This window comes from Callospermophilus lateralis, chromosome 1 (assembly GCF_048772815.1).
Source record: "Callospermophilus lateralis isolate mCalLat2 chromosome 1, mCalLat2.hap1, whole genome shotgun sequence".
Taxonomy (NCBI): domain Eukaryota; kingdom Metazoa; phylum Chordata; class Mammalia; order Rodentia; family Sciuridae; genus Callospermophilus; species Callospermophilus lateralis.
In genome coordinates, this window is record NC_135305.1 from 217,858,256 (window position 1) to 217,930,344 (window position 72,089).

General features: G+C 38.7%; 3 protein-coding genes, 1 non-coding gene and 1 pseudogene across 4 annotated transcripts; all 5 read left to right on the plus strand.

The window, feature by feature from the left end:
• Positions 1 to 13,760: 13,760 nt before the first annotated feature.
• LOC143401013 (olfactory receptor 7E24-like) lies at positions 13,761 to 22,870 on the plus strand. Its single transcript, XM_077110292.1, has 2 exons — positions 13,761 to 14,083; positions 21,928 to 22,870. Exons 1-2 carry the CDS (start codon positions 13,761 to 13,763, stop codon positions 22,868 to 22,870), a joined length of 1,266 nt encoding a protein of 421 aa, XP_076966407.1.
• Positions 22,871 to 31,431: 8,561 nt separating this feature from the next.
• On the plus strand, positions 31,432 to 36,982 carry LOC143410739 (olfactory receptor 7E24-like). The gene is made up of 2 exons (XM_076871492.1): positions 31,432 to 31,460; positions 36,040 to 36,982. Exons 1-2 carry the CDS (start codon positions 31,432 to 31,434, stop codon positions 36,980 to 36,982), a joined length of 972 nt encoding a protein of 323 aa, XP_076727607.1.
• Positions 36,983 to 40,899: 3,917 nt separating this feature from the next.
• LOC143410750 (olfactory receptor 7E24-like) lies at positions 40,900 to 50,727 on the plus strand (annotated as a pseudogene).
• Positions 50,728 to 50,960: 233 nt separating this feature from the next.
• Positions 50,961 to 56,694, plus strand: LOC143401025 (olfactory receptor 7E24-like). The gene is made up of 3 exons (XM_077110296.1): positions 50,961 to 50,975; positions 52,601 to 52,745; positions 55,700 to 56,694. The coding sequence occupies exons 1-3, from the start codon at positions 50,961 to 50,963 to the stop codon at positions 56,692 to 56,694; spliced, it is 1,155 nt and encodes a 384-aa protein (XP_076966411.1).
• Positions 56,695 to 71,848: 15,154 nt separating this feature from the next.
• Positions 71,849 to 71,952, plus strand: LOC143384608 (U6 spliceosomal RNA). Its single transcript, XR_013089402.1, has one exon. It is a non-coding gene; the product is annotated as a U6 spliceosomal RNA (small nuclear RNA).
• Positions 71,953 to 72,089: the final 137 nt, after the last annotated feature.

Consider the following 72,089-nt stretch of genomic DNA (forward strand, 5'->3'; position numbering starts at 1 on the left):
GTTTTTTATGTAAGCTTGAAGCATTTTGATGATGTAAGGAATGGGAAGTTAGTGTACAGTCATATGAAGACATCTGTTGACAAAAAGTTACTAACTTATCAATTTTGTCATTACCTGAAACTAAGGGTCTTGGAAGATTAGCATGAGCTCCTATGTGTCCTATGAAACATGGATATTTTTGTATTAGCATTGTCTTTTGTAAATTATGAAATAATTTAAATAACTCTGTGATGAAGTATACCCAATAACTGAAGTTTTAATATTTTTAGTAACTCCGACTGTATATAAGTTGTTAGAATAAATATTAATAGGCTCATTAGAAAAGTAATTTAAGGCATAAATTAGAGCTTGAAGCTCTGTTTTTTGGGCAGAAGTATAAGAAGTTTGTATTATCTTTGTGTGAACACGACTATAAAAATCAGCTTTACCTGAGCTTGATCCATCAGTGAACATTGATAAGGCTTTATCTATAGGATGTGCACGCACAATTTTTGGAAAAACAAGTGATGTTAATGATGTAAATTGTATAATCTTATCACGAGGATAATGACTATCTATCTGGCCAGGAAAATTAGCAAAGGCTATCTGTCATGAGTTAGAAGTTTGAAAAAGTCAATTATTTTGTTGAACAGAAAATGGAATAATTATGATATTAGGCTTAGATCTAATTAATTGTAAAATTTTAGTTTTACCTTTAATTACTAATTGAGCTATGGAATCATGAAAAGGAATTAATGTTTTTTGAGGGGAGTGGGATAAATAAATCTACTCAATAACTCTTAATCTTTGTCATATGGCTCCTGTTGGGGTATGTTTAGTTGGAAATATTAATAAATACACCATTTTTTTAAAGCTGTTTTAACTTTTAAAGTTAGCTGACATGGAGAGGTTGGAGAAGGATTTCCTTGTAATATCTGAAATAAAGGACTTAACTTAGAAGTAGTTAGTTTTAAGGAGAGCCTCAGCCAATTAATATCTCCTAAAAGTTTTGAAAATCATTAGGGGCTTGTACGGAAACTGTTTGTTTTGCTCTGGTAAAATTAGAGATGGTGGCCCCCATGGTTGGCGCAATGACGTCACATTGCACGACTACCACCTATTTTTTTATTTTCGGCCCGGGGGAGGGGCCGACCGGAAGTTTGTGTTTCGGCCAGGCGGAAATGATGACAAGAAGGCTGGCTCATCCACGCCATCTTGATCCACCACGTGGGATTGAGTTTTGTAATATCTATTATCACCAGTAGATGGAGCCCTGAACTTAAAATTGCGCATGTGACATTTTCATGCAAAATGATTGTTTTTTCCACAAACGTAACATTTTTTGCGGGACTTTCATCCTAAATCCTGTGGCCTCAAGGTTTCTTTTAGCGCTGCGGCTAGAGCTACAGTCTGCAAATGCATAGAGTCTACATCAGAACATAAGTGAATAAACTCAGAAACTGTGTCTTTTTTACGGTGCGGTCTGAGAATGTCTTGAGAGTACTTATTTGTGTTTTCAAATGCCAAGTGCCTAACAATGAACTCACTCGTTTTGGGTCTCCAATCGACCTGTTTGCAGCCTGGTACAATCAGGATACGAAATCCGAATAAGGTTCACTGCCACCCTGTCTGATTTTGGTAAGAACTAAATTGGATTGGTCCTTAGAGACTATCTGCCTCCAGGCACGTTTCGCACAATCAGTTATTTGATTGTATACTACAAAGTCATAATTTAACTGTCTTTCTAAATCAGTAAATTTACCTGTTTCTAGAAATATTTCTACTGGCATTTCTATATTTCATTTTCTATTTTGTTCTGTCTGTTCAGTACAAAAATAAGTCCAATAAGTTCTCCAGAGCAAGAAATCTCCCCTGCTCAGACAGGATCTGGCTACAGAAATCCAGTCGCTAGGAGGAAGGGGCTGGGAGCAAATATTATCTATCAGACTTTGTACGAAAGGCAAATTTGGACCGTATGTCTCACATGCACTTTTTAGTTTCTTAATGATCTTCAATGGGATTACAGCATGAACTCTAACTCTTTGATCTTGCTCATTAACTTGCTCAAAAACTGGAAAAAGTTGAAAACCGCTAGTATCCTCCCCCAATTCTTGAGCCTTCTTAATACCTCGCTGGAACAGGGTAAGAAAAGTCATTTGTAATCCAGCGCACCTGTTAAATTTGTCCTTTTCGCAGGTATTGGCCGAATTCGAATAGCCTGGGCAGGTGGTGTTAAACGCAGCCTGTTAAAATTTCTCTGTAAGTCCTGAATTTCAACGTCTGATTTTTTTTCCTCTGACTGTAAGTCATGGTCGGACTTTGCGCTGTCGCCATTTTGAAATTGGGCTTCTAAGTCATGAGGCTGAGAAGAACTCTGAGCCCCTCTAGGAATCTCTTCTGGATTTTCCTCTCCAGGACCTCCGAGGTATCTCCTCTCTGATGTTGCTCTCTATAATCTCCCTGTAGAGTAGCCTGATTTTGCAAGTTTAAGTTCACATTTTTAACCTTTGGCTTGGCCCTTAGTGCCTTTGTTTTTAAATGGCTTAAGGGAAAAGGAATTAACTTAGCCTCAGGCGGATTTTCCATTTGAATAGACTTAATGGCTCCTTGAATGCCTTTTAGCAGGTCCTCAGGGGGCCACGAACTTTGGCCCATATATTCAAAAAGACAAACTTCCAGAGCCGCCCAGGTTTTCTGAATATTATCTATGCCTCCAGGTAATTCATTAGAAAGACAGACCTTTTGTAACTTTTTTCTTAATTTCTCCCAAGTAAGTAAATCTGGAGACTCTTGTTCACAAAACCAGGGACAATATTCACCTACAATCTCTAAGAATTGTAATAACTGAGCTTTCTTTATCTGTTTTCCTTTCTGGTTAATTACACTGTCTAAAATAGATACATTTCCTTATCCTTAGAAGTTGAATTTCCCATTTTAATTAATTTAACGTCTCTTTCCTTCAATATCTCAAGGTACTTTTGTGACCCAAATTGTCCCTACTTCCTTTATCTTTATTTTTATCTTTATCTTTATAGCGTGCTCCCACTCAATTTAACTAACCTAAAATGCCCCATGTTGGGGCACCAATTCCACCATGTGGCCAGCGCAATGGTTTCATTAATGAGGTTCTTGGCATAAAAGTTAGCTAGCAGAGATCGAAATAAACACACAGACTCAGTTACCTTTTTCTATAACCCGGTCCAAGACAGCTCCCCTCTCTGGTTTCCACCTCTAACCGCCCAGCAGGGCAGCAAGGATTACTCAGGGCTAGCAGGAGAGAGAGAGAGGGAGCACACCAGGGAGTAGCCTTTTATTGGGGAACAAGAAATTCAGGGGAGAATTCCATCCAATGAAGGTTGAAGGGGGGCCGCACTCCAAGGTCAGGGTCAGTGATTGGGCCCCCGGGGTCAGTCATCAGTCACACCCCCACACGGACGGGTTTTCTCAACAGGAGAGGGCCAGGAAAGTTCCAACACAGCCAGAAGCCTCAGACCCAAACTGGGAATCATCCAGTCACGTGTGAAAATGGCTCCCGACAGGGAGAATGTTGGGAGCCAATTTTGTGGCTGGGAGAAATGGCAAGATTTTTATGTTGTGTAGAAATTTTCAGTTTGGCTATGGATGCTGGTGATGGATGCACCACAGTGTGAGTGTGATTAATGCTGCTGATCTGTGCCTTTGGCAATGGGGAAAAGTGCCATTTTTAGAGGGAATGAAGTTTCACCATCATAAAAATGGAATAAGGCAAAGGAAAAAATTAATGAAAGAAATGATAATACCCAAGAGCTTTCTCTGGTGTAGAGGAAGAGCCCAAGAGCTTTTGTGGACACTGATTTTTCTCTTCCTCAGCTGGCATTGATATGAGGAGACTTTCAGAGTTTGTAATAACCTGGACCAATTTGGCTAATTAGGAGCTCTGTGCATTGGGCTTCCAAGGCCATATAACTGTCAACAATCAGTCTGTGCCTGCAGCCCTTCAGTTTGATGGCTCCAAGTCCAGTGGGCTCCATCCCTGTGCCTCCTCCTTCCATGGTTGGTCTGCTTTGGGAAGCTCCTATCTGAGACTGCATGGATAGAAATCCTGGGGACAGAGCCTGAGGCTTCATTGAGTACCAGGCATCAGATGAGCTCTGGATCTTCACTCCTTGGCCATGACCCACCAGAGTCCCAGTGCAAATCATTAAGTGCTGAGGGAGGTGAATGATGGAGTATGAACTGTATGAAGCATTGTTTCCTCATCAAGGACAGACATGCATTTTGGGAGAGTAGATGGGAGAAAAAGAATGGGTCAAATTTCAGTTACCAGGATTGTGAAGTTTATGATCTTGGTTGTGGAGGGGTCCTAGAAATCTCATTCAGAGTCTTGCTTTCCTCCCACCCTGGTTCTACTTCCCATGGACAACTCTCAGACCATAACAGAAAGTAGGTCCCACTGAACTCTTTCCTAAGTTCTCCAAGACATTTATGAAGGTGATGATGAGGATGAGGATAGTGTCCATCACATCATGAGCCAATATTAATTGACCTTTACAGACTTTTAGCTTTATTAAATTTACTACTGAAATTCACCTTTTTGTTTAATAATAATTAAGCACTGTTGTGTGCCAGTCATGGGTGTGGGCATTTTATATATGCTGAGTCTTTTTAAATGATAAAATCTTCTTAACTAATTAACACCTCTGGCAAAATTGGAAAAAAAATTAATATCCAGGATTCAAATACATGCCTATCTGATCAAAAATTATTCTTTTAAATATTTTTTTGGCATATATTAATGACACAGAGTAGTGGGTTTCATTCTGGCATATTCATACATACATATAGCATAATTTGATCAATGTCAATCCTCCCTTTCTCCATTCAGTCCTCCCTCCTCCCTTCTCCTGACTTCTGCCTCTACTCTGTCTCTCTTAATATGGGTATATTTCTGAGCTCCAGACTCTGACTTTGCATTCTATATAGATTGTATCAATTTATGATGGAGTATGAACTGTATGAAGCATTGTTTCCAATCACTTCACCAATGTCAAATGTGCAACATTACTTTTATTTTTCAGGAAAGAAATAAGCACAATATTTTTATGTAATTTGTGGTAGGATTTTAGGTTGAAAATCTGAAGTCTTGTTTGAATTGAGGTTTGATTAGAGACAGAGCATTTGAGCATGTTAGGCAGGATCCTGCCAGGTGGCCTTGTTCCCTGTGAACTTAGTCATTCCCCTTCCCTGTCACTCCTGGATGAAACCCTCCTGCACTGTGCACTTCAGTTTGTAGGTTTTTGGTGGAGCACAGGACAGATCAGTGGGTGGCATCTGATGCTACAATTATAGGAAGAATGTCTGAAATCACAGGGTAAATTCAGAGAAAGGGAAGACAGACACTCATTCAGTATATATCCCCTCTCTCACCACCCCAGGATATCTCTGCAGCTGTACACATGTTCCTCATTGTTGACATCAACCTGATCTCAAAAGCAGTCTGAAGTTCAGGTCTTAATTTCATTACTACTCAGTAGTCTAGAAAGAATTTTAAAGTGCACCTGGGGTGGACCTGTACCTAAGACCTCTGTACCTCTGCTCTCTTTTGGATTGTTGGGAACAATGAGCAGAAGGGGTGCATGTCACCCAGAGATGGAGAATTCAGTTTTAAGCACTGAGGGCTAAATTTCCATTGCTGTGATAAAGAACAGGATATGGACTCTCTTAGCCTTGGCCTTGTCTTCTGAGTTGAGTTATAATTGAGGCAACTGCATCAAAAAAGGATTAAACAGATAAAGGATGCCCTGTATGTTGTTAATATTTGGTGAATATGATAAAAACTTCAGAGATTAAAAGCCATGGCTTACATGGCAGACAAGTTATCTACAATTGAGTGACACTCCTAGACCCAGGAATTTAAACAGGCTTGTTAAAAAAGATTATCAAGTATATAAAGTGGGAAAATATTGTCACCATGTTATAAATGAGAAAATTGCCAGATGTGCTTACATTATTTTGGGCATTTTTCTCCTTTGCCTTGTTTCCAAACTATATCCTAGTGAAAGGTGATGAAATAATGAACCTGACTTTCCTTCAGGTTGTTGAAGTAAATGAACTGCAATCCATGTTTCAGGAAGAATTGTCATGAATATGTCTATCTGATCAAAACCCAGGGAATTAAGTTTGATAATGAAATCTAGAGTTTGGAGCTTTGCCTGGGGTCAAAGTCCTCCCTGAAAAGGATTTACTTTGTGATCAGAGAAACAGTGAAAGAGCATTGCCAGCTCACTAAAGAACAGAGAATCTAGAAAGAAAAGTCCCACATATCTGTCCTTACCACAGATGTGGTGCTGCTTCGATAGAGGGTGCAAGTGAACCGGTGCTGAGGAAAATGTTCAAAAAGATTCTCAACATTTCATTTTGCTTTGACCAATGACCAGTGCAGTGTGTGCAGTAATTCTGTATTTGTTGTCAGGGATGTTATACATTTGTGTATTTTCTAAAAATGTTTATAAAAATTTGAAGTTCATCAAATCCAAGAATAGGAATTACAAATAAGTATTCATAAAATGCAAACTACATTTGAGTGGATATTTACTTGCAAAAAGGAGGGAAATCAGAAATCCAAGATTAATGAGAAGTCACTGGGAGGAAACTGGCCCATAACACAGTTTTGATTATGAGCTATCAACTTTAATTTGGTATCAGTATCTACAGTCTTAATTCTTGTAAATGCTTTCTAAATATTCTACGCATAAGAGCATCATGCCATGGTTTCAGATAAAAATAGATACATTTGAGTGCTTCTTAAACTACTTTTTAATGATTATTTCTTCTGAAAATGGAAAGGCTATTGCTTATTGTTTATTTCTTTCTTCAAAGAAACAGAGAATAAATGATATTATTCTTTATTCAGGCTGTCTTTTACTGTGATTGGGAGCTTGTGTGTAATGTTATGGGTCTTGTGTGTGTGTGTGTGTGTTGTGTGTGGTCCTAGAGATTGAAACCAGGGTGCCTACCCACTGTGTCAGATCAATACCCATTTTTATTTATTTATTATTTTAATTTTAAGACAAGGTCTCACAAAGTTGCTTAAAGCCTTGATAAATTGCTGAGGCTGTCCTTGAATTTATCTCAGCCTCCTGAGTCACTGGAATTACAGGTCTGCTCCACCACATCTGGCTTATATTATTGGTCTTATAACATTGTTGAGTGTCTATAAAGCAGGTGTACGTAGAAGGAGCAGGAAAACAGAGAAATCAATAGTATGAGAGTTCCAAGATAGTTGGGTTTATCAATGAGAAATACTGCTGAAGGGTATAATCCACAAGTGTGAATACTTAATATGTGAATATATGAGTTCAAAATACATACAGAACTGTGGGTGCCTGTTTATATGTTTCTTTTTTTTCCCATTTATTTCAAAAGCTGTGCAAGTAATATGGAAGGAAAAATTCTAACAATCATATCAGAATTTCATTTTCGTGGATTCTCAGAGGACCCAGACCTGCAGCCCCTCCTCTTTGGACTGTTCCTGTCCATGTACCTGGTCACAATGCTTGGGAACCTGCTTGTAATCCTGGCTGTCATCTCTGAACCCCACCTCCACACCCCCATGTACTTCTTCCTCTCCAATCTGTCCTTGACTGACATCTGCTTCGTCTCCACCACAGTCCCAAAGATGCTCACATATTTTCAGACTCACAGCAGAGTCATCTCCTATGTGGGTTGCCTGACACAGATGTCTCTTTTTTCATATTTGCATGTATGGATGATCTGCTTCTGACTGTAATGGCCTATGACCACTTCGTGGGCATCTGTCACCCCCTGCATTATCCAGTCATTATGAACTTTCATCTGTGTGGATTCTTAGTTTTGATGTCTTTGTTGTTTGCTCTTTTTGAATCTCAGCTTCATATTCTGATTGCATTAGAGTTTACCAGCTTCACAGAGGTGGACATTTCTAATTTCTTCTGTGACCCTACTCAAGTCCTTAGTCTTTCCTGTTATCACAACTTCTCTAGTAACATGATAAAGTATTTTATTGGTGCCATCTATGGGTTTCTCCCAGTCTTAGGGATCCTTTTATCTTACTATGAAATTGTTTCCTCCATTTTGAAGATCCTATCTTTGAGTGGGAAGTACAAAGCCTCCTCTGCCTGTGCATCTCACCTGTCAGTTGTTTGCTTATTTTATGGAACAGGCATTGGAGCATACCTTGGTTCATCTGTGTCATCCTCCCCCAAGAAAGATCTGGTGTCTTCAGTGATATACAGTGTGGTCACCCCCATGCTGAACCCCTTCATCTACAGCCTGAGGAATGAGGACATTAAAAATGCCCTAAGGAGGCTCCTCAGTAGAATAGTCTAATCTCAGGAATTTTGACCTCCATTTGATAAGTAGTTAGGAAAATGCAATAAAATGAAGCAAATAAATCTGTAAACACTGCATTATTAGTAATATCTTTGTAATTTATTGGATTTTGTATATCAAGATATTTAATAGCAGATTAATGGCTGTCATTCTCTGGGAGAGATAAATGGGGACTTTTAATTGGAATTTTCAACATTGTAGTTGTGTGAACACTGAATGTGAATATCTGTTTGGAAACTGGTACCGTTTGAATCTGTTCTGTCTCCCAAAGACTCGTGTGTTGAAGGCTTGGTCAAAGCATGGCTGTGTTCAGATGCTGGGTGAGAAATGGTTGGTCCATGAGAGCTCGGACCTCATCTGTGGATTAATTCACAGAAATTCAGAGCTCAGTGGACTTCAGAGAGGTGTGAGAAACTGTAGGAGGGGCCACATATCTGGAGGGAGGGGGTTCTTGCGGGAGGGCCTTTGGGGCATGCAACTTTTTCTTAGTCAATTTCTCTTCCTTCCTTCCTTCCTTCCTTCCTTCCTTCCTTCCTTCCTTCCTTCCTTCCTTTCTTCCTTCCTTCCTTTCTTCCTTCCTTCCCTCCAACCCTCCTTTCCTTCTCTCTCTCTCTCTCTCTCTCTCTCTCTCTCTCTCTCTCTCTCTTTCCCTCCCTCCCTCCCTCCCTTCCTCTGTCTCTTCTTCCTGGCTGATATGAGGTAAGCTGTTTTCCCCTGCCATGCCCTTCTTCTATGATGCTGTGCCTCACCTCCAGCTCCAAGCAATGGAGCCAGCTGACAATGGACTGAAATCTCTGAAGATATGAGACAAAATAAGATTTTCCTCCTTTATGTGATTTTTCTTTGGCAATTTGTCACAGTAACATAAACGTGATTAATACAGAGGTCATAAAATTCTTGTGTATCCACATATTACATGAAATCTCACTTATATGCTATGAATCAGTGCACAAGTGCAATGTTTATTGTAATAATGAACTAAAAAAAACTAGTAATGTTTGTCTCTCAGGTAATGTTGCACAGCAGTTTAAAGCTTTCAAAATAGATGTATGTACTTTTTTAGGGAAACTTTAAACTACATGTTGAAACAAATCAGCACATTGCAGGGCAATACGTATTTTGTTGTACATTCCCTAGGTGAGATTTAGGTACTCTTTAAGCATGTGCTTAAGAAAACTATTTATGTATCCATAAATAAATGCAGACATGGAGACAACAACAGGAAAATCCACCCTTAAAATTTCTGAGAGTAGTTGCCTTTAGGGCAAAGAGGTGCAGGAGAATAGTATCAGGCAGAGACGCCAAGAACTGAAATTTTATATGAAATCATTAAAACTCCTACAAGATTTAGTTGTCAAGAACAGTGATTATAATTTTTTGATCATGAAGTGGATTTCTGTAGTTTTTTCTTTTACATTTTTATTGGTGCATTTTAATTGTATGCAGTGTTGGCATCTATTGTTACATTTTTGTACATGCACACAATATAACAACAGAATTTGGTGATGTCACTCCCCAGCACTCCCCCAATCTTTTTCCCTCTTCCACCCCTTGGTTCATTTCCTCTGCTCTACTGACCTCCCTTTGCTTTTCATGCAATAATGCCCCAGTTTTCTTTTCTTTTTTCTATCTTACACAAATGAAAGAAAGTATGCGACCCTTGACCTTCTGAATTTGACTTATTTTGCTTAACATAATATTCCATCTATTTTCTGCAATTGATTATTTGCATCAAGAACCTGCTATCCAAAACTGCATCGATGTTCATCCTGAGTGGGGCCATGGTACTCCTGCTAGGGAGGTGTGTTGGGGCTGCTCTCCTGGGTAATGACCTACCAGATACACAGGGCAAACCAGTAAGTTCTGTGGGAGATGACGATTGGAAAAGGGAATGTCCTAAGCATTACCTCCTCCTCACAGTGATGAACATGATGTTTGAGTAGCCACATTGGAGACTGGTTGTGGTGACGGTAACCAAAATATCATGCAAAGCATTTCTTTTCCTGCCTCGATGATTCTATTTCCCATAGAGTTTCCTCCACAAAGGGAGTAAATACACTCCATTTATACTTCTCCTAAGCATTATATGGGTGTATGAAGGTGATGAGGATGAGGAGATCAACCATAAATAACATCATGAATTCCTAGTAAGGGATTCCTGAGTGTCAGGTGTTGAACAGTGTTCCATGCAGATTATCTCAATTCATCCGCAAGATTTTATTTTACAAAAATGGGGCACAGCTTTTTTGTGTAACTTGAAAGAACAATCAATGCTTGCCATGGGAGAAAATGCCCGTTTATTGAAGAACAGCTCTGCATATTTATAGAGCCGGGGGTGGTTTGACAGTTGGCATGGGGTGATTTTTGATTGGTGGGTAAGGATAAGGTGAGCCAGCAGGGCTAGTCTGATTGGTAGGTAAGGATCATATGAGCCAGCAGGGCTAATCTGATTGGTAGGTAAGGATCATGTGAGCCAGCAGGGCTCACCATTGGACAGCAGGACTGAGACGCCCTATCTCAGTCCTGGAAGAGAGACTCAGTCCTGGAAGAGAGAACGCACCCCACCACGATCTTCATGGTCACAGTGGACACTCTGAAGCCTTGGTAATTCTTTCATTGGTGCCAAAACCCGGGAGGGGGAATGCCTCACTGCTGGAGGGCCCCCTCTCTCAAAGCTTGCCTCATCGTCCACTCTTACAAGTGCTGCTACTACTCACACAACACGGGCTCTTCAGTGGGTGAGTTCCCTTATCGGGTATCCAACTTCAGATGGGCTATACGCAGGGGCTTTGACAGTGATTGTCCAGCAAATCTCTGATGCCCAATCTGGAGGAGAGAACGCACCCCATCACAACCTTCACGGTCACAGTGGACTCTCTGAAGCCTTGATCATTCTTTCATAACTCACACTAGATTTTTAGGTTGAATTACTGCAGCCACATTTGAATTGCACTGTGGAGTTGAGACACAGGGCACATGGGCAAATGGCTCAAAGAGGAAAAAAATCAGTGAAAAAGTAGGTAAGAATAGCTGGACACAGACCTCCCCCAAGGGTATCCCTGGAGCTGCCCACAGCCACTGCATTTTTACAATGAGCCCACTCAACATGAAAAGAAGACCCAGAGTCACACTTGGATTTTATTATGATTCAGGAAACTGACGAGTGGTCAGAGTGTACCTGAGATGTGTCTGCAGTTGAGACCTCTGGGGCTCTGCTTAGAATGTTTCTAATATTAGGAAACCATTAAAAATTTTTATGCATCAGGCCCAGAGATTCACAATTTAGCATCAGTGCTGCTAGATCTACCTATCATTTCTTGAACACAGAGCAAGTTGTTAGTGTCACTGAGAACCAGCAACTGAGATGGATTCTACTCATACAGTTGCATTGAATACAAATTAAACAGAAAATGTTTGTTCCCCATTACCATGACTTGGAAGTATAAAATAGGGGCAAATTCAAGCACCTTTGGAGTGTAGAAAAGGTGTGCTGGTCTCCATGGTTGTGCAGTGTTCTCTTATTTGAATAATAAGGGATATATAAATAAAATCGAGGAAAAATAAAATGTGGATATTATTTTTACTGTTAGTCATGACTAGGTTAATCTTCATGCCACTCAACTAATATATTCAGTGACCCGAATTATCATTTTCCATTTTTTTGGGATGAGACACTTTATTTTTGCCCTTAGAGATATATGTGCTGTGTATTTGGAAATAATGTATCCTTTTCTGTTTCTTTCTCTCTGTGGCCCATGTTCTGCTTGGCACAGGGAAGAAATTAGAACAAGTCTTTTGAGCATTGAACCAACCCATCCTTCTTTTCTAAATTGGCCCAAATCAATTTGGATTGACAGATTGTGGTCTCCCGTCTACTTTCATTCCTTTTAGCAGTGTCCATGGGAATAGACATAAGTTAAAGCAGGGTCCTTTTGAGTCCATGATTTGGACATAGGAACCCTTCAGTTTTATTTCATTTCATTCACAGTAGACAAATTTTCAGAGATCAGGGCAGAAATTTGCATGGTTTTGAAGAATGGCAACAAGGCAGAAGCTGAAAGGCACTTAATGCTGCAGCTTTCCACTGATGCACAGGTCAGAGTTTCACTTCATTCCAGCCTCCCGTGCCCTGACCATGGGAGAATAATGGGAGAGAAGTACAAGTTATGCAATGCAAAAAGTTTGTTAAAAAAATCCTGATGATAACCATAAAGGTAGGTAATTATTACCTCATTTTACAAATGATAAAATTTCCAAGAAGTTGTTACATTATTTCTTATTATGCTGTATTTTGTACTATATGCAGTTCAATCACAAAGAGTAATGATAAATAATGAACACACGTGCAATTATTATATAAATAATATAATTGAAATGAATGTGTTACTAATGACTGACCAGAAAATCCATGAAGAAGAAAAAGTATGCAAATTAAACCAGAGCTTCAGGACTTTCCTTGGTGCTTAGATCATAAAAAATGAACTTGATGGGTTGAGATCACAAAACCATGAAGCAGTTTTATCAGGCCAGATGGCATTCAGAATCAAGAAAAAAGAGAGTTAAGGGCTATTTCCTATAACAGACATTTAGCTTTTATTATATGGGTTGATACAATAAACCTGCACATAATAAAGTGATTCAAAGGAGATTTTTAAGTCTATGATTTAAAAAACATTGACAGGTACAGTATACACTAATGCCACATTTGTGGTCAATGCTGTGATTGATTATGTGCAGTGACTCAATCATACTTATCAAAATTTGAAGTTTACCAAAACAAGGATTTTTATTTTATGTTACATAATTTTTGAAGAAAAAACTTAAATCCATACAGGTGGCAAATGAAAAGATCAAAGAATGATTAGAACCCTTGCATAAAATGGGCACATACAGCTTTCTGGTTTTGATCCATCATCATTGATCTAGTTGTCTGGACATGCTGTTTTTACACCGTCTTAAATATCTTGTCTAACTGACTTTGACTAAAGTCCTGAGAGAAAAATGAGGCATATCAAACTGCCTCTTAATTTCCTTTATAGGAAAGTCATTATTTATTCCCTAATTTTTCTATAAAGAGTAAGCTGTATTTTATTGTGATCATGAACTCCTTCTCTCCTATTGTCTTGGACTTCTAACATTGCTCTGTTTAATGTCTCGAAAGTGTGTATGGAAAGATGGGTGAATGATGGAGAAATTAATAATGAAAGTGTATGTAGAGACCAGGTGATTCACTATTGAGATTTATTGTTGAAGGTATGTGGACCTCATGTGTGAGCATCTTCCTTGTGAATAGTTGGATTCAAATGTTTCCAGATGAGGGGTGCCTGTTTAATATATTTCTTTTTCTTTTTTTAACACCCTCTTTGCTTTCCAAAAGATGTCCAAGCAAAATACAAGCACAAAATTTAACCCGTGTCTCTGAATTCCTACTCATGAGCTTCTCAGAGGATGCAGACCTGCAACCCATCCTCTTTGGACTGTTCCTGTCCATGTACCTGGTCACAGTGCTTGGGAACCTGCTCATCATTCTGGTTGTCATCTCTGACCCCCACCTCCACACCCCCATGTACTTCTTCCTCTCCAATCTGTCCTTGGCTGACATTGGTTTCATCTCCACCACAGTCCCTAACATGATTGTAAATATTCAGACTCACAATGATGTCATCTCCTATGCAGGCTGTCTGACACAGATGTCCTTTTTTGCCATTTTTGTCTGTATGGATTATATGCTTCTGACTGTGATGGCCTATGACCGGTTTGTGGCCATCTGTCACCCCCTACATTATCCAGTCATTATGAATCCTCGCCTCTGTGGCTTCTTAGTTTTGGTGTCATTTTTGTTGAGTCTTTTGGACTTCCAGTTGCACAATTTGATGATCTTAAAAATTTCCAGCTTCAAGAATATGGAAATTTCTAGTTTCTTTTGTGATCCTTCTCAACTTCTGAATCTTTCCTGTTCAGACACCTACTCTAATATCATTGTCAAAGACATTCTTATTGTCATCTATGGCCTTTTCCCATTGCAGGGATCTTTTTCTCTTATTACAAAATTATTTCCTCCATTCTGAAGATCTCATCCTCAGGTTGGAAGTACAAAGCCTTCTCCACCTGTGGGTCTCACCTGGCAGTTGTTTGCTAATTTTTAGGAATAACCTTTGGAGTGTACTTTGGATCATCTGTATCACATTCTCCTAGAAAGGCTGCGGTGGCCTCTCTGATGTACACTGTGGTCACTCCCATGCTGAATCCTTCATCTTACAGCCTGAGGAACAGGGATATTAAGAGTGCCCTGAGGAGGCTGCACAGCAAATCTCAGCACCCATGGTGACTGGTTGCAATGCATGTTTGAAAATGTAGCAAAGCTAAATACATGGTCCTGTCAATATGCCCTTTATGCTAATGTGTCACTAAGTTTTATAGTAAAGTGGTTGGAACTCATGCTGAGAAGGGATGTTTGGTTCTTTTCACATTGGGGACATGATTTCACTTTGGTTAGGTAAAGAATGTTAGAGTACATGATAGTGATTGTTGAAAAACTATGTCTATATTTAATGCCACTAAGCTATGCAATTGACAATGGTAAAAATGTCATTTTTTTTGTAATTTAAATCTACTATAAGGAAAGTGGCCTTAAGAAAGTATTATTTAAAAAAACAATTAAAAATCAATAGTATAGATAAACTTCCTTTTTGCTAAAAGTTGGTGCAAAATCTTAATTAATGTTAATTTTCTAACATTTTTCTTCCACCATTAATATTAGCAAGTTTGTAGAGTCTGTAATATGCTCACCTATTGGTCAGTCAGGACTTCTATGCATTGAGCTTCCAAGGTCACACCATAGTCAACGAGCAGCCTGTGCCTCCAGCCTTTCAGCTTTATGGCTCCGTCAGCTGGGCTGCATCCTGTGTTTCTTCTCACCCTGGTTATGTCTTAGGAAGTCTCTAGCTGAGCATGCACAGATGTCAGCCCTAAAGATGAGGTGGGAGGCCCCTGGGTATCAGCCATGTGGAATCCACTCTCCTTAGTCACGACCACCTGAGCCAGTGTAAATAGGTAACAGCTGAGGGAGGTGAGGATGGAGGAAGGACCAACATGCAGTGTGGCTGCCCAGAGGGGAGAGCACTGCACAGTGTCAGTCATGGGGACTGAGAGTCGAGGCATGCGTGTGACATCCATGGTGGTGGTGAGCATGGCGGCAATGTCACTACAGTTTTCCTTTCCACCCACACTGGTCCTTCTTACCACACACTGTCATCCACATGGAGGGAAAGTGCTCTTCACACTGTCCTCAGCACTGAGAGATGTCTATGTAGGTGAGGAGGAGGAGGTGGACCTGGATGAGGACAGCACACAAACATATGATCCTTTATTGAAAGGGTGCTGGGTGGCAGGTGCTAGTGTGTGGTATGTGTAGGGTGTTTACATTTGTCTGCCTAATTTTTATCAAGGTATAATTGCCACATTATTATATTTGACATATTGGAAAAGATCAGAGATTTTAGTAACTTGTGCTGGGTGTTCAGGTCAAATAGCTGAAGCCATGTGTGAAGTGCACTGTGGCTTTGAGGCATATGGCATCTTGGCAGGACAGTGCTGACAGGTTGTCCCCTCCACAAGCAACCCTTTGTTTCACCTTGCTGTCTGTGTAGGATGCAATCCCTTTCCTGTGCACTTCCCTTTGGGATTTCTGGTGGATCCCAGGACAGAGCAGTCTGTGGCATTAGTTGCACTGATGTAGGACAGATCAGGTTGGACACCCAAGGTATTTTTAGGAAGCAGGTTTATTTAAATTGTAGTGGTCCCAAGAGCCTAATGACTAAAAATCTCTGGACTCTGGATCTGAAAATTACTTGAGATTTATACACAGTTGGGGACAGAGTTTCATAATAGTGGTTGGTTACATGGCAGGTACTCTTTGTCCCACAGTCTTAGTCTTGATAGAGGTTTCACAAGTTTTACCAAGGAAAACAAACTATTCCCTTTTATACAAATGTCTATTGAGACAGAGTGTATTATAGCCTTTGTCATCAAATCTTGCATTTAGAAAGAGGAAGCTTCAAATCAGAATATGCTCTCTGAAGAACTCCTGTGAAATCCTGTTGACTCTCTTTACAAAATCTTGCTGTCAAAAAGCTTAATTATGATGTTGGCCCTGAAGAAGCTTATATGTTACAATTATGGTGAGGGATCTCTTTGTGGCTGAATCAGCACCAATTCAGGAAGAATGGCTGAGATGAGCAGAAAGATCTAAGATCAAGTGGGCACAAATAATCCAGCAAAGATCTCTCTGTGTCCCCCACTCCAGGATACCCTTGCAGCTGCCACATCCTCCTGCATTCTGCTAATAAGCCATCTCCATCAGATGAAGAGCAAAGCAGGTCTAGACTGCATTACTACTCAGGAATTTGAAAAGGGTTAAGAATGTACCAGATATGTACCTCAAGCTAAGACCCCTGGATCCAGGTTAAAATATTCTGATTTTGGAAAAAAAGTCAAAAAATTTAACGCAACACAACCACAGATTTAAAATTTAATTTTTGCTGCTGTTGTCTAGATTCATTCTTTCTGCAACAATGGGCAGGTTGTTAGCATCTCTGATACTCAATAATGTCATCCAAGGTGATTTCTTGTTGATACAATGACAATGAATCCAGATTAAACAGAAAATCTGTGCTACCTATGTGGTTAATATGTGATGGTGGAATAAAATATGGGCAAAAACAAATTAGATAGAATTACCCCCAAACAATGGCAGAGATGTTCGTTAGGTTTTGAAAAGCAAAGTAGGAACAAAGGGAAGTGACAGTAGACTCTTAGAGCCTGACCTGAGACAAAGTTTTGAATTCCACATCATTTTAATGCTGTAGAGTCCTTTGACAATCATTTTAAGAAGTAGATACACTATTTCTTTAATTACTGAATGCTTAGTTAAAAATAACTTATGACCAAATGAATGTCACTGAGGTATATATTTATTATGATTCATATAGTAATTTTTTTGTTATATATATTTTTTATCCTAATAAGAATGGGCCTTAAAAGCTGATGTATGTTTTAAAAACACAGAAGTGAAAGAAGAAAATTAAGTATGCAATTGTCCTTCAAATTACAGCTAGGGTCCAAATCTTAAGTGGACCTTCATTTTCTCTTCTTCATCTTCTTGCATTAATATTGGGAAGTCCTTAGAGATGGGCATTGGGTGGACCAATTAGTCTAATTGTGAGCTCTGTGTATTGAGCTTCCAAGATCCTATATTAGTCCACAGTCAGCCTGTGCCTGCAGCCTTCAGTGGATGGTTCCTGACCAGTGAGCTGCATGGCTGTGTCTCCTGCTGTGGTTATGCATCAGGAAGCACCCAACTGACAGCATATTCATAGGAATGCTGGGCACAGAGTCTGAGCCTTTGTTGGGCACCAGGTATGGGTGGGTCTTGGCATGTGCACTTCTTAGTCGTGATCCAGGAGAGAATCATTGTAATCCTGTAAGTACAGAGTGAGCTTTTGGATGTGCTAATGAATACAGGGAGTAACATTTCCTCATCTTGAGGACAAATTTCACTGAGTAGCCAGAGGGAAGAACACCAACATGCAGTTTTAGTACGGGTTGGTGAAGTTTTGATTTTTGTTTAAGGTGAGGGTATTGTATATCATTTTAAAAATTTTATCTCTACCAGACTGGTTTGTGTTTTCCATAGAAATCTCACCCAAAACTGCACAAAATGGGTTGGTCCTTTAAAAGTGTTTTCTTACCTCTATGAAAGGACTATGGTGGTGAAACGATGATGAGGAGGATGACTGAAGCCAGAGCATAATAAACTGATATGCAGGGCTTCCCTGGCTCAGTGCTTGAGCAACGTGGTCTATGTCTTTGTTTCATTTCATGTATATCACCATGCTGTAGTTATGCACGCCCAATTTATTATACTTTACAATAATCAAAGAAGAACATTATAATTATGGAACTTGTTCTTGTTTGTTAGACCAGAAAAAGTGCAGTTTTGTTTGCACTGGGCTGTCTGACCATGGACACAGGGCATCACAGGAGAATCCTGGCAGGCTGTCCCATCGGCAAGCCCACCAGCCATTTCTCTTGCTTACTCTGTTCTTCCTCTTGTGATTCCTGGTGTTCACAGGCAGAGAAGTGAGGTCGCCTGTTGCATGCACTACAGAAGAACAGGCACAGTTCACAGGAGAGGTCACAGTAGGGGAGGCTGATGATCATTCAGCACAGATCACACTCTTGGGCCCACTCCAGAACCTCCTTGAGCTCACCACATGATCCTCCATGCTGGAAAACAGACCTGTCAATCTCAAGGCAAACATAATGTTAGGTTTTGATTTCATTCCCATTCATAAAACTGTAAAGATGTTAAAAATGCCAGAGATTTACCAGTGATTAATATCTTTGGACCTATACTAAAAAATGTCAAGTGGGAAAGAATAAAAATAAAAGCAATCCATCTGTTTCAGAATCTCTCAGTCCCAATCCCTAAGTCTCTGTCTAGATTCAGCCTTGTCATCTGAGTTGATTTCCAATTGATGCAACTGCAGAGTAAGGATAAATACTTTGTTCTTCTATTTGAATAATATGGGATGTATAAATAAAATCCAGGCAAAATAAAATCTGGATATTGTTGTTACTGTTAGTTCTTACTAGGTTAATCTTTATGCCACTCAATTAATATGTCCAGTGACCCAAAATGACCGTTTTCCTATCTCTGGATGGGCATTTTAATTTGACCTTACAGATATGTGTGCTGGGTATTTGGGTAGAACGTCTCCTTTTTTTTTCTCTTTCTGACTCCCTGAGGCCTATGCTCTGCTTGGCACAGGGAGGCATCCAGAATAAGTCTGTTCAGCATTGAACCCCCAGCACCATTTCTTTTCTAAATTGACCAAAATGAATTTGGATTAGCAAATTGTGGCCTCCTGTCTGTACTTTCTTTCCTTCCAGCAGTGTCCATGGGTATAGACCCAAGTTAAAACTGTCTCTCTGTGTTCATGTTTTGGACATAGGAACTCTTTATTTTCATTTAATATCATCCACAGCAGAAAAAGTTTCAGAAATCATGGCAGAGATTTTCATGGGCTTGAAGAAAGGCAAGGAGGCAGAAGCTGAAGGGCACTTAACACTGTAGCCTTCCACTGAGGCACAGGTCAGAGTTTCACCTCATTCCAGCCTCCAGTGCCCTTGACCATGACTTTCCTCCATAATGTGGATAGTTATCAAATCATGGATTTTTTTTATTAAATCACAATGACCAAATATTTGTTGAGTTTCAAATATCCCTTTGGAGATTGTGTTATTTTCTGTGTTTCCCTTAAGCAGTGAGCAGGGAGAGGAGGAGAGATTCGCACACTGTGCACACACTGGCAGGTGGGATGTGGGTCTGAAATGCTGCCTTCCTGACTCCAGCATGATCTCTTCTGCTGGATCCAAGGGAAAGAGTATTTCCTGAATTTGACAAATTTTCTTAAGGATTCATCAAGGAGAGATTATTACTACTTGGGGTGATGCTTCATTTTCCTGATACATATTAGGACTGAGAAGATATTGGTAATTCTGGCTGTCCTTGAAGGGCATAAATGTAGATTATTAATAGCAAATTTGAACATGCATTTTTCTATTGGAAATCAATCACCTAGCCCCAACCAACATATTTATTGGAGTTAGATATTCTTATTTGAGTGACATGGAGATTGGCAGAGGATTTTGAAACGATTATCAAATTAATAAACTATCCAATTAAAAGATTGTGTCCTTTCAACAGTTAACACTTTGCATCAGATAAAGACTTTGCAGAAAGTGAATGTACTTCACAGAATACATTCTCAGGTTAATGTAAACTTGCATATTTCATGGGCAATAGGTATTGTTTTGCAGAATACTTAAATTAAGTATTTTAAGTACTTTTAAGGCAACATTATAAAGGAAAACTGCATGGTAGATGATTCTGACTTGAAAACACCAAGAGAAAATTACATATCCCCACTTCAAGACAATATCTTGTCTGGGAGACAGGTTTGCAGGAGAATGGAAAAAGGCAGAGATACTAAGACTCCAATTTCCTATATAATAATTCAGATCTCTAGCCAATGTTAGTCCTGGAACAAGTATTATCAGATCCATATGTTTTAATATAGGTGATGATTTTATGGATGATAAGAATAAGCAATATTCATGGAGCATGTTCTACACACTAGGATATTGTTAGATAGTCGATTTCAGCTGTGGTATAAAAAAAGACCATTCAGAACTTCACATGTGGATATGCTGATACAATTAGTGTTGTAATGACATCATTATGTTAGATATCCTAAAATATGCACAGGTAGAACTACAAGTTATGCTACTTGAAAGATTTGTTAAAAATTTTTTCTGATGACAGCCATACAAAGTGGGTAATTACTAACCCCCTTTTTACAAATGAGGGGGTTTCCAAGAAGGTGTTACATTATTTTTTGTTGTACTCTATTTTATACTGTATCTAATTCAGTCACAGTGAGAAATGATAAATAATGAACCTAAGTGTACTTCATGTAGCCAAAATAGGAGAATTGAAATCAATGTGTCAGGAATGGCTGACCAGAAAATCTATGAAGAAGAAATAAGTAGATTGGAAATAAAACTTGGAATTTTGAGTTTTTACTTAGTGTTTAGATCATCAACAATGTACTTAAGGGTTTAAGATCAAAAAACTATGATCCAGTTTTATCAAGCCAGATGGAGTACAGAATCAAGAAAATGAAAAAAAAAATCAAGGGGTATTTTATATAACAGATATTTTGCTGATATTATATGGGTTGATACAATAAACCTGCATAAAATAAAACTATTCAAAGGAGATTCTTACAGTCTATGATTTTAAAAACATTTGACAGATACAGTGCCCACTAATGCTACATTGTGGTCAGCAATTTTATTCTTGTAATCATGTTTATCAAAATTTGAAGTTTACCAAGAATAGGATTTTTATTTATGTGATTTAATTTTTAATTAGAAAACTTTAATGAACAAAGGAGGTAAATGAGAATGATGAGACCCCTTTGCAGAAAATGGGTTCATACTGCTTTCTTGTTATGATCCATCAACCTTGATCTAGTTGTCAGGAAAAGCATTCCTTATGCAGTCTCAAATATCTTGTCAAAGGACTTTGTTGAAATGCCTTAGAACCAAAGGAGGTATATCAAACTGCTACTTAATTTCCTTTAGAGGAAGATCATTACTTATTCCCTATTTTTTTCTTAAAGATAAGCAATATTTCATTGTGATCATGAATTTATTCCCTCCTTTGCTTCTGGACTTCTAATATTGCTCAGTTCAATGTCTCTCAAGTGAGTATGGAAAGAGGGGTGGATGATGGAGATGTGGTTTTTCACTATTGAGAATTATTGTTGAAGATGTGTGAACCTAAAACTTGAGGTTGACGCTTCATTTTCCTGATACAAATTAGGATTGAGAAGATATGGGTAATTCTGGCTGTCCTTGAAGGGCATAAATGTAGATTATTAATTTCCTGTGAAAACTTGATTTCAATGTTTCCAGAATGAGGGGTGCCTGTTTTATGTATTTTTAAACACTTTCTTTGCTTTCCAAAAGGTGTACAAGAAACATACAAGCACAAAATTTAACCCGTGTCTCTGAATTCCTACTCATGAGCTTCTCAGAGGATCCAGACCTGCAGCCCATCCTCTTTGTACTATTCCTGTGCATGTACCTGGTCACCATCCTGGGAAACCTGCTCATCATCCTGGCTGTCTGCTCTGACTCCCACCTCCACACCCCCATGTACTTCTTCCTCTCCAACCTGTCCTTGGCTGACATTGGTTTCATTTCTACCACGGTTCCAAACATGATTGTAAACATTCAAACTCACAATGATATCATCTCCTATGAAGGATGCCTGACACAGATGTCTCTTTTTACCATTCTTGTCTGTATGGATTATATGCTTCTGACTGTGATGGCCTATGACCGGTTTGTAGCCATCTGTCATCCCTTGCGTTATTCAGTCATTATGAACCCTCGCCTCTGTGGCTTCTTAATTTTGGTGTCATTTTTACTGAGTCTTTTGGACTCCCAGCTGCACAATTTGATGATCTTAAAAGTTACCAGCTTCAAGGATGTGGAAATTTCCAATTTCTACTGTGACCCTTCTGAACTTCTGAATCTTTCCTGTTCTCACAACTTCTCTGATGACTTTGCCAAGTATGTTCTTATTGCCATCTATGGCCTTTTCCCCATCTCAGGGATCCTTTTCTCTTATTATAAAATTATTTCTTCCATTCTGAGGATCCCATCCTCAAGTGGGAAGCACAAAGCCTTCTCTACCTGTGGCTCTCACCTGGCAGTTTTTTGTTTATTTTTAGGAACAGGGACTGCAGTGTACTTTGCATCAGCTGTATCACATTCTCCCAGGAAGGGTGCAGTGGCCTCTGTGATGTACACTGTGGTCACCCCAATGCTGAACCCCTTCATCTACAGCCTGAGGAACAGGGACATTAAAAGTGCCCTGAGGAGGCTTCAGATGAGGACAGTCTAATCCTAGCCCCTGTGGGGTCTAGTTGCAATGCATGTTTGGAAATGCAACAAAGCCAAATACCTGGTCCTGTCCATGTGCCCCACATGCCAATTTTTCACCAAGTTTTATAGTAGAATGGTTGGAATTCATGCTGGGAAAAATTAAGAAATAGTTCTGTATGTGTCCGGACCTTGAATGTGAACAGCTGTTAGAAATTGGTCTGTTTGAATCTTGCATATTGAAGTCTTTGTCCTAAGAACAGCAGTGTTCAAATGTTGGGTGAAAAGTGGATGTTCCATGAGACCTCTAACCTTTTCTGTGGATTGATTTCCCCCTCCTCTTTTCCCTCTTTCCCTTTTTCCTTCTTTCCTTTCTTTCTTTCTTCTTCCTGCCAGACATGAGGTAAGCAGCTTTCCTATCTTGATGTTCTTCTGTGATGCTCTGGGTCTCCTCCAGCTCCAAGCAATGGAGCCAGATGATAATGGACTAAACCCTCTGAAGGTATGAGCCAATATAAGTTTTCCCTCCTTTAAGTGATTTTCCTCAGGTATTTTTTCACAGTAACAGAAAGGTGACTAACACAGAAACCAAACAACTCGGGTGCCTCCACATATTATAATATTAAGGCTCACTTATATGGTATGGAGAAGGACACGAATTTTGAAAGTTTCATTGTAATCAGAAACTAAAAAAAAAACTAATGATGTTTGTCTCTGGGGTAATGCCACATAGCAGTTTAAAGCCTTCAAAATAAATGTATGTACTCTTTAGAGAAACTTTAAACTACATGTTGAAACAAATCAGCACATTGCAGGGCAATAGGTATTTTGTTGCATACTACCTAGGTGAGATTATGTACTCTTTTAGGCATGTGCTTAAGAAAACTGTTTATGTATATAAAAATAAATGCAGATATGAAACCAGTGCCAGGAAAATCTACCCTCAAAATTTCTGACAGTAATTGCCACTGGGGAAGAAATATGCAAGAGGATAGTATCATACAGAGATGCCAAGACCTGAAATTTTATAGGAATTCATTAAAACTCCTACAAGATTTAGTTGTCAAGAACAGTGATTATAGGTTTTTTTGATGATGAAGTAGATTTCTGCAGTTTTTCCTTGACATTTTTATCGGTGCATTTTAGTTTTGTGCAGTGTTGGGATCTATTGTTACATATTTGTGCATGCACACAATATAACAACAGAATTCAGTCAGTATAGATCCCCAGCACTCCCCCTTCATCCTGTCTTCTGCTCCTCTCCCCATTCATTTCTTCTACTCTCCTGACCTCCCTTTGTCATGCAGTAACCCCTGCCTTTCTCTTCCCTTTTCCTCTCTAGCTTCCACAAATGAAAGAAAACATGTGATCCTTGACCTTCTGAGTTTGACTTACTCCACTTAATGTAATGTTCTCATGTTCCACCCATTTTTCTGCAAATGACAAAATTTCATTTTTTCTTATGGCTGAATAAAACCCCATTGTGTATATTCACCACCTTTCTTTATCCATTTATTCAATGATGGACACCTATTTTCCCTTCATGTTACATTTAAAAAATTCACTGAAGAATATTAATCCTACAGGATAGTGGTCTTACTGTGGTGTATGGATACATGCAGGTGACATACTTGTTCAGCGATACTCCCAAGCCCTTTCCTGTCTGTCACCTCTTCCCTCCCTGTGCACACTTCCCTCAACCGTAACCCTCTGCCCCCTACTTCACGACAAGTAATCTTTCATCTCACTCTGAAGTCATTTCCTGCATTGGAACAATCCCATCCACAGGTGAGAAGGATGAAGCATTTTTTGTGTGGAACTCTCCTGTGATTTATTTGTTAGTTTTTTGGCTCTAGCATGGAAGTGTCTTGTGTTGCAACTGTGTCACATTCTTCCAGTGACATGGACTTTCTAGTGGCCTAAGTGATGTATCCCACGGGCACCTCTATGCTGCATCCCTCCTGTGCAGCCTGAGGAACTCAACATTAATGTCCCCTCTGGAAGCTCTGTGGCAGAACTGTCTAATCTCAGGACCTGAGCATCCAGCTGGGATGTAATGTCAGAAAATGCAGCAAGATTAACATATTTCCTATAAATTCAGCTTCCTAGAGCATGTTGTTTTTGTATGTTGACGCATTTAATTCCTTATATTTCATAAGCAAATGGTGGTCACCAAGGTTGTGGCATTTTTAAAATGGATTCCCAAGTTTGGTTTGAGTGGATGAAAAATTTCTGGAGATGTTTGATGGTAATAGTTGCACAAAAATGTGAATGTAACTAACACCACCCAAGCACGGACTTGACATGGGTAACATGGTACTTTTTTGTTGTTTATATTTTCTTCTAATAAAATAAACATAAAATCAGATGAATCTCTGCAAAATTTATAAGTGGAAGAAGTGAAGCGTGTGTATGAGATTCCTTCTAAGCAGAGGGAGGGTCCACATGTTTTGTGGACATTCATTTCTCCCTCTGCTTCCCCTCCCCATCTCCTCTTCTTCCTCTTCCTCCTCTTCTCATGTGTTTACATTAGGAAGTTCTTTGAGACTGGGATAACATGAACCAATTTGGCTAATTAGGAGCTCTGCATTAAGCTACCAAGACAATATAATATTCAGTAATCAGGCTGTGTCAGCCACCCTTCTGTGAATGGTTCATGTCCAGTGATCTCTGTAGCTTAATCTCCCTGTGTCACTCTTCACCAGGAGGCAGCTATATAATAATGCAGTACTCTGATGAATCCTGAAGACACTGTCTGAGCTTTCACTGGGCATCAGGCATGGGAAGGTCTTTATTTCTGCACTTGTTCGTGAACAGAGACACATCAACCAGTAAGTGCAAAGGGATCCCATGCATTAGTGGAGGATTTGTGGAAGTATTCTTTCCTTATCATGAGAACAAACATGATAGTTTAAGTAACCTGACCCATGTGCATCCTAATATGCAAAGTTTCAACTATGAGAATTGAGACCATTTATGTTCTTGTTTATGGTGCAGATACTAGAAACCTTATTCAAAATTTGCTTTTTACCCCACACTGTATCTACCTTTCATAAAAGTCTCACCCATAATAGCAAAAAGTGGGTCGTGGGTCTTTCTAAACAGTTCTAAAAAGATTAGGAAGGTGATGTGAGGATGAGATCAAGGCCAAGAGTAACCCTCACATCATGGACTGATAGAGAGGGCTTCCTGCCCACCAGCACTGAGTGCTCTGAGTCACTCATTAATTTTTATGCATATCATCTTTATATATATATATATATATATATATATATATATATATATATATATATACACATTAGTATTATTTTACAGAAAATGAAAGGTCACATTATATTTATGTAAATAAAATTGTACTAGTTATTAGGAAAAAATGAAGCAATGTTTGAATTGGTCTCTCTGGTTATGGACACAGGGCTTCATACTAGGAGAATCCTGGTAGATTGTCCCCTAGGCAACCCCAACAGTCATTTCACCTCTTGTCACTCCAGGAGGAGACCTCTTGTTCATTGTCTTCTGCCTTTTGTGGGTTCCTGGTGGGTCACAGGACAGAATAGTGGGAGGAGCCACTTGTATCCATAATAGAAAGAGTATCCAGGAATCAAGGGCAAATTTGCCAAAAAGTGTAGCTGTGTCCCAGTTCTGCACAGATCTCTGTCTTGGCCCCCTTTCAGGACCCCTTGTAGCTGATCACTGTCTCCTCCATTCTTAAAATCACCCCAATCAGCTTTTAAAGGACTCACAGAGTCCAGTCTTGATTTGATTCCTTGATTTGGCACAGGAAACAAGAAAGAATTTAAAAATGTACTTGGTGAAGACAGCAGGTCCTCTGCTTGATACTTCCTGTTGGCTGGGAGACATTAAAAACGTCAATGGATTGACTAAAAATCAGACAATTTAAATGTGAATCCTGTCTATGTCACTTATTTCTACTTTGACATAGGACAAGTTTTTAGTGTCCGTGAGACTCAGTGGACACTGAAATATGAATGGATTTCTAGTCTAGACAAGTGCATTGAATATGGATTCAATAGATAATAGAAGCTTCCTATGGGATTAATTTATGAGGTAGGTATTAAAAAGGGGCAAAAATTTAGATAGTGTTATTATTATTTATAGTGATGAGGTTAATCTTCATAGTATTTACTGATAAAGGGGTTAAACATAAAAACCCTTAATTTTCTTTCAATATAATCTATGAGTCAACATTTAATATCCTGTAACCTGAAGTTACCATTTTTCTATTTCAATGGGAGTTTTCTTTCATTTTTCTTTTTCTTTTTCTTTTTTGTACTAGGGATTGAACACAGGGGCACCCAACAGCTGAGCCACATTGCCAGCCATTTTGTTTTTTATTTTTAATTTTGAGACATGGTCTTGCTGAGTTGCTTATGGCCTTGCTAAGTTGGTGAGACTGGTGTTGACTTATCATCCTGCTGTCTAAGCCTCTGAGCTGCTGGGATCGCCCAGCAGGACATTTTAATTTTGTTGTTGTAGATGTCTGTGCTATGTACTTGGGGAAGACTGTTTTTTTTTTTTCTTTCTTTACTAATTCTCAAGAGATAATCTTTGCTTGCCACAGAAGAGGCATCAAAAATCTATTAAAGTTTGAATCACTCTTTCCTTTAGGTCACTAAACTGGCCCTATATACATTTAAAAAATACACTTGGTATTTTCAGTCTGCACTGTCATCCCTCTTGTCCCCCTAGAACTAGAGACAAGTTAAAATAGCTCCTTTTTTGTGGGCATATTATGGACTCACAGCACATTAATTTTATTTGAACACCATCTACAAGATTCAGTTTTTGAAAGAAGAAAGCTGAGATTGTAATGAGGATGAAAAAGAGAAAAGAGGCCAAAACAAAAGGGGGAGAGGAATCCCATAAAAATAGAAGGGAGATGGTGGAGTAAGGGAAAGGGTGGGGGAGAGAGAGCAAATTATATTCTAACCATAATTATATATCTATGTAAAAATGAACCCCAATATGATGTATAACTATGATGTACTAATAAAAACAGAAAAAGATTTCATCCCAAGGTATCAGAATATAATGTGGTATATTAAACTTCTTCTTTATTCCTTGTTATCAGAATGATATTTTTCATAATGAGGAATCCTATAACTTATTCTTCATTGTTTTTCAGAATGTTTGCTCAATATTTCATTGTGATCATTTGGTTGTTTTCTCTAATTCTCTGGGTCTTTTTAAAAAAAGTATTTATTTTATAGTTGGACACAATACCTTCATTTCACTCATTTATTTTTTTTTTATGAGGTGCTGAGGATTGAACCCAGGGTTCCGTGCATGGGAGACAAGCGCTCTACTGCTGAGCCACAGCCCAAGCCCTAATTCTCTGGGTCTTTTAACATTGTTCAGTTGAATGTGTCTGAGGCAGTTTTGGGTATAAGGCAGATAATACAGAAAATAATGAAGAGTCAACGAAATTGTGTTTTCCATAACTGAGAAGTATTGTTGATGGTGAATGAGTTAAAATATGGATTCTTTTTTTGTCACCTCAAATTTTTTTTTAATACTGGGATTAAACCCAGGATCACTTTACCATTGATCCACACCCCCAGCCATTTTTCTTCTTTATTTTGAAAGAGGTTTTCACTAAACTGCCCAGGCTGGCCCTCAACTTGTGATCTCAGATTCCTGAGTCTCTGGGATTCCAGGGTTGTACTACCTTGCCTGGTCCAAACTTCAACTTTTTAAAAATTAATTAATTAATTAATTTTAATTAGGTAGATATGACAGCAGTATGCATTTTGATTCACTTTACACAACTGCAGCACAAGTTTTCATTTCTCTGATTGTGTATGATGTAGTGTCATCCCATATGTGCCGTCCTACATGTATCCAGGGTTATGATGTCCATCTCATTCCACCATCTTTTCTGCCCCCATAAAACATGGATTCTTTATTTGCAAATATGGAATTTAAATGTAAACAGAGTGCTCGGTGCCTGATTGTGTATTTCTCCTCTCCCAAAGTGTCTAAGGAATATGAAGTACAAAATCTAATATGTGTCTCTGAATTTCAACTGTCAAGTCTCAGGGGACCCAGACCAGCAACCCAACTTCTTTGGACTGTTCCTGTCCAGGTAGGTGGTCACAGTGCTTGGGAACCTACTCATCATCCTGGCTGTCAGCCTCGACTTCCACCTCTACACCCCTTTGTACTTCTTGCTCTTTAATGTGTGTTCAACTGACATCTGTTTTATATCCATGATGGTCCCAAAGATGGCTGTGGATATGCAAACCCATAGCACAGTCATCAGTCAGGTGGCTGCCTGATACAGATGTCTCTTTATCATTTCTGCATGTATCGATGTTCTGCTTCTGATGGCGTTGGCTCTTGATTTGTGGCCATTTGTCATCCCTGGCATTATCCAGGCATGAGGAATGCCTGACTCTGTGACTTCTTAGTTTTGTGTCAGTTTTGTTTAGCCTTATAGACTCCCAGTTACACAATTTATTAGTCTTACATTTTATCTACTTCAAGGTTGTGGAGCTTTTTAACTTCTTCTGGGAACTTTCTCCACTCCTTAATCTTACCTGATGCTTCATCTAATGACACAGTCAAGAATTTTGTTGGTGTTTGTTTTTTTTCCATCTCAGAAATCCTTTTTGCTTATTATAAAATTATTTCCTCCATTCTAAGAATCTCATCATCATGTGTGAAGTACATAGCCTTCTCCACCTGTGGATCTGAGTATTTTTATGGGACAAGCCATGGTGTGCTTTGGTTCAGGTGTGTCACAATCTTCCAGAAAGAGTTTTTACATATAGTCCTGTAAGTTTGTAGATTTAATTTCTCAACACATTTAATAATAGAATGGTAGTAGCCAGTGTTATGGTGGAGAGGAATGTGGAGTTTTAAAAATGGGTGCAGCTTCCACATATGAGAGAAAACATTTGATCCTTGACTTTCTGAGTCTGGCTTATTTCACTTAATTTGATGTTCTCTAGTTCCATCCATCTACCAGAAAATACAATGAATTTATTATTTATGGCTAAGAAGAACTCTACTGTGTACATCACCCATTTTTTTCTTATGCATTCATCTGTTGACAGTCACCTTGGCTTTTCCATAACTTGGAAAAACTGTAGTGAATTGCCCTATTATAGACACTCATGTGGCTGTATCACTACAGTATGCTGATTTTAATTCTTTAAGATAAATACCAGGAATGGGAGAGCTGCTCCATTCCTAGTCTTGTGAGGAATCTCTATATTGATTTTCAGAATACTTGTGCTGATTTTTAGCCCCACCAACAATGTATGAGAGTACCTTTTCCCCACATCTTTACCAGCATTTAGTATTATTTGTTTTTTTTTCCCATAATTGCCATTCTCAGTGAAGCAAGATGAAATATCAATGAAGTTTTTATTTGCATATTCCTGATTTCTTGGGTTGTTAAATATTTTTTCATATGTATGCTGGCCATTTGTATTTTTTCTTTTGAGAACTGTCTGTTTAGCTCTTTTGTCCATATATTAATTAAGTTATTTGTTTTTTGGTATTAAGTTTTTGAGTTCTCCATATATTGTGTATATTAATCATCTGTTGGAGGAGAAGTTGGCAAAGATTTTTTTCCCATTTTGAAGTCTCTCTGGTCATGGAGGCTAGACAAAAATAGCAAAAATATGGGGTGGGGGAGTCCCATAAAAATAAGAGGGAGATCAGTGGAGTAGAGGAAGTAAATCAAGGGGGAGGAAAGGAAGAACTGGAAAACAGGATGGTGGAATGGAATTGACCAAATTATGCTATGTGCATCCATAAATATACCACAGTGAATTTCACCTTTACATGTATCCATAAAGCACTGATTAAAAATGTATAACTAGATGGAAGGAAGACAAGTGGGAAGGAGGAAGGGGAACAGGAGGAGGGATGAGGGAAGGGAAGGGTGGGTACTGCCTGGGGATTGAAGTGGACAAATTACATTCCATGCTGGTATGATTACATCAAAATGAAACCTGATATAGTGTATAACTGTAATGCACTAATAAACATATAAAAATTGTAAAAATGTGTACAAAGTCTCAGTTTGGTAAGATGGAAATTTTCTGTAAATGAAATGCATGATAACAAGAAAGTAATTAATCCCAATGAGCTGTGCACTTAGAATTGGTGAGAGATGTAAATTTTTAAAAATTAAAATTTAATTACAATTAAAGGGATATAAAAATCAAATACATCTTGCTAAGAAAGGAAATAAATGAAGAATGAACATGAACTTTCTTTCCCATAGAGGAAGAACCAGAAAGAGTTGGTAGACATTCATTTTCTTCTCTACTTCTTTCTCCATTAATATAGGAAGTCCTTAGGGATTGGAATAACATGGACCAATTTGGCTAATTATGAGTTCCGTGCTTTGAGCCTCCAAGGTTACACAATTGTCAGCAATCCACTGTTCCTCTAGTTATTCAGCAAAGTCTGCCATCCAGTGGGCTCCATACTTGTGTCTCCTCTTCCCAAGGCTGTCTGCATCAGGAAGCTCTTGAGAATGCATTGAAATAAATACTGGGGACAGAACAAGGTGTTCACTTAGCATGAGGCAGGGGAGATCTGGTCATGGCCCAGCAGGCACACAGCATAAACCAGTAAGTGCTAACAAGATTCTGAGTGGATAAAGGCCCATTAGAAAGCCAGTTTTTCCCTCATCAGGAAAAACATGACAGTTTGGGTGGCCACATGGGAGGATACCAATGTGCTAAGTTTCAACCGTGAAGACTGACTTTGTACACATGGTTAGGTGAGAGTCCCTGGAATCTCACTTGAAATTTTGCTTTCCTCCCACACTTGTTTACTCCCATAACCTCTCATCCATTATAGCAGCAAATGCATCCCTTAAGATTATTTCCTAGCTACCCCAAAAGCTTTGTGAAGGTGATGCAGAAGATGGGGATGAGGAAGACAATAACCAGAACATCATGAACAATTATTGAGATGTTCCTCAGTGCCAGGCAATGAGGCATGAGTTCTATACTGGTTGTTTGAAGTCATCTCCCTAGTTTCCCACAGGGAATGAGTGCCACATTAATTTTTTTACAGGAGAGAAAGGAACATGGACGTTTTGTACAACCTGTGTTAGGTGTTTAGGTCAAAAACTCTGAAGTTATGTTTGAATTGAGCAGCCTGATTATAGGTGCAGGGCCTCTGGCTAGGAGGACCCTGGCAGGTCGTCACTTTCCCCAACCCCCTCACTCCAAGATGAGACCCAGTTCTTCTCTGCACTAAACTTTGTTGGAATCTGGTAGATCAGTTTTCATAGTGGGTGGTCTTTACAGCAATGATTTAGGAAAGTACCTGAGATATAGTAATAAAACACAGAAAGGGAGGTCCACACTCTTTTAGCAGAGAGCTCTTTTTCCACCCCAGGACATACCTGTGGCTCTTCACATCCTCCTGTATTCCTGTAACCAGCCCATTCAATCTACGAAAGAGACTCACATTCAGGTCTTGATTTTATTATTACTCAGGAAGTTGGAAAGAGGTAAAGATGTACTTGGCAGATTCACTTGAGAGTTCTGGACCTCTGCTTTAAATGCTCTGCTGGTTGGGAAACAACAAAAAGGACCAGTGAATCTCACCAGGTGATTGACTGTTTAATCTGAGTGCTTTCAGCTCTGCTCAGGGTTTCCTAAACTTAAAGCGGGTTGTTAGTGTCTCTGAGATTCAGCAATGTCATCCAAGTTGAATTATAGTTGGTGTAACTTTATAAAGTTAGAATTAAGGAGATGATGTGTGTTCTGTATGTGATTAACATGTGCAGAACAAATAAAATACCGTCAAATAGTAGGTAGCAATTTCTAATGATAATGCTAGTTTTCATCCATTTAAGTAAAATATAATTGTGACCCAAAATTGCCATATTCCTATTTCTGTGTTGTTGCATTTTGATTTTATCCTATGTAAAGTCTGTGCTGTGTAATTTGATAGGAATGGCCATCTTTCTTCTCTGAATCCCCAGAGACAAGATGGTTTTTGGCATAGAGGAAGCATCAAAATTAAAAGAATGTTAAACTTTGAACAGACCCTTCCTTGTTCACAAATCCTGGCTGTACTGAGTGTGGCTTCAACATACTTGTTTTTTTCTCATCTGTACTTTCACCATTTCAGGAATATCCCTTAGAGACAATATTGAACAGCTCTTGCTGGTGTCTGTGTCATGGGTACCTGAGAACTATACTTCTCTCCCACAGCATCAACAACAGTCAGGCATTTGAAGGCAAAGGCAGAGGTTTTCACATGTATCAAAAGAACAATAGAGGTACAAAGAGAAGGGACAGGAATGTCTTATTGCTTGGGTGGAGACACATTTTAGACTATTATCTATGACAATTATGTATATGAATTGACTCACTATTTTCTTAACCATTGAATTCTTTTTAAAAGATATAATATCAAAATATTTGTTAGGTTCTAAACATCACTTATATACACATTGGGTGGTGACAGGCATTATGCTCCCTATTTTCATTAAGTAGTACATGCTTTTGGGAGATGGAAAGTTTACACATGTTCTGCATGTGATTCAGGTCAATATATAGCATGAAAACCTGGATTTTCTAACTTCCATTTCAGGACGATGTTTCTCCTTTTGGAGTTGCATGGAAATAGAATTTCCAATACAATATAAATATGAATCGCCTTGATCAGTTATCTTGGAAGCATTATTACTAGAAGGACCTCAGTGATATTTTTGTTGATAAATCTTATGAAAAAGTGAATTTCACATATGGCAATGACTGTTTTTTTTAATTGGGATAGTGTATGCAGGTGATCAGTTATTATACTGAACATACATCGATTGTGGAAAATTCAAAATATACCCTCTCTCCACTATTATATAGTAATTTTCACTTTTGGGAATTGTGAAAGGCAGAAGAATTTTGAAAGGATTTGCATAATAATGAACTTATAAGGTAAATAATGTTCCTCCTTTGGGTAATAATGCACATCACATAAAGCCTTTCCATAAATGTGTATTTCATGAGTGACTTTAATCCACACATGGATGCAAACTAGCACATTTCAAAGGTAATGGGTGTTCTTGTTAGCTACTTAGATGAGCATTAGGTACTTTTCAGGTAAGTTTTAAGGAAAACTGTTTATGGACACATACATTGATACTGATGTGGAAACATCAACAGCAAATTACACCCACCCAATTCATGACTGTAGCTGTGTTTGGGGACAAGTCTGCAGGAGAATGGTCTCTTACAGAGATACAAATAACTCAGTTTTCATAGGTAATTATTCATACCTCTATCAAATGTGGGTTTTGATGCAAATATTATTCGATGTTTTTATTTTAATATGGATAGTGTGTATTAATGGAGAGTAGCAAAGTTAATATCCAAGCAAAATTTTCTAAATGCCAGAAAATATTCTAAAGTTGGAGTTCTTTTTTTTTTTTAAAGAGAGAGGGAGAGAGGGAGAGACAGAGAGAGAGAGAGAATTTTTAATATTTATTTTTTTAGTTATTGGGGGACACAACATCTTTGTTTGTATGTGGTGCTGAGGATCGAACCCGGGCCGCACGCATGCCAGGCGAGCACGCTACCGCTTGAGCCACATCCCCAGCCCCAAGTTGGAGTTCTTAACCCTGCTACTGACTCAAGAACTTCAAATGCACATTCTGATTAAAGTGATTTTTGTTTGAGACCAAGGTGTCTGGGTATATTAAAATCTCCACAGGAGAGGTAGGAGAGAATGGAAAGAGGAAGTTTTGGGGACTGAAGTAGAGGTGAGTATATCCATTGGCTGTGTCAAAATGATCCCAATTGTATGTATTACCATGGTGCACTAATAGTAAAAATCTCCACAGGTGAACATATTAACTAATGAACCCCCAAACCATTAACATTTAAAAGATTTTAAAAATACTCTCTTACAACAGAAACAGGAGGTAATTATCACTGCCATTTTATAGATGATGCAAATATCCTGGCTGCTTACATTATTTCTTTTATTTTTCTCTTTGGCATATTTTCTTAATTAAATCCTAATAATGAACCTAGTTTCCTTCAAGTATGTGAAGTAAGTAATTGCAATCCTTGTATCAGGGAATATTCATGTGAAAATCTATTAAGCGGAAATAATGTTGGGACATAAACCTATGCTTGGGCCTTTCTTTGGTACTAAGGTCTTAGTCTGTAAATTTGATAGGTTGTGTTCTGAAATCCCATGAAGTATTCAAGGCCCCAATCAAGTCCAGTGTAGAAGTATCACAAAAGAATAAAAAAGAACATTTTTATATATCTTATATTTCATGAATTATCCCAAATAAGCCTGTATAAAAATAAAATATTCAGAGAAAGTTCTTATCTTTTATGATCTAAAAATTATTGACAGTTTCAATGTACAATAAAGTCACATTTTATATCAGTGGTAATATTGATTATGTGAACTTAACCATGTTTATCAAAATGGGGTGCAGGAGGAGAGAATAGGAAATAATTAGAAATTAAACTGTCCGAATCATATTGTGCACAAATATGTCACAGTGAATCACACTATTAGGTACAATTGTTTCAAAACCATAAAAAATTTTAAGTCCACAAAAGCAAAGAATAATTATTTATTACTGCATAATTTTTAAAGTAAACATTTAAAGAGGAGGGGAATCAGAAAAATAAAATCTCTAGAAGAAAAACTGCACATAAAATGTTTTCTGACTGTAAATAATCAACCTTGATTTAATTGTAAGAGAATGCAGAACTTAATGTTTTTAATATTATAATTCAAAGATTTTGTCCCTAAGGACTTAGAATGAAGAAAGATATATTGGGCTACTTCTTAATTTCCTTTCATTAGAATGATTTTTTTTTCTAAATAGGAGGAGGCCTATTACCCATTATTTATTTTCTTTTCTGAAGAGTAGGCTGCATTTTCTTGTGATTATGGACTTATTTTCTCTAATGCTCCTGGTATTCTAAGATTGTTCATTTGAGTGTTTATATTTAGGTGTAAATGGAAGGACATGAATAACACAGAAACCAATAATGAAAGTGTCTAAAAATATTGGATTTTCCATAAATGTTTTGTTCAAAGATATTGACTTCAAGTTTGAATACTTGTGAATCCATGAATTCAAATGAATTCAAAATAATACAGAGTGCTGGGTTCCTGTTTATGAACTTCCTTTCCCCAACATTTCTCCCCACCCTTCCCAAGGTGTCCAACAAATACAGAACTACAAAATCTGACGGGTGTCTCAGAATTCCATCTCCTGGGACTCTCAGAGGATCCAGACCTACAGCCCATCCTCTTTGGACTGTTTCTGTCCATGTACCTGGTCACAGTGCTTGGGAACCTGCTCATCATTCTGGCTGTCACCTTAGACTCCCACCTCCACACCCCCATGTACTTCTTCCTCTCCAACCTGTCCTTGGTTGACATTTGTTTCTCCTCCACCATAGTACCAAAAATGACTGTGGACATCCTAACTCAGAGCAAGATCATCTCCTATGTGAGCTGCCTGACACAGATGTCTCTTTTTATCATTTTTGCATGTATGGATGATTTTCTGTTGACTGTGATGGCCTATGACCGTTTTGTGGCCATCTGTCACCCCCTGCATTACTCAGTCATTATGAGCCCTCGCCTCTGTGGCTTCTTAGTTTTGGTGTCATTTTTGGTTAGCCTTTTTGACTCCCAGCTACACAATTCAATTGTCTTACAATTTACATATTTCAAGGATTCAAAAATTTCTAGTTTCTTCTGTGACCCTTCCCAACTCCTTAATCTTAGCTGTTCTGGGACTTTTTCTAATAACATTATAAAGTATGTTATTGGTGCCTTTTATGGTTTGTTCCCCATCTCAGGAATTCTTTTTTCGTACTATAAAATTGTTTCTTCCATTCTGAGAATCCAGTCATCAGGTGGGAAGTACAAAGCCTTCTCCACCTGTGGGTCTCACCTGGCAGTTGTTTGTCTATTTTATGGAACAGCCTTTGGAGTGTACCTTGGATCAGCTGTGTCACATTCTCCCAGAAAGGGTGTGGTGGCCTCTGTGATGTACACTGTGGTCACTCCCATGCTGAACCCCTTCATCTACAGCCTGAGGAACAGGGACATTAAGAGTGCCCTGAAGAGATTGCACAGGAGAACAGTCTAATCTCAGCACCTGTGGTGTCCAGTTGCAATATTTGTTGGAAAATACAGCAAAGCTAAACATCTAGTCCTGTCAATTTATCCTTCATAGTAATACTGTTTTTTTGCAGCTTCATGGTTTTGCTATTTCATAATGAATGATGGTGGCCAGCGTTAGGGAAAATAGGTTCATGTTGAATAAATAAAAAAAAAATTCTGTAGGTGGGTGATGATGATATCTTCACAATAATATCAATATATCAAATGCCCCTGAACTGTGCCCTTGACTCTAGTGAAAGTTATTCATTTTAGTGAAATTTTGAATTTGCCATAATAGAAATGGAAATAAAAAGCAAATAAAACATAAAAAAGAAATTAAAGAAATGAATAGGACACATGCACTTCATTGTCAGTATCAGAAGAGCTAAATAAAATTTTTGACATTTATTTTCCTCCCCTTCTTCCATCATTAATATGAAGTTCTTAGGTTTTGTTTTTACCTGGACAAATATGACTAAATATGAGCTCTGAGACATGAGCCTTCAGGGTCACATTCAGCCTCTGCTTCTAACCCTTCTGCTTAATGGTTCCTAGTTTAGTGGGCTCCATACCTGTGTCTCTTTCTTCCATGATTGTTTGCACCAGTAACCTGCTATCAAAACTGCATGGACATTCATCTTGAATGGGGCCAGGTTAGTCCTGCGAGGGAGGTGTGTTGGGGCTGCTCTCCTGGGTAATGACCTACCAGATACACAGTGCAAGCAGTAACTTCTCTGGGAGGTAAAGACTGGAAGAGGGAATGTCCTATTCATTGCCTCCTTTTTTTCCTCAGGACGAACATGATATTTGGGTAGCCACAGGGGGACTGTTAGTGGTGATGGTAACCAAAATCTCATGCAAAGATTTTCTTTTTCTGCCACAATGACTCCATTTCTCATAGAGTTTTCTCCACAAAGGGAGTAAATACACCCTAGTTACCCTTGTCCTAAGCATTACAAAGGGTGTATGAAGGTGATGAGGATGAGGAGAGCAACAATAAATAACATCATGAATTGCTAATGGGAGATTTCTGAGTGCCAGGTGCTGACCAGGGTTCCACACAGATTATTTGACTTCATCTGCAAAGTTTTCCCTAAGGTCTACATTGCACTTTATTTTTATTTTACAAAAATGGGGCTCAGGTTTTTGTGTAACTCAACCTAGGTTTTTAGGTTGAATAACTATAGCCATGTTAGAATTGCACTATGGATTTGAGACGCGGGGCACATGGGCAGGTTGTCCCCTTCACAACCAACCTGTGCTTTCACTTTCCTCTCAGTCTAGGATGGGTCCCTTCTTCCCTGTGAACTGTAGTCCTGGAATATCCGGTAGATCACAGGACACCACAATGCCTGGCATCTGCTGCACCAATTAAGGAAGAATGGCTCCGAGAAGAGGAAAAAAATCAAAGAAAAACTAGGCAACAATAGCTGGACACACAGGGTATACCCACAGGGTATCCTTGGAGCTGCCCACATCCTCTGCATTCTTACAATGAGCCCACTCAATGTGAAAAGGAGACCCAGAGTCACGCCTTGATTTTATTATGATTCAAGAAACTGGAGAGTGGTCGGACTGTACCTGAGATGTGCCTGCAGTTGAGGCCTCTGGTGCTCTGCTTAGAATGTTGCTAATATTAGGAAACACAAGAGATTCACAATTTAATTTCACTGCTGTTTGCTCCACTTATTATTTCCTGAACATAGAAATGATTGTTAGTGTCACTGAGAATCAGGATTGTCATATGAGGTGAATTCTATTTTATGCAGTTGCATTGAATACAAATTAAACAGAAAAGGTTTGTTCCCTATTTCCATGCATTGAATGTGTAAAATAGGGACAAATACACATTGGATAGTCATTATTCATATGGCAAGATCATTGTCCATACCCTTAAATTAAAACATGTCCTGATCTTCCGTTACTTTTTTCCTATTTTTTTACTGTTGCATTTTAATGTCATCCTTCTGTAGGTATGTGCTGTGTATTCAGATAGGAATGACTAAATCTTTTAATCTCTGGTTCCCCAAAGCCTATACCATTTTTGGCAGAGAGGAGATTAAAAAAAAAAAAGTTGTGTTTACCCTTGACTAGACCTTTTCTCTGCTCACAGATCCTGGGCATAATCAGTACGGCTTCAGGACACTGGATTCTTTCCTTTCTGTACTTACATCATTCTTAGGAATGTGTCCTAGATGAGATGGAATAGCTCTCTTTTGTGTCTGTGTCATGGACACAAGAGCCCTATTCTTCCACTTAACAGCATTTTTTTTTTTTTTTTTTTTTGGTGCTGGGGATTGAACCCAGGGCCTTGTGCATGCGAGGTGAGCACTCTACCAACTGAGCTGTATCCCCAGCCCTTAACACTATCTTCAACATTCAAAAACAGTGGTAGAGACTTTCATGAGTGCAGGAAAAGTAAAGTGGTGGGAAGAGAAAGTAAAACCTTAGAGACACACTGTAGAGTCTCCCATCATTCCCACGCTGCAGTGTGCTTTGACAATTGCATTTCACAGTAGATTGTTATGGTTTGGGTGTGAGGCAACACAAGGAGGTTCACAGCGAATGATTAGATCACAGGAGCTGTAACCTAGTCAGTGTATTAGTCCACTGACCAGGATTAACTGGGTGGTAACAAAAGGCGGGTAGAGAGTGGCTGGAGGAGACAGGTCACTAAGGGCATGTCTTTTCTATTTTGCTCCTGGTGAGTGGAGCACTCTATTTCTCTCTGCTTCCCGTTTACCATGTTTTGAGCTGTTTCCCTCCTTCATGCCTTCCTTCCATGGTGTTCTGCCTCACCTTGGGCCTAGAGTTATGGATTGCACTAAACCTGAAACCATGGGCCAAATGAACTTTTCCTCATTTAAGTTGTTCTCATCAGATCTTTTGATCACAGCATTCCTGGAATTAAGTGCCATGTTATGGTTAAAGCATTTATTCTAGAAGTGTGTCCTTCACAGACTAGATCCATCCACGTGCCAGTATTACTGCTGCAGATGACATAGTTGACACCTGCTGTTTGCTTTAATGCCAGATCTAGTTCATGGCTACTCATTGATTTTGATTAGCAATTGCTGACCCCACCATTCCTGCTGTTTTTGGTAGTTAACATTGTAGATATCATAGTATATTATGAAAAATTGGGTTCCAGGGCATCCTTGGTGCTATAAATGAGATGATTTATGATCAGACAAACAGTGAAGCACTGACTGTAACTGGTCGGTATAAATGATAAAAAACAAAACAAAAAAAAACCCAGTTCTTTCTTCCTTATTAGATATTTAAGGGGTGGATGACTGTTTCCTCTTTATGTTTCACAGAGGAATGGTGGTTGTCTGGACTGTATTGTGGGACTAATGGAGAGTTTAGACAAGGGTAGAAGTTTCAGTTTTGGAAAATCAAAAATTTCTGGACACGATTGATGGTGATTTCTGCAGAACAAGTGAATGTCATTAATGTGAGTGAAGTTTGCATTTGGTATGGTCACAATGTTATAGTTTTTATTTACATCTTCCTCCAATGAAAATGGACATTTGAAGAAGATATGTCTTTTTTAAAAAAGTGAAAGAAGCAAGTAGCACACACAAGCTTCCCCCTAATTAGAGTCAGGATCCAAGAAGTTTGTGGACATTATTTTGCTTTGCTTCCTCCATGAATATTCAGAGGTCCTTAGAGATGAGGTATCGTGGACCTATTTGACTAATTAGGAGCTGTGTGCATTGAGCTTCCATGGTCCTTTAACAGCAAGTCATCAGCCTGTGCCTCCAGTCTTTTCACTGATGGTTCCTGTCCAGTGGACTGCATAGATCTGTTTCTGCCTGTGGTTGTTCCTATCAGAAGCTGCTGACACTGTATTCATATGAATGCTGTGGATATAGTCGGAGCCTTTACTGGGCACCCGTTATGGGTGGGTCTTGGGATGTGCATTTCTTGGTCTTGACCCAGCAGAGAAGCAGTGTGACCCAGTAAGTGCAGAGGGAGCCAGTGGATGTGGAAAGTGCTGTTGGAGGTAGTGTTCCTCATCACGAGGACAAACATCACTGTTTGGGGGTCCAGATGAGAGGATACCAATATGCAAAGTTTCAGCTATGGGGTCTGTGAAGTTTACATTTCTGTTTAAGGTGATTAAAAATTTGCTGTCCCTCCACTAGTTCTATTTCCTATAAAAATCTCACTCAAAACAGCACAAATGGGTCTTTCTGAAGTGTTTCCTAAGCTCTATGAAGAACCGTGATGGTATGAACAGGATGAGGGAAATGAGAGTAGCCTTAGCCTCATGAACTGGTATAAGGGGCTTCCTAGATGCAGGTGCTGAGCAATGTGTTCTACATTATTGTTTCATTTCTTAAGCACTATTGGATTTGAGTTATGCATGTCCACTTTATTATTATTTCATAAAAATTGAAAAAGTGACTTGAAAATGTAACTTGTACTCCTTTGTTAGGTGGGAAAGAATGCAGTCTTGTTTGTACTGGGCTGTCTGACCATGGACACAGGGCATCACAGGAGAATCCTAGCAGACCATCCCATCAGCAAGCCCACCAGCCATTCCTCTTCCCTGTCACTGCAGAAAGAGAGCCTTGCCCACGATGCTCTTCCTCGTGGGATTCCTGGGGATCACAGGGCAGATCAGTGGGAGTGCCTGCTGCATGCACAATGCAAGAATAGTCACAGGTCACAGGAGAGGTCACAGTAGGGGAGGCTGATGATCATTCAGCACAGATCACACTATTGGGCCCCCTCCAGAACCATCTTGAGCTCACCACATGGTCCCTTATGGTTGAAAATACCCTCTCAGTCTCAAAGCAAACATAAGATTAGGTCTGATTTCTTGTCTACTCATGATGCTGGAAAGACTTTAAAAATGTGGCTGAGCCTTATTGAGACATCTGCTGGAAACATTCTGTTTTCTGGTAAAAGATAAAAATATTTACTGGATCAAATTCAGAGTCACACATTTCAATTTTGAATCTTGCTGCTAGACTCATTATCTCTGAGAGGTAGGGAGGATTGTTTGTGTCTCTGAGACTCAGCATTTTCATCTGAGTTTATTTCTATTTGATAAAACTGTAGCGAGTCAGGATTAAATGGATAATAGTTTCTCTGTATGTGATTAATATGTGACATCTATGAGGCTAAGGCAACATAAAACTTAGATATTATTATTATTGTTATTACCAATGACAAACTTAATCCTCAGGCCACTCAGCTAATGCATGAAGTGATCTGAAGTTACCATTTTCCTACTTCTGTAGGGGATGTTTTCTGTACGACCCTATAGATGCATATGCTGTGTATTTGGGAAGGCTACATCCCTCTTTCATTTTGGATTTCACATAGACTTGTTTTCTTGGCACAGGGGAGGAATCAAAAACATGTCTCTTGAATACAGAAGTGACCCACCATTCTTTCCTAAAACTGGCCCAAATCAGTTTGATTCAACACACTTGGAGTTTCTGTCTGCAGTTTCATCCCTTTTAGGAATGTCCCATAGAAATAAAGGCAAGTTGACATAGTGTCATGGTGATAGAGCCCTTTATTATATTTATGAATATCACCTGAAATAGTCAATTTTTAAAAGATCATGGCAGAGACTTTCATGGGCTTGAGAAAAGGAACAGAGGCAGGAACTTGAAGGGGTTACTTCAGGCTTCTGCCTTCAACTGGGACACACTTCTGAATTTCACATCATTCCCGGGCTCTGGGCCCTTGACAATTTCTTTCCTCCAGCATTTGTATTTCCCTGATCATGGAATATTTTACTAAAACCACAAGGATCAAAGTTTATTAAGGTCCATACTTCCCGTAGGTGCCCTACAAGTTGTAGAGATGTGCCTATTGCTCCACAAAGCGATGTGAGCAGGGATAAGTAGAGAGATTCCCACACACCTGCACACACTGTCAGGTTAGTAATGCAGGATCAAAACGCTGCTTTCTGGCTCCAACCCAGGCTACTGTCTTTTTTTCTGGAACAAAATAGAAATATTATTCCCTACACAAGACCAAACTTCTTTGTGAGTTATCATGGAGAGAGTATGACTAGTTAGGGTGCCACTGTCTTTTGGTAACCAAAGTCATGATTAAGTGAATGCAGGTGTTAATGACTTCTTTTTATAGGGCCATGCATGTTGGTCATTAATAGCAAGACTGGACATGCATTTTAGTTGGAAATCAATTATCCTCTGCTAACCTATTATACAGAGACTTTTATTTGTGTGATGTGAAGAAAGGCACAGGAAGTTTGAAATGATTGCTATACTAATAACTTACTGGTTAATGCTTTGCATCAGATCCAGACTGAATGAGGTAGAAAAATATACTTCACAGGGACTCATTTCAGGGTCAGTAAGAATTATGTTGCAGACTGCTTAGATGAGATTTAAGTACTCAGGTAAGTATTTTTTTGGGGGGGACAAGTGTTAATGGATACATTAATAAATACTAATGAAGAAACTCCAACAGAAAATTGCACCTCTCTTGGGAAACAGGTTTGCAGGAGAATGGAATTATGCAGAGATACTAAGAACTAAAATTTCTTAGGTAATTGTTAAGATCTCTATCTAATGTTAGTCCTGAGACAAGTATTATCCAATTCACATAATTAAAAATAGGAAGTGCCTATTATTGACTATATTAATAGCTAGTATTCATGGAGCCTGGATATCATTAGACAGTGGGTTTCAATTCTGGTGTAGGAAAGAACCACTCCACACTTCACATGTACACATTCTGACTACTTTGGTGTTGGTCTGACAACAGGTGGATGTAATAATGAGACAAAACTACTAGAAATGCAATTTGAACATTTTTTATATAAGCATTTTATTACATAACTTTTTAAGTATATGTAAAATGAACTGAATAGTAACTCATTACTCAGATGGAACATTTGCTAATTATATTTAATTTCTTTTGTGCTTCTCATCTGTCCCAACTCAATCCCACTTATTCCATTTTTGGTGAGTTCAGATGTACATATATTAAATGTCATAAATCTTAACTAGAGTTTTCACACACCCACCCACCCATAAAACCTTACTGCTTTTAAGCTTAGAACATTGGCAATATCACAAGAAAATTATCTGTATCCTTTCCCAGCAACTTTTTCTTCCCCCAGATGAAGTTACTTTTGAGAATTTTTAACCTTAGGTTCATTTTGCCTGAAATCATACAATATACATGGTATTAGATCAGCTGTCTCCACACACAAAATTTTTGAGATTCAAGAAGGGTGTGCATTTTCCTTTGTTTTGCTGAGAAATATTGCATTATATGGATTCAGGACAATGTGTTTTCAAAAACATTTTGATTATTTCTTATTTTGGACCAATAGGACTACAGGGCCTGTGGACATATGTAAATACCTATTCTACTTATTTTAATTTCTTACTAGTATTTACATACTAATGACAGAGGTTTTCATGTTTGCTAGTTTCTCTGAAAATTTCAATATGCATCTTAACATACAGAGTTAATATTGTATGACTTTAATGACTACAAAATAGAAAACATTATAAGACTTTATTTTCTTCTATCTTTGTACAGCTGTTGTACATTTTGTATCCACAGATTATAAACCTTACAATACAGTGTTGTAAATTTCTCACTGAATAATCACAGGTTTTGAAAAAAATGTAATACAGTATATTCAAAAGGATTTACATTAAGCCAGGCAATCTAATATTCTCTTATGTTTCACCCACGGTTTTGCATTCATTGGTGACCACTATCTGCACTAGTAACCACTATGGTATCCTACAGGTGATTTTCTGTTTCATACAATCCCCTATATTTAGTTTTTATTAGTGAATTGCAGTTATACACTGTACTGGGTTCATTTTGACATAATTACACAAGCATGGAATATAATCTGCTCTGATTCAGTCCCTAGCACTTCACTTTCCCCCTTTCTTTCTCCCTCTTCCTTTTTCGTTTCCTCTATTGGTCTTTCTTCTACTAACTTACACTATTTAATATTAGTATTTTATAGATATACACAAAGGGGAAATTCACTGTGGAATATTCACATATGTTCATATGCTAATCTGGTCAATATCATTCCACCTTTCCTCCCTTTTCCCATCCCTCCTCCCTTCTCTGACCCTCAATTTCCTTCTATACTGTATTGATCTCTGTTTTCATGAGATTCCAACCCTTTCCCCCCTTATTTTGATCTAACTTCCACGTATGAGAGTTTCTCCAGTGTTTTTCACATAAAAAGTACTGGACTTTGTCAAATGCTTTTCTTCACCTTATTGAGATAATGACATATTCTTGTCCTTAACTCCATGTATGTGGTGTATTGCATTTATTGATTTGCATTTGTTGAAGAAACATTGGATCCCTGGAATGAAAACCACTTAATCATGCTATACTATCTTCTTACCATTTTTTGAATCAAGATTTTGTTAAGAATTTTTGCATCTATGTCCCTCATAGTTTATTGATCTTAGGTTTTCTTTCCATGATATGACTATCTGGTTTTGGTATAGGGGTGATACTGGCTTTATAGAATAATTTAAAAGTGTTCCTTCTTTTTCTATATCATGAATAATTAGAGGAGGACTGGCATTATTTCTTCTTTAAAGGTCTGGTAGAACTTGGATTAATATACCTCTGTTCTTGCTCTTTTCTTTGTTGGAAGTCTTTTAATTGTTGGTTAAAATTATCAGCTTGATAATGGTTTATTTAAGTTTCATATATCCTCCTATTTTTGTTTTGGTCATATGTGTCTAAAAATTTTGTCAATGTCTTATGATTTTCCATGTTACTGGAGCATAAATTTCCAAATTGTTTCTAATGGCCCTCTAGATTTCAAAAGTGTCTTTGATGATATTTTCTTTTTTTTCACTCTAATTTTGTTGATTTGAGCCTTCTCTCTCTTTATTTCAGTTAGTTGGTTAAAAGTTTATTAATTTTCTTTATCTTTTCAAAGAAACAACTCAGTTGCACTGATCCTTTATATTTTTTAATTCTCATTTTTATTAATTTCAATTCTGATTTTATTTATTTCCTATCTTTTACTGATTTTGGAATTAGTTTGTTCTTTTTCTAGGGCCTTGAGTCATAATGTTAGATTATTTGTTTGATACTTTTCTATTTTTTTAAATGAAGGAACTCAGTGCTATCAACTTTCCTCTTAGAATTATCTTCATCCTGTCCCAGAGATTTTCATATATTGTATCTCTATTCTCATTTCTTTCTAAGAATTATTTTATTTCTCCTCTAATTTCTTTTATGGTCCATTTGAAGTTAAAAACTGTGTTATTTAATCTCCTGGTGTTAAAATGGATTTTTCATTTTATATTATCATTGATTTCTAACTCAATTCCATTATGATATGATAAAATTCAAGAAAGTGTATCCTCTTTTTATAATTACTAAGATTTCTTTGTTCCCTAAAATCCAGTGTTTTAGAAAATGTTTCATGTGCCACTGAGAAGAATACGAATTCAGGTTTTGATGGATGAAATATTCTGTAGCTGTCTCTGAAGTCCATTTGATTAGTAATAATATTCAGTTCTGATCAGTCTTTACTTATGTGTGGATGACTTATCTGACAGTGAGAGAGGGATATTGAAATCACCCATTATAGCACTGAGACCTGTTTAATTCTTCATTTTGAGAAAGTTTGTTTTATGCATGTGTGTACCCAGCATGAGGATTTATGTTCATGTGTTGTTGTTGGATGAGTCCCTTTGTCACTGTGAAGAGACATTTTTCTTCTATTCCAGTTAATTTGTTTGAAGTCTACTTTGATAGGAGAGTGACTCCTGCTTGCCCTCTGTTTCCATTTACATGATAGATCTGTTTTCATCCTTGCACCTTGGTTCTTTGGATCTCTTTTCCTGTAAAGCAAGTTTATAAGTCAAGTTTCTTATGGTCTTATTTTAATACAATCTACCAATCTCTGTCTTTTGATTGGACAGTTTAGTGCATTTATATCAACATTATATGAGAGATGATTTTTAATTCTTGCCATTTTGGCTTATATCTAATTCTTAACTCAGACTTGATTCTCCTTAAGTTGATTATTCTTTTAGTGTGATTCATCCATATACTTGTCTTCATTTTATTTTTCTTTTATTTGGCATGAAATATATTTTATTGAGTATGCTTTATAGTGCTGGCTTAGTGGCTATAAATTCTTTTAGCTTCTCCTTATCATGGAAGTTTTACCCTTCAGCTTCAACTCCAGATTTTTATCCAGTTTTGCTGGATATAGTAACCTTGGTTGGTGCCCATTTTCTTTCAGATGTTATAAATACTTTTTCAAGGCCTCTTGGCTTTTAGGGTCTTGGCTGAGAAATCATTTGATTTCTGAATTGGCTTATCTCTAAAGGTGATGAACCATTTTTTTCTTGAGGCCTTTAAAATTCTATCTTTCTTGTATATATATTAGGCATTTTCATCATAATGTGTTTTTTATGATATTCTTTGGTCTTTACTTTGTGGGGTTCCATTTGCATCTTGTATTTGGATTTGTGTCTCATTCCTAAGGCTGGAAAAGTTTCTAATATTATTTCATTAATAAGACAGTATATTTCTTTATTTTGTATTTTGGAGCCTTCATCCACACCAATAATTCTTAGATATTTTTGTCATAATGTCATCCCAGATTTCTTGAATATTCTGGTCATAATATCTTAACACTTTTTTATTGTTGAGTTTATTTTCAAGATTTTATAATGTATTCAAAGCCTGAGGATGTCTTTAAAGTGGTCTACTCTATTGGTGATGCTTTCTATTGAACTCTTTGTTTGATTTATTGAGTCATTTCCACAATTTCTGTTTCATTCTGTTTCAGAATCTCTATTTCTTTATTGGAATGATCATTCAGTTTTTGTATTGTCTAAGTTAATTCCTACATCTTCCTTTATCTTATTGAACATTTTAAAAGTGAACTTTCTAAATTTTTATTCTCTAACATTTCCTCCACTGTGTTGTCAGTGGGAACAGGTCTTGACATGTTTTGGGTTGTTTGGGGTGTTTTCTTTGATGGTTCTTTCATACTGCTTGTATGTCTACCCATCTGCTGGGCTGATTATTGCTTCTACTTTTATGGAAGGGATTATTTAGTAAACTTCTTTTTCTGAAGATCCCTGGATTGGGAAAATATCCAGGTATCCATACTTTCACTCAATGTGAGTTCTTGCTGTTTCCAATTTGATAGAAGAATTAAACCCCATTAACTACAATTACTTCAGAGCAAACCTCATAATAATCAGCTTTAGGAAAAACAAGAACTGGGTAATATTCTCCATTCTTCCTCTAATCCAGGTATAAAATTTCACTTATGTTCATTTTCTGGCTACAGGCCGCCCATTGTTCTCCCTCTAGATCTTCTAGTAGCTGCACAACAGAGCAAGTGGGCCTTCTGAGCATAGGAGAGGGACCTAGAGAGGGATCCTCAAAATCTCAATCTCAAAAAAATTTTTTGGGGGGACATACTGGTTATTGAACCCAAGGGTGCTTAACTACTAAGCCACATCCCCAGCCCTTTTATATATTTCATTAGAGACAGGGTCTCACTGAATTGCTTAGGGCCTAAGTTGCTGAGGCTGGGTTTGAACTTGTGATCCTCATGACTGATCCTCCTCAATCACTAAGAATACAGGCAGGTACCAGCACACCCGACTCTCAATCTCAAATTTAAAAAAGTCTTACAGCAACTCCACCAAGTCAGTAATTATTATTACTGTTTAACAGATGAGGAAGTTTCCAGAAATAATTATGTTACTGGTTGTTCTTTTCTGTTTTCTATTGTCCAATTCAATAGTGAAACCTGACATATACGAACCACCTCTTTCCTTCACAAAGCTGAAGTAAGAATTTTCATACAACTGGAGAATAGAATGAAGATTTTAAAAAAAAGAATGAAGAATTGTTTTGTATAGTAGGTATTTTACTAATATTCTATGGGTTGATACATAATATCAAAATTTATAGAAATTTCAAATTTATACCAAAGAGAAATAAAATATGCTTAAATTTGAATGTAAGTATCAAAATGTAATCTATTCAAAGGTTTTTCTTAGGGCTTAAGATTTTAGAACTATTGACAGGTACAGTGTATATAAATGCTGCATTTGTGGTGATACCATTGATTGTGTGCACTTAACAATATTTACCAAAATTTAAAGTTCATAAAAGGGAAGGATATTTATTAATTTATATAAATTTTCAAGAACAAACTTAAGGGGAGGGGAATAAAAATTCAAAAGAATAATGAGATTTCTTGAAGATAATTGCCCATTATATTTTCTAATTATGATTTCTCACCCATGATGTAGTTGTCAGAGAAATTAAAGTACCTGGTACACAGTATTTTAAATAAATTTAAATGAATATATCATTTTAATGAATTTATCCGAAGGTGATAGAACCAAGCAAGGCATATCAAACTGCTTCTGAATTTCCTTTTATTAATAAATAGTTTCATTAATAGTGTTTTCTTAATAACGAAGGCCATTACTTATTCTTGATTGTTTTCATAAAAGAGTATGCAATATTTTGTTGTGATCATGAACTTGTTTTTCCACTGCTCCTAGATTTCTAACATTGTTCAGATCAATGTCTCTCAAGCAGATATGGAAGAGGGGTATAATGCAGAAAGTGAAGGAAGAGTGTACAAAGACTGTGTGTTACACTCCTGAGAATCATTATTGGTGCACAGTATTCAAGTGTGAATAATCTTGTGAATACTTCCATTCAAATATATACAGATGGAGGGGAGTTTGGTACATGTTTCTTTATTCTCACATTTTTTGATTGTTTAAAAAGCTGTTCAAGCAATATAGTAGCACAAAATCTAACATGTGTCTCAGAATTCCAACTCATGAGCCTTTCAGAGGACCCAGACCGGCAGCCCACCCTGTTTGGATTGTTCCTGTCTATGTACCTGGTCTCGGTGCTTGGGAACCTGCTCATCATCCTGGCCATCAGCTCTGACTCCCACCTCCACACCCCCATGTACTTTTTCCTCTCCAACCTGTCTTTTGTGGACATCAGTTTCATCTCGACCACAGTCCCAAAGATGCTCTTGAACATCCAAACTCATAATAGAGTCATTTTCTACGAGGGCTGCCTGACACAAATGTCTCTTTTTGGCATTTTTGTCTGTATGGATGACATGCTTGTGACTGTGTTGGCCTATGACCGGTTTGTGGCCATCTGTCACCCCCTGCATTATACAGTCATTATAACCCTCGTCTCTGTGGCTTCTTAACTTTGGTGTCATTTTGGCTGAGTCTTTTGGACTCTCAGCTGCACAATTTGATGATCTTACAAATTACCAGCTTCAAGGATGTGAAAATTTCCAGTTTCTTCTGTGATCCTTCTCAACTTCTGAATCTTTCCTGTTCTGACAACTACTCTGATAACATTGTCAAGTATTTTCTTGCTGCCATATATGGCCTTTTCCCTATCTCAGGGATCTTTTTCTCTTACTATAAGATAATTGCCTCCATTCTGAGGATCCCATCCTCTGGTGGGAAGTACAAAGATTTCTCCACCTGTGGGTCTCACCTGGCAGTTGTTTGCTTATTTTATGGAACAGTTGTTGGAGTGTACTTGAGTTCAGCTTTATCACATTCTCCCAGAAAGGGTGCAGTGGCCTCAGTGATGTATACTGTGGTCAGCCCCATGCTGAACCCCTTCATCTACAGCCTGAGGAACAGGGATATTAAAAATGCATTTAGGAGACTCCACAGCCGAATTTTTCAATCTTAGCAACTGTGCTGTTCAGTTGCAATATCTTGGAAAATTCAGCAAAGCTAAAAGGTTGGCCCTGTTAATGTGCCTTTTAATAACATAAATAGTTTTAATTTCTTACCATGTCTTATAGTATAATGGTTTCAGCCTATGTTAGGGATCAAGATTTAACTGCATTAAGATGAAAAATTTTGGAGATGGATTGTAGTTAGTTTCACAAGAAAACAAATAACAACAAATGCCACTACACTATGCACTTGACAATGGTAAAATTTGTAACTTCTTTTTATTTACATACCGCATATTAAAAGTGACAAAGCCAATGAGTTTTAAAAATGAAATTAAAAAGTTGCTGGATACTGTGGTGCATGCCTGTAATCCCAGAGGCTCAGGAGGCTGAGGCAGGAGGATTGAGAGTTCAAAGACAGTCTCAGCAATTTAGCGAGGCCTTAAGCAACTCAGTAAGATCCTGTCTCTAAATAAAATACCAAATGAGCTGGGATGTTGCTCAGTGGGTAAGGGCCCCTGTGTTCAATCCCTAATAAAAAAAATAAATTAATATAGTGTTCTATAGTTTTCATTGCAAAGGTCCTTCAATTCTTTTGAATTGACTGATTTGCAAGTAATTTATTGTTTTGAGGCTATTGTGAATAGGATAGTTTTTCAATTTCTTTCTCAGAAGATTAGTCATCGAAATATAGAAATGTGATTGATTAATAAGAGTTGTTCTTGTATCATGTTACCATGCTGAATTCATTTATGAGCTCTAGAAACTTTCTATTTGAGTTTTTGGGTCTTCTAATTATAGGAAACATGCCATCAGTAAATAGATAATTTGAGCTTTTCTTTTCCTGTTTATATCCCTGTGGGTACAAGTGCATGGAGTACTGCATACATGGCATACATTAAGGGCATCAGAGTGGTAATTGTTTGCATTGATATTTTATCCCAATAAAATGAACATTGATCACAGATGTCTCTTTAAGGAACACAGAAATGAAAGAAAATAAATAGAATATGTAAACTTTTTCCTAATTAGAGTTAGGGCCAGAAACTTATGTGGACATTCAATTTCATTTGTGTTCCTCATTAATGACGGGGAATCTTTAGAGATGGGGATTTCATGGACCAATTAGTCTAATTACAAGCTCTGTGTATTGATCTTCCAAGGTCCTACATTAGTGCACAATTAGTCTGTGCCTGCTGCCCTTTAGTGGATGGTTCTTGTCCAGTGAGCTGCACGGCTGTGTCTCCTCCTGGGATTTTCTGCATTAGGAAGCTCCTGAGCACATGATCTCTTCCTGTGGACACAGTTGCTCCTTCCCTGGGCTCCACACTTGGTAGGGTCTTAGGATCTGCACTTCTTGGTGATGACCCTGCAGGGAAGCAACATGACCCAGTAAGTACAGAGGGGGCCTTGGATGTGGGAAGGACTGGGGAAGTAGTGTTACCTCAGCACAGGGACAAACACCACAGAGTAGCCAGGTGGGAGGACACCAGCGTGCAGCTTCAACCTTGGGGTTGTGGGGTTCAAGATTTTGTTTCAGGTGGGGAGATGAGAAATCTTATTCAATCTGTGCTGTCCACCCACACTGGTTCTGATTCACACAGAAATCTCCCCCACAACAGCACAAATGGGTCCTTCAAAAGTGTTTCTTAACCTCTAAGAAAGGACTTTGATGGTGGTGATAAGATGATGATGAGGATGACAGAAGCCAGAGCACCATGCACTGAGGTGCAGGACTTCCCAGGCTCAGGTGCTAACCAACTACCTTTTTTTTTTCCTTTTCATAAACACCAACCTACTTTAATTATATGTGTCCACATTATTATTATTTTATAGAAAATGAAGCCGTGTGTTATACTTTTGTAACTTGTACTCCTTTGTTAGGTGGGGAAAAGTGCAGCCATGTTTGCACTGGGCTGTCTGGCCATGGACACAGGGCATCACAGGAGAATCCTGGAAGGCTGTCCCATCAGCAGGCCAACCAGCCACTCCTCTTCCCTGACACTGCAGAAAAAGAGCCTTGCCCATGGTGCTCTTCCTCTTTAGATTCCTGGGGATCACAGGGGAGAGCAGTGGGGTTCCTGGTGCATGCACAATGGAAGGACATCCACATGTCACAGGAGAGGTCACAGTAGGGGAGGCTGATGGTCATTCAGATCAGATCACAATCTTGGGCCCCTCCAGAACCTCTGTGGATCTCCCTTCATGCTCCTCCATGCTTGAAAACAGCCCTCTCAATCCCAAAGCAAAACTAAAGTCAGGTTTGATTTCATTTCCCCCCAAATACTGCAAATATTTTAAAAATGTACCTCATATTTACTAACAGAGAAAATGTCTGGGCCCATACTGAACACAGTCAGGTGGGAAAGAATAAAATAATTAAATCAATCCTTTTCAGACTCTGTCAGTCCAGTCACTGTGTCTGTAAATCACTGGTTTCACTGGTGTCTAGACTCAGCCCTGTCACCTGAATTCATTTCCCATTGATGCACCTACAGTGAGTAAGGATAAATAGATAAATGGATACTTGGTTCTTTTATGTGAATAATATGGGATATGGGAATAAAATGAGGGCATAATAAATCTGGATATTATTGGTACTGTTAGTTCTGATAGGTTAATCTTCATTCCACTCAACTAATATATCCAGTGACCTGAAGTGACCGTTTTTCTGTTTCTGGATGGGACACTTTGTTTGCCCTCACAGATGCATGTGCTGTGCATCTGGGAGGAACGGCTTCCTTTCTTCTATTTCTTACACCCCGGAGCCTGTTTTCTGCTTGGCACAGGGCAACGTCTTGAGCAAGTCTGTTGAGAATTGAACCACCCCACCCTTTTCCATATATTGACCAAAATGAATTTGGATGAACAGACTGTGGCCTCTTGACTGTCCTTTCATTCCTTCCATCAGTGTCCATGGGAATAGATAGGTTCAAACAGTGTCCTTTGTGTCCATGTTTTGGTCATAGGGACAATTTACTTTTATTTAGTTTCATCCACAGTAGGCAAGTATTCAGAAATCATGGCAGAGATTTTCAAGGATTTGAAGAAAAGCAACAAGGCAGAGGCTGAAGGGGCATCTAACACTGCAGCCTTCCACTGAGACCTTCGTCAGGGTCTCACTTCATTCCGGCCTCCAGTGCCCTTGACCATGGCTTTCTTCCATAATATTAATACTTATGTAATTATGTGTTTTTTTTACTAAAATAACAATTTCCAAATATTCATTGAGTTCCCAATGTTGCTTCAATGCTGCACATATTGTGAAGATGGTGTTATTTTCTGTGTTTCCATTAAGCAGTGAGCAGGGAGAGGAGAAGAGATTCACACACTGTGCATTCACTGGCAAGTGGGATGTGGGTCTGAAATGTTGCCTGCCTGACTCCAGCCCAGGGCACTGGCTCTTCTGTCAGAGCCACAGTAAAGAGTATTCCCTGCACAAGACCAAACTTCTTCAGGAGTCATCAAGGAAGAATATTCCTAGTTAGGGTGCAATTGCATTTCCATTGGATTGAGAAGATGTAGGTGATAGTGACTGTTCTTGTAGGTACCTAAGTGTAGGTCATTAAGAGTAAATTTGGACACAGATTTTGCACTGGAAATCAACCAACCATGTCCTGACAACATATTATCCAGACACTATTATTTAAGTGACAGGGAGACTGGTTTGAAATGATTGTCATACTAATATACTACTGAATTAAACAATGATGTCCTTTCTATCACTTTGCATCAGATAAAGACTTTGCAGAAGACAAATTTACTTCATTGAGAAATTAAAAGTTCAGGTTAATATAAACTTGTACATTTCATGGCCAATGGGCATTGTTTTGCAAATTACTTAGATGATTTTTTTAACCTATGTTTTAGGTAATTGTATGAAAGAAAAGTGTTTGGTAGATGATTCTGGCATGAAAACACGAGCAGATAATTACACCTCTGCATTTCATAACAATAAGTATGTTTGTGGAACAGGTTTGCAGGAAAATGAAATCAGACAGAGATATTAACTCAAATTTCTTAGGTAATGTTTCAGATGTCTATCTAATGTTAGTCCTGAATTATTATCAGATTCATATGTTTCAATATAGGTGATGGGTATTATGGACAATAAGAGTAGGTAATATTCATGAAGAAGGTTCTACATGGCAGGATATTGTTAGACATAGGATTTCAGATCTGGTGTAAGAAAGAACCACTGAGAACTTCACATGTGGATATGCTGATATAATTGGTATTAGTCTGACATCACTGTGTATGGATATTCTAAAATATACACAGGTAGATTTAATAATGGGAGAGAACTACGAGTTATGCCACTTGAAAGTTTTTTTTTAATTTCCTCATGACAATCATACAAGGTAGGTAATTACTACCTCCAATTTACAAATGAGGATGTTTCCAAGAAGTTGTTACGTTTTTACTTGTTATACTCTGTTTTGTATTGTATCCAATTATTTCACATAGAGAAATGATAAATAATGAACCCAAGTGTACTTCATGTAGCCTAAATAGGAGAATTGAAATCAATGTGTCAGGAATGGCTGACCAGAGAACCCATGAATAAGAACTAAGATTGGAAAATAAAACTTGAATTTTGGGGCCTTCCTTGGTGCTGGGTCATAAACAATGTACTTGATGATTTGAGATAAAAAAAACCATGAAGCACTTTTGGCAGGCCAGATGAAGTACAGAATCAAGAAAAAGAATAAAAAGGGTAGAGTCATGTATATAACAGATATTTGGCTTACATTATATGGGTTGATCATGGTCTTCTTCTCTGCTCCTGGACTTTTAACACTGCTCAGCTCAATGCTTCTTAGGTGAGTATAGGAAGAGGGGTGAATTATGGAGAAGGTGATAATGAAAGGATATGTAGAGACTTAGCTTCACTACTGACAGCTATTGTTGAAGGTGTATGGACATAAAGCATGAGCTCCTTCCTTGTGCATACTTTAATTCAAATATTTCCAGAATGAGGAGAGCCTGTTTTACATATTTCTTTTTTAACACCTTTTTTGTTTTTTCTCAAAAGGTGTCCAAGCTACCTACAAGAACAAAATCTAACCCGTGTCTCTGAATTCCATCTCCTGAGCCTCTCAGAGGACCCAGACCTGCAGCCCCTTCTCTTTGGACTGTTCCTGTCCATGTACCTGGTCACGGTGCTTGGGAACCTGCTCATCATCCTGGCCGTCAGCTCTGACCCCCACCTCCACACCCCCATGTACTTCTTCCTCTCCAACCTGTCCTTGGCTGACATCGGCTTCATCTCCACCACCGTCCCAAAGATGATTATAAACATTCAAACTCACAATGATGTCATCTCCTACGTGGGCTGTCTGACACAGATGTCTCTTTTTGCCATTTTTATTTGTATGGATTATATGCTTCTGACTGTGATGGCCTATGACAGGTTTGTGGCCATCTGTCATCCCCTGCATTACACAGTCATTATAAACCCTCGCCTCTGTGGCTTCTCAATTTTGATATCATTTTTGCTGAGTCTCTTGGACTCTCAGCTGCACAATTTGATGATCTTACAAATTACCAGCTTCAAGGATGTGGAAATTTCTAGTTTCTTCTGTGACCCTTCTCAACTTCTGAATCTTTCCTGTTCTGACACCTACTCTATTAATACTGGCAAGTATGTTCTTTTTGCCCTATATAGCTTTTTCCCCATCTCAGGGATCCTTTTCTCTTACTATAAAATAATTTCCTCCATTCTGAGGATCCCATCCTCAGGTGGGAAGTTCAAAGCCTTCTCCACCTGTGGCTCTCACCTGGCAGTTTTTTGCCTATTTTTAGGAACAAGTACTGCAGTGTACTTTGGATCAGCTGTATCACATTCTCCCAGAGAGAATGTGGTGTCCTCAGTGATGTATACTGTGGTCACCCCCATGCTGAACCCCTTTATCTACAGCCTGAGGAACAAGGATATCAAAGGTGCTCTTTGGAAGCTTCACAGCAGGGCAATCTAATCCCAGCTTCCGTGGTACTGGTTGCAATGTGTGTTGGAAAATCCAGCAAAGTTACATACCTGGTCCTGTTCAGATGTGCCTTATGCTAATTTCTCACCAAATTTTACAGTCGAATGGTTGGAACTCCTGTTGGCAAGGGATGTTTGGAACTTTTTTACATTGCAAAGAAAGTTTCACTTTTGTAAGATAAGGAATGGTGGAGATAGACCATAGTGATGTTTTGGCAACTATACCTATATTTAATGCCACTGAGCTTTGCATTTAACAATGGTAATAATGGCAAGTTTTTTTCTTTTTTTGTAATTTAAATTGACCATAATGAATGTGGCTTTAAGAAGGTAGTATTTTCTAAGAATAAATAGAGGAAATCAATAAAATAAATAATTTTTTAAAAAATTTGTTTTAATTACTGACAAACTTCTTTTTTAAATTATTTTTTAATTTGTTGCAATTAGTTATACATGATAGTAGAATGCATTTATGCACTTTGATAGATCATACATATATGGGATATAATTTCTCATTTTTCTGAGTGTACATGTTGCAGAATCACATTGGTCATTCAGCCACATACATACATATTGTAATAATATCTGTTTCATCCTACTATCTTTCCTATCCCCACATCCTCTCTCTTTCCTTCCCATCACTTCCCTCTACCTAATCTAAGGTAACACTATTCTTCCCTAGATCCCCCCCCTCACCTTATTGTGAATTAGCATCCACATATTAGAGAAAACAAAGCCTTTGGTTTTGTGAGATTAGCTTATTTTATGTAACATGATATTCTCCAACTCCATCCATTTACTGGCAAATGCCATAATTTCACTCTTCTTTAAAGCTTCTTTTTTACTAAAAATTACTGAAAAGCATTATTTGATGTTCATTTCAAACTTTTTATCCCATCATCATTGTTAGGACAATCATAGAGTTTGTGAGAGGCTCACCTATTTTGCCAGTCTGTTCTATGCTTTGAGCCTCCGAGGTCACACCTGTGCCTCCAGCCTTTCTGCTTGATGGCTCCAGTTCAGTGGGCCCCATCCTGTGTTTCTTCTCACCCTGGTTGTGTCTATTAGGAAGTTCCTACCTGAGTGTGCACAGATGTCAGCTCTAAAGATGAGGTGGGAGGCCCCTGGGTACCAGCTATGTGGAATCCACTCTCCTTAGTCACGACCACCTGAGCCAGTGTAAATAGGTAACTGCTGAGGGAGGTGAGGATGGAGGAAGGACCAACATGCAGTGTGGCTGCCCAGAGGGGAGAGCACTGCACAGTGTCAGTCACGGGGACTGAGAGACGAGGCATGTGTGTGTTATCCATGGTGGTGAGCATGACTGAAACATCTTAAAATTTATGATTTTAAAATCATTGCTGGGTACATTGCACACTAATGTGACATTTATGGTCAGTTCTACAATTGATATTGTGCTGACTCATTCACATTTAACAATATTTGAAGTTAACCAAAGACAAGGATACTTATTTTATACTCCATATTTTTTTTTATTTTTTTATACCTTTATTTTATTTATTTATTTTTATGTGGTACTGGGGATTGAACCCGGGCCTTGCACGTGCTAGGCAAGCACTCTACTGCTGAGTCACAACCCCAGTCCCAAAATATTTTCAAGTGATTTTGTGTGTGTGTGTGTGTGTGTGTGTGTGTGTGTGTGTGTGGTGCTGGGGATTTAACCCAATTCCTAGTGTATGTGAGGCAAGCACTCTACCAACTGGGCTATATCCCCAGCCCTTATACTCCATATTTTTTAAAGAAAAAACCATAAATCCACACAGGAAGCAAATGAGAATATCAAAGAATGATGAGACCCCTGCAGACAAGGGGCACATGCTGCTTTCTGGTTATGATCCACCACCCTTGATTTAGTTGTGAGGACTGGAAAGCAGTCCTCACACAGAGTTACATATCTTATCAAAGACTTTGTCCAAAAGCCTTAAAATAAAATAAGGTTATCAAACTGCTTCTTAATTTTCCTGAAAGGAAGGTCATTACATATTCCTTACTTTTTCCCAAAGAGTAAGCTATATTTAATAGTGATCATAAACTTCCTTCTCTCTTCTCTGCTCCTGGATTTCTAACACTGCTCAGTTCAATCTTTAAAGTCAGTATGGAAATAGGGTAGAATGATGGAGAAAGTAAATTAAAAGAGTATGTAGAGACTGGGTTTTTCACTATTGAGAATTATTGTTGAGAGTGGATGGACCTAAAGCGTGAGCACCTTGCTTGTGCACACTTGAATTCAAATGTTTTCAGGATGAGGGGTTTCTGTTTTCTTTTTGAACACCCTCTTTCCTTGTCAAAATTGTCCAAGCAGTATATAAGCACAGAATCTAACACGTGTCTTTGATTCCAACTTATGAGCCTCCCAGAGGACCCAGTCCTGCAGCCCCTCCTCTTTGGACTGTTCCTGTGCATGTACCTGGTCTCAGTGCTTAGGACCCTGTTCATCATCCTGGCTGTCAAATCTGACTCCCACCTCCGCACCCCCATGTACTTCTTCTAAGCTGAAGCCATGTGTGAAATGCACTGTAGATTTGAGGCACATGGCCAGTGCTGCAGGTTGACCCCTTCATAAGCACCCCTGTGTTTCACGTCTGTGTTCTTCCAGGATGGGACCCTTCTTCTTCTATGTTTGAGATTTCTGGTAGATCCCAGGACACAGTAGTCAGTGGCATCAGTTTCACCAATATGGCTGATACAAGACAAAGATCTACTATCGAGTGCACACAAGTAATCCAGCGCAGACCTCCCTGTGTCCCCCTCTGAAGGATACCTCTGAAGCTGCCAAATCCTCCTCCATTCTGGTAATTAGCCCTCTCCATCTGAACAGGAGACAAAACAGGTCTGAGTTTCATTACTACTCAGGAATCTGGGAAGGTTGAAGATGTATCAGAGATGTGCCTGCAGACAAGACTCCTGGATTTAGCTTAAAATATTCTGATGGTTGGAAAACAGTGAAAAATATTAATGCATCAGAGCCAGAGATTCACAATTTAGTTTTTATTGTTGTTGGCTGTATTCATTTTCCCCTGAAACTCAGGGCAGACTTCTTGTGTCTCTGAAATAGCAATGTCATCCAAGGTGATAATTAATTTATACAATGACAGTGAATCCAGATTAAGCAGAAAATGTTTGTTCCCTGTGCAACTGATATGTGATAAAGGTGTAAAATGTGGGAAAATGTTAGAGAGTTATTAATAATGGAAAGGCTAAGCTTCATACTATTCGACTGAAATATCTTTTTTCAGTGAATTTTTTAAACTGTTCTTTCTAGAGATTCATGACAGCAGAGTTGTATTTTGACATTATATATAAATAGAGTATAAATTATTCTAATTAGGATCCTGTTCTTGTGGTTGTGCATGATGTTAAGTTTCACTGGTAGTATATTCACATATGAACATAGAAATGTTATGTTCCATTCATTGTGCTGTCTTTTCTATTAACTAAAATACCTTTTGAGCTGAAATTACAGTTTTAAAATTTACATATGTTACATTTTATTAGTTCTCTTATGTAGGTATATGCTGCATATTTGGGGTTAAATGACCATCATCTTTCATTTGTGATTACTCAGAAACTCTACCATGTTAGGTACAGAGGTGATAAAAAGGAGTAAAAGAATGATAAATATTGAATAGACCCTTGCTCTGTGTGCAGATCCTTCTGTTTTCTTGCTCAGTGAGGTACCAACACTCTGGTGCTCTCCTGTCAGTACCTTTCTCCTACTTAGGAACATCCCACAGAGCCAGAGACAAGATTGAACATTTCTTGTTTGTGTCTGTGTCAAGGATACCTGAGCCCCATACTTCTCTTAACAGCATCTACAACCTTCAATTACCAAGAACAATGACAGTGATATCCATGAGCCTAGGAGAAGAAAGCAGGAATGAAGGGAAGTGACCAGAGACCATTGGAGCTTTGTCTGAGACATATTTCAGAGTTCCACATCATTCCAGTGCTGCAATGGTGCTTTGACAATCATTCTGAGCAGTACTTCCACTGTTTCTTTAATTAATGAATTATTAATTAATAAAAAAGCTTAATGACCAAATAAAGTTCACTGAAGCATATAAATGTTATAGCTCACATATTAATTTTTGTTCTTTATATTTTACCCTAATAAAAATGGACCTAAAAGCTTATGAAGCTCTAAAAAATCATAGAACTGAAAGAAGTAAATTGAGAACATAAGGTTCCTCCTAATTATAGCTAGTGTCCAAATTTTAAGTGGACCTTCATTTCTTTTCTTCATCTTCCTGAATTAACATTGGGAAGTCCTTAGAGACGGGTCCTGCATGGACCAATTAGTGTAATTGTGAGTTCTGTGCATTGAGCTTCCAAGGTCATATATTAGACCACAATCAGTCTGTGCCTGCAGCCCTTCAGTGGATGGTTCTTGCTAGTGAGTTGCATGCCTGTGTCTCCTGCTGTGGTTCTGTATCAGAAAGCTCCCAGCATATTCATGGGAATGCTGGGCAAAGGGTCTGAGCCATCAATGGGCACCAGGTATGGGTGGGGCTTGGGATGTGCACTTCTTTGTCATGAGCCAGCAGAGAAGCAGCATAACCTTGTAAGTGCCATTGTAGTCTTGGGATCCTGGAAAAAAGATCCAAAGTATTGTTTTTATATTACAAGTACAAATCCCCAGTTTGAGTATCCAGATGGGAAGATCTCAAGATGATAAGTTTCATGTATGATGTTTCTGAATTTTTGTTTTTATTTTTTTCTGGGATATCATATACCTTATTTATAATGTGCTTTCCACTCAAACTGGTGTAAGGAATAATAGTAATGGAGACACAGAGACAAGATGTAGAGGCAGGAAAAGAAGTGGCCCCTTGTTCAATAGGTTACATTAGGTCATTAGTACCATAACTACATATTGTTTAGAGTATCAGTAATGTTGCTTATTCTGCAGTTACATTTCAATATGCGATGTCAGGAGCTTTGTGCAGCTCTCAAGAAAGTCTCTTATCTAAAGTTACTCTTAAGAGGGCAGATAGGAGCACCAGTGCTTGGTGGAATGTTATCAATATCTAGCAAGCAAGTTCCTTTATTCCCAGAAGTTAAAGGTCGAAACTGATAATACTCTGAACATAGAGCTTCCTCATGAGCAACATTGCTACAGCAGCCAGGCATCCCAAGTCTTTCACATGGAAGTTTACCAGCAGCCAGGCATTCTGTACCTTTGCACAGAAACTTCCTAGCCACCAAGCATGCCGCAATCATGCAGTTTATCAGAGACCCCACTGACCAACACACTGGTTCTATTTACTACAAAAATCTGATGTACCACAGCACAATGGATCCTTCAATAGTTTTTCCAAAACTCTATTAAAGAACTTTGGTAGTGGTGAAAAGGATGGTGAGGAGGAGGACAGAAGCCAGAGCACCATGAACTGAGGTGTAGGGCTTCCCAGGCTCAGGGGTGAGCAACGTGTTCTATGTCATTTCATGTGCACCATCTCACTTTAGTTATATGTGTCCACATATTATTTTGTAGAAAAATGTAACTTGTACTCCTTTGTTAGGTGGGAAAGAGTGCAGCCTCTTTGCACTGGGCTGCCTGACCATGGACACAGGGCATCACAGGAGAACCCTGGAAGGCTGTCCCATCAGCAGGCCAAACAGCCATTCCTCTTCCCTGTCCTTCAGAAAGAGAGCCTTGCCCATGGGCTCTTCCTTGTGAAATTCCTGGGGATCCCAGGGAAGAGCAGTGTGGGTGCCTATTGCATGCACCATGTAAGAACAGCCACAGGTCACAGGACAGGTCAGTAAGGGAGGCTCATAATCATTCAGCATAGATCACGCTCTTGGGCCCTTCCAGAACCTTCCTGGGGCTCCCCACATGCTCCTCCATGCTTGAAGACAGCCTGCTGAATCTCAAAGCAAAGCTTAGGTCAGATTTAATTTCATTTTTATTATAAAAATGGAAAAATTTTTTAAATGTGCCTGAGATTTACCAGTGGTTAAGATCTGGGGATTTATGCTGAAAACTGTCAGGTGGGAAAGAATAAAAATATTTTGTGGACCCGTTTTGCAGTCTGTCAGTCCCAATCACTATGTCTGTGAAGCAGTCACTAGTTTCACTGGCGTCTAGATTCAGCCATTCATCTGAGTTGATTTCCAGTTGATGTAACTGCACTGAGTGATGACAGAATATGAGATATGTGAATAAAATCTGGTCAAAATAAAACCTGGATATTATTGTCATTGTTAGTTATGTCTAGGTTAAGCTTAATGGTGCTCAACTAGTTTGTTCAGTGGCCAGTAGTGACAATTTTCATATTTCTAGATGGCATGTTTTATTTTTGGCCTTACAGATGTGCTGTGTATTCAGAAGAACGTCTCACTTTTTTTATTTCTGAACCCCTGGGGCCTGTGCCCTGATTTGCACAGGGGGTCACCTAGAGCAAGTCTGTTGAGCATTGAAACCACCCACCTTTTCTTTCCTAAAATGGTCAGAATCAATTTGGATGAACCCACTGTGGCCTCCTGGCTGAACTTTCCTTCCTTCCAGCAGTGTCCAAGGGAACAGAGACACGCTAAAACAGTGTCCTTCTGGGTCCATGATTTGGAAATAGGAACCCTTAATTTTTATTTAATATAATGCCCAGTAGACAGAGTTTTAGAAATCATAGCAGGGATTTGCATGGTTTTGAAGAAAGGCCAGGAGGCAGAAGCTGAAGGGCACTTAACACCTCAGCCTTCCACGAGGCACAGGTCAGAGTTTCACCTCATTCCAGCCTCCACTGCCCTGGACCATGGTTTTCCTCCATAATGTGAATAGTTACCTAATCATGGAATTTGTTTATTGAAATCATAGTGACCAAATATTTATTAAGTTTCAAATTTCCCTTTGATGTTGCACATGTTGTGGAGATAGTGTTATTTTCTGTGTCTCCCTTAAGCAGTGAGCAGGGAGAGGAGGAGAGATTCGCACACTGTGCACACACTGGCAGGTGGGATGTGGGTCTGAAATGCTGCCTTCCTGACTCCAGCCCAGGGCACCAGCCCTTCTGCTGCAGCCAGATGGAAACAGTATTCCCTGCACAAGACGAAATTTCCTCAGGAGACTTCAAGGGCAGCATATTACCACTTGGGCATGGAGCTTCATTTTTCTGATACATATAAGGAATTAGAAGATGCAGGTGATTTTGACTGTTCTTGTAGGGACAGAAATGCAGGTCATTTATAGTAAATTTGGACATGCCTTTTTCATTGGAAATCAAACAACAAGCTATCCAGACATTCTTATTTGTGTGACTAGGAGGGAGGAAGAAGGGCTTTGAAATGATTGCCATATTAATTTTCTAATTTAAAGAGGTCCTTTCTCCAATACTTTGCATCTGATAAAGACTTTAAAGTAGAGAAATGTGCTTCACAGGGAGACTTCACACCACAAGTGAGTGTAAAGCAGTACATTTACGGGCAATTAGTATTGTGTTGCCCACTAGTTAGATGAGCTCTAATTACTTTTAAGGCAATATTTAATAAGAAAGCTGTCTGGGTAGATAATGTTGACAAAGGAATAACAACAGAAAATTACCCCGCTTCCTGACAGTAGGTGTGTTAGGGAGACAAGTTTGCAGGAAAATGGAATCATGCAGAAATACAAATTTCTTTGATAATTGTTCAACTCTTGTTCTAATGTTAGTCCTGAGTCAGGTGTCATCAAAATTGTATGTTTTAACATAGGTCATGGGTATTATTAACTATAATAATAGCCAATACTTCAGAGCATGTTCTAAGTGCCAGGATATTGTTAGACTGTGGTTTCCTTTTCTGTTGTAAGAAAGGACTTCACATGCAAATATGCTGATTAAATTGGTGTGGGTCTAATGTCTTAAAGTACATCCAAAAGTACCCACAGGTGTATAAGTTAGGGAGGAAAGCTATTTTCAGGTGATCCTGGAACCTTGGGGGATGTGGAATCTAATCTGTGCTTCAGTTGAAGGCTCAAGCTGTAGGTGCCCCTTATGTTCCTGCTTCATTTCTTTTTTAAACTAATGAAGATCTGTGTCATGATCCCAAACAACTTATAATTTTGATATTACAAAATTATAAGGAGGACCTGTAACTGTGATAGGGACACTTTAAAGTTGTCATTGTTTTCACAGGACATGGCTTAAAGAATGAACAATAACCCCATTAATCCAAATTTATTTTGGCCAATTAAGGTAAGGAAAATGGGGTAGGTGCGGGTTTCAATGCTCCACAGACTTGCTCTGGCTGCCTCCCTGTACCCGCAAACCAGGGTACCAGGAGTCAGAATAGAAGGAAGGAGATGTTCTCCTCAGTACAGCACACATGCATCTCCAGGGTCTATGTAATCCTTACTCACTGCAGTGGTGTCAACTAGAAATCAACCCAGATGACAATGGTGAATACAGACACAAGTGACCTGCCCGACTTCACAAGACACTAAGTGGGACTGGCAGACTCTGAGACCTACTCACTACATGTTTTCATTCTTCCCCACCCAACAGGAAGTTTTCAGCATAGTTCCAGCGGTGTTAACCACTGGCAAACCTCATTGACATTTGTTAAACCTTTCCAGTTTCATGAATAACATAACAACCTGACCATAGGTTTGCTTTGAGTGTGAAAGAACTATTTACAAGATGGAAGAGCATATGGTGACCTCCAAGTAGGTTCTGGAGGAGACTGAGAGCCTGATCTGTGCTGAATGATCATCAACCTCCCCTACTGTGACCTCTCCTGTGACCTGTGGCTGTTCTTACATGATGCATGCAGTAGGCGCCCCCACTGCTCTGCCCTGTGATCCCCAGGAATCCCAAGTGGAAGAGCAACACTCTTTCTGCAGTGACAGGGAAGATAAATGGCAGGTTGGCCTGCTGATGGGACAAGCTGCCAGGGTTCTCCTGTGATGTCCTGTGTCCATGGTCAGACATCCCAGTGCAACAGGCTGAACCCTTTCCCACCAAACAATGGAGTACAAGTTACAGAATTAAAACACATTTTTTTCCCTTTTCTATATAATAATAATAGTGTGGACACATATAACAAAATCAGATGGGATGAGATGTGCACATGAAATAAGAACAAACACTCCATTCAGCACCTGAGCCTGGGAAACCTGGCACATGAACACTAGTTCATGATCTAGTCTCCTGTCAGCCCCTTCATCATCCTTATCATCACTGCATAGTCCTTTCCTAGAGCTTAAAACACATCTAAAGGACTCATTTTGTGCTGTTGTGGGTGAGATTTCTGTGTGAATTAGAACCAGTGTGGGTGGAGAGCACAGTTTGAATAAGATTTCTCATCTCCCCCCCTGAAACAAAAGCTTGAACCCCACAACCCCAAGTTGAAGCTGCATGCTGGTGTCCTCCCTTCTGGATACTCAGTGGTGACTGACCTCATGTGAGGTAAACCTACTTCCCCAGTCCTTCCCACATCCAAGGCCCCCTCTGCACTTACTCGGTCACGTTGCTTCCCTGTATGGTCATGACCAAGAAGTCTGATCCTGAGACCCTACCAAGTGTGAAGCCCAGGGAAGGAGCAACTTTGTCCAGAGGACTAGATTGTGTGCTCAGGATCTTCCTGATGCAGACACCCCAGGAGGAGGTACAGCCATGCAGCTCACTAGACAAGAACCATCAATGGAAGGGCAGCAGGCACAGGCTGATTATCAACTATGATATGACCTTGGAAGATCAATACACAGAGCTCTTAATTAAACTAATTGGTCCAAGCAATACCCATCTCCACGGAGTTCCCTTCAATAATGGGGAATACAAAGAAAATGTATGTCCACATGAGTTTTGGACCCTAACACTAACTAGGAGCTAAGTTCAATTTACTTCTTTCAATTCTAAATTTTTAAAGATACATATTTAACATCCATTCTTATTAGGATAAAATATAAATAACAAAAATTTGCTCTGGGATCTTGAATAAGTCTACCCTTAAATGGCATTTACTTAGTCATTATGGTTTTTATGTTTTGTGTTTTTTAAATTAACCATTCAGTCTTCAGTTATATAGTGGGTCTAATGATCAACAAAACTGTCAAAGGACATTGTAGTCTTAGAACAATGTGAAACTCTTAAGAGTATCTCAGACCAAGTTCTAAGAGTCTCCTGTCACTTCCATTTTTTCTCACTTTGGTTTTGCTAGGCTCATGGACATGTCTATCATTGTTGAAGTTTGTAGACGTTCACAAAGGGAGTATGGGCCCTGTGTAAGGGAAACACAAACAGGAGCTGCTCAATCTTGTCTCTGACTCTGGAGGACATTCCTGAGTAGAATGAAGATACAGACAGGAGAGCACCCATGTGTTGAAAGACCACTGAGCAAAGCAAACCTGTTTGTAGAGCAATGGCCTATTCTATATATAACACATTTTCTAATATATATATAATTAAAATAGATAATATAATTATGATATATAATAGAAGATAGATATATATCTTCTCTGTCTAAAATGGTGTAAGTTCTTGGGTATCGGAAAAGAAAGACAGTTGGTCATTCCACCCCAAATATGCAGCATATACTTATATAAGGGGAGTACAAAAATATAACATTATAGAAATATCAAAATAATAAATTCATATCAAAAACATTTCACTTGAATACTATGAAGTTTAGCCTTTCCATATGAATAATAACTATCTAACATTTTGTCTACATTTGCACTTTCATCAAATATCAGTCACATAGGTAATACACATTTTCAATTTAATGTGGATTCAATGACATTGTATCAGCTATAAATCACCTTGGATGGCATTGCTGAGTATCATAGACACTAACAACCTGCCAGGTATTCAAGAAAGAATCAGCTGAGACAACAGAAGCCAAAATTAAAATTTAACTCTCTGGTTCTGATGCACTAATCTCTTCACTGTTTTCCAAAAATCAGAGCGTTGTCAACAGAATCCAGAGGTCTTAGCTGCAGGTACGTATCAAATACAGTCTTATTCCTGTCCGAGTAGTAATGAAATCCTGACCTGTTTTTGATATCCTCTTTAAATTGAGTGAGCTGATTATCAGCACACAGGAGGATGTGGCAGCTGCAAGGGTGTCCCAGAGAGGGGAACACAGGGAGGTCTGTTTTGCATTATCTGTGCCCACTTGAACTTAGATCTTTGTTTTATATTAGCCATTCTTCCATAGCTGGTGCAAGTGATGCCAATGGCTGCTCTGTCCTGGGATCCACCAGAATTCCCACAGGGAAGTACACAGAAAAACATGGTCCTCTCCTGCACTGACAAGAATGTAAAACACAGATTGTTTGCAGAGGGGACAACCTGCCAGCAGTGTCCTGCCAAGATGCCATGTGCCTCAAACCCACAGTGCATTTCAAACATAGCCTCAGTTAGTTGATCTAAACAGCTAGCACAAGTTACTAAAAACTCTGATCCTCTCGATTCTGTGAAATAAAATATCATGGTCATGACACTTATACCTTTGTGAAGATTTTCAGACAAATTTAAACAATCTGCAAATAGCTCACACTTCAGGCACTCAGGGATCTCTCATTGAAGGATCATATGTTGGTGTGCTGTCCTCATCCAGGTCCACCTCCTCCTCCTCACCTACATAGACATCTCTCAGTGCTGAGGACAGTGTGAAGAGCACATTCCCTCCCTGTGGATGACAGTGTGTGGTAAGAAGGACCAGTGTGGGAGGAAAGGAAAACTGTAGTGCCATGCTCACCACCACCATGGATGTCACACACATGCCTCGACTCTCAGTCCCCATGACTGACACTGTGCAGTGCTCTCCCCTCTAGGCAGCCACACTGCATGTTGGTCCTTCCTCCATCCTCACCTCCTTCAGCAGTTACCTATTTACACTGGTTCAGGTGATCGTGACTAAGGAGAGTGGATTCCACTTGGCTGGTACCCAGTCACCTCCCACCTCATCTTTAGGGCTGACATCTGTGCACACTCAGATAGGGGCTTCCTAATAGACACAACCAGGGTTAGAAGAAACACAGGATGGGGCCCACCTGTCTGGAACCATCAAGCTGAAATGCTGGTGACACAGGCTGCCCATTGACTATGGTTTGACCTTGGAGACTCAAAGCATAGAACTCCTGGCTGACCAATAGGTGAGCATATCACAAACTAAGGACTTCCTAAGCACAATGGTGGAAGAATAAGGGTAGAAAATGAACATCAGCTGATGTTTTTTAGTAATTCTTTGTGATACAGTCCATTTTTACTATTGGATTCTTTAATTATTTTTTAAATATAGTAGCTCCCTATATTTGCTATTATTATCATCATCAATAGCATAGTTTAATAGCATTAAATATAGACTTTATTGTGATACAATAACCATCATCCATCTCCAACATTCTTCATATTACCAATATGAATCCTTGTTCCCAGTAGGAACATTTCCCAATTTTGCCACCCAACATGGTCTGTACCATTCTACGATGGAACTTTATGGGAAATTAACACATAAAGGGCATCTTGACAGGGCCAGGTATTTAGCTTTACTGAATTTGACCACACACATTGCAACCAGACCCCACAGGGACAAAGATCAGACTGTCCACCTCTGCAACCTCCTCAAGGCCCTTTTAATGTCCCTGTTCCTCAGGCTGTAGATGAAGGGGTTCAGCATGGGGGTGACCACAGTGTACATCACAGAAGCCACCACATCCTTTCTGGGAGAATGTGATGCAGCTGAACCAAGGTACACTGCAGTACCTGTTCCTAAAATTAAGCAAACACCTGCCGGGTGAGAGCCACAGGTGGAGAAGGCTTTGTACTTCCCACCTAAAGAGGGGATTCTCAGAAGAGAACATATAATTTTATAGTAAGAGAAAAGGATTCCTGAGATGGGATGAAAGCCATATACAACAGCAAGAAAATACTTGCCAATGATATTAGAGTAGGTGTCAGTGCAGGAAAGATTCAGAAGTACAGAAGGGTCACAGAAGAAACTGGAAATTTCAACACTCTTGAAGTTGGTAATTTGTAAGATCAGCAAATTGTGCAGCTGAGAGTCCAAGAGACTCAACAAAAATGACACCAAAATTGAGAAGCAACAGAGATGAGGTTTCAAAATGACTGGATAATACAGGGGGTGACAGATGGCCACAAACCTGTCATAGGCCATCACAGTCAGAAGCATATAATCCATACAAATAAAAATGGCAAAAAGAGACATCTGTGTCAAGCATCCTATGTAGGAGATAAGTTTATTGTGAGTTTGAATATTTTCAATCATGTTTGGGACCGTGGTAAAGATGACACCAATGTCAGCCAAGGACAGGATGGAGAGAAAGAAGTACAAGGGGTTGTGGAGGTGGGGGTCAGAGCTGATGGTCAGGATGATGAGCAGGTTCCCAAGCACTGTGACCAGGTACATGGACAGGAACAGTCCAAAGAGGAGAGATTGCTAGTCTGGATCCTCTGAGAGGCTCAGGAGTTGGAATTCAGAGACCCAGGTTACATTTTGTGGTAGTATTCTACTTGAACACATTTTGAAAAAACAAAGTAGGTGTTACAAAAATATACATAAACAGGCACCCCTTATTCTGTAATCATTTGAAATTAAGTATGCACAAGGAAGCTGCTCACACTTTAGGGCCATAAACCTTCAACAACAGTTGTCAGTAGTGAGACTCCCAGTCTCTACATACTCTTTCATTCTTTCTCCATAATTCACCCCTCTTTCCATACTCACATTTGAAGCATTTTCACAAGCAAAATTAGAAATCCCCAAGCAGAGGAGAGAAGAAGTACATGATCACAATGAACTATAGCTTACTGTTTAAGAAAAAAGGTAATAAGTAATGACTTTCATGTAAGAGAAATTAGGAAGCAGTTGATATACCTCATTTGGTTCTAAGGCCTTGGAACAAATTCCTTTGACAAGATATTTGTTATTATGTATCGACTGTTTTTCCAGACAACTAAATCAAGGGTGATTCATCATAACCAGAAAGCAATATGCTCCATTTTGTGTAAGGGGTCTCATCATTCGTTGATATTCTCATTTCCTCCTTTGTGCATATTTCTCTTTAAAAATTATGTAACATGAAATAAGAAACCTTGCCATTGATAAACTTCAGATTTTGATAAACATGATTGAGTCATGCACGTAATCAATAATAGCACTAACCACATATGTGGCACTGGTGTGCAGTGTACCTGTCAAATATTTTTAAACCCTTGTGTCTAAAATCTCCTTTGAGTAGTTTTATTTCATGCACATTTATTGTGTCAACCAATACAATATCACCAAAGCATCTGTTATATAAAATGGCACTAAACTTTTTTCTTTTTCTTGATCCTGTACTTCCTCTAGCCTGTCAAAACTGCTTCATGGTTTTATGATCTCTATCCATCAAGTTTATTTTTTATAATGTAAGAAAAAGGAAAGCCCTTAAACTCAAGCTTTATTTCCAATCTTCTTATTTGACCATGGATTTTCTGGTCAGTCATTCCTGACACCTTGATTTCAATTCTCTTATTTAGGCTACATGAAGTACACTTGGGCTCATTTTCATTTTTCACTGTGATTGAACTGGATACAGCACAAAACAGAATAGAATAATAAATAATAAAACAACTTCTTCAAAACTCTCTCATCTGTAAAATGGGGTAGTAATAATTCCCAACCTTGTATGGTTCTCATCAGGAAATTATTTTAACAAATCATTCAAGCTTCATAACTTGTAATTCCCTCCCACTATTAAGTATCTCTGAGTATATCTTAGAATATCTATGCACAGTGATGTCAGACCAACACCAGTTGTATCTGCATGCCCACATGTGAAGTTCTCCACGGTCCTTTCTTATACCAGATTTCACATCCATTGTCTAACAACATCCTGACATAGAACATGCTCCATGACTATTATCTACTCTTATTGTCCGTAATAACCATTACCTATACTAAAATATGTTAATCTGATAATACTTGTGCCAGGACTAACATTGGCAAGAGATCTGAATCATTATATAAGAAATTTGAGTCTTAGGTGATAATTCCTCTGTGAACTACATTTCTCTTCTTCAGTTTTTATGTGATGCAAAGTGCTACCTGAAGAAAAGACCCTTTCATTTAGTTGGAGAGTTTATTAATATGGCAATGATTTCAAAACCCTTCTGCCAATTGATTTTTCACTCAAATAAGAATATGCTTGCTTTGGCAACACATATATTAAACTGGAATATAACAGAGAAGATTAGCATGGGCCCTGCTCAAGGGTGACATGCAAATTTATGAAGTGTTCCATATTTTTAAAAAAAGAATGTTTCATAATGTCTTGGTTGGGGATAGGAGACTGATTTCCAATGGAAAAATGCAACTTGAAATTTGCTATTAATGACCTACATTTGTGTCTCTATAAGAGCACACAATATCACCTACATCTTCTCA

Excerpts from the sequence above, each read along its gene's own strand:
- LOC143401013 (XM_077110292.1), top strand. The coding sequence starts at position 13,761 with ATGAGCTTCTCAGAGGATGCAGACCTGCAACCCATCCTCTTTGGACTG. Across the intron at positions 14,084-21,927 it reads ACTGTGATGGCCTATGACCG|GTGTACAAGAAACATACAAG; the intron begins GTTTGTGGCCAT and ends GCTTTCCAAAAG.
- LOC143401025 (XM_077110296.1), top strand. Across the intron at positions 52,746-55,699 it reads GAAAAAGAGCCTTGCCCATG|AGCCTGTTTTACATATTTCT; the intron begins GTGCTCTTCCTC and ends CAGAATGAGGAG.
- LOC143410739 (XM_076871492.1), top strand. The coding sequence starts at position 31,432 with ATGGCCCAGCAGGCACACAGCATAAACCA. Across the intron at positions 31,461-36,039 it reads CAGGCACACAGCATAAACCA|GTGTCCAACAAATACAGAAC; the intron begins GTAAGTGCTAAC and ends ACCCTTCCCAAG.